This window comes from Triticum urartu, chromosome 7A, assembly GCF_056163025.1.
Source record: "Triticum urartu cultivar PI428250 chromosome 7A, HENAU_Tu73, whole genome shotgun sequence".
Taxonomy (NCBI): domain Eukaryota; kingdom Viridiplantae; phylum Streptophyta; class Magnoliopsida; order Poales; family Poaceae; genus Triticum; species Triticum urartu.
Window position 1 is genome coordinate 33695086 of NC_141879.1, and position 72089 is coordinate 33767174.

The 72089-nt window shown below is 42.1% G+C and overlaps 4 protein-coding genes across 4 annotated transcripts; 2 read left to right on the plus strand and 2 right to left on the minus strand.

Annotated features, from left to right (window-relative positions):
* The first annotated feature begins 22841 nt into the window (after nucleotides 1-22841).
* On the plus strand, nucleotides 22842-34600 carry LOC125518208 (salicylic acid-binding protein 2-like). Its single transcript, XM_087531659.1, has 7 exons — nucleotides 22842-22954; nucleotides 23075-23528; nucleotides 23727-23861; nucleotides 23945-24061; nucleotides 24782-24843; nucleotides 25084-25156; nucleotides 34541-34600. The coding sequence occupies exons 1-7, from the start codon at nucleotides 22842-22844 to the stop codon at nucleotides 34598-34600; spliced, it is 1014 nt and encodes a 337-aa protein (XP_087387785.1).
* Nucleotides 34601-35293: 693 nt separating this feature from the next.
* Nucleotides 35294-36732, plus strand: LOC147957357 (uncharacterized). The gene is made up of 3 exons (XM_087536825.1): nucleotides 35294-35365; nucleotides 35465-35617; nucleotides 36124-36732. The coding sequence occupies exons 1-3, from the start codon at nucleotides 35294-35296 to the stop codon at nucleotides 36673-36675; spliced, it is 777 nt and encodes a 258-aa protein (XP_087392951.1). The 3' UTR covers nucleotides 36676-36732.
* Nucleotides 36733-39021: 2289 nt separating this feature from the next.
* Nucleotides 39022-39816, minus strand: LOC147957358 (uncharacterized). Its single transcript, XM_087531661.1, has one exon. The coding sequence runs from the start codon at nucleotides 39814-39816 to the stop codon at nucleotides 39022-39024; it is 795 nt and encodes a 264-aa protein (XP_087387787.1).
* A 243-nt stretch (nucleotides 39817-40059) lies between these two features.
* LOC147957359 (uncharacterized) lies at nucleotides 40060-41057 on the minus strand. Its single transcript, XM_087533516.1, has 2 exons — nucleotides 40364-41057; nucleotides 40060-40289 (listed from the first exon to the last, which is right to left on the minus strand). Exons 1-2 carry the CDS (start codon nucleotides 41055-41057, stop codon nucleotides 40060-40062), a joined length of 924 nt encoding a protein of 307 aa, XP_087389642.1.
* Nucleotides 41058-72089: the final 31032 nt, after the last annotated feature.

The window sequence follows — 72089 nt, forward strand, 5'->3', positions numbered from 1 at the left end:
TGATCAGTAGTGGGGCCCAGTTGGGGTCGATCGGGGACCTTTGTCGCTTTTGGGGTTCTTCTTTCATTTTGGCTCCGTAGTCGGGCCGTGATTGTATCTGATTGATGTAATGCTTTATTCATGTAATTGTGTGAAGTGGCGATTGTAAGCCAACTATGTATCTCTTTCCCTTATGATATTACATGGGTTGTGTGAAGATTACCTCACTTGCGACATATGCCTTCAATGCGATTATGCCTCTAAGTCGTGCCTCGACACGTGGGAGATATAGTCGCATCGAGGGTGTTACAAGTTGGTATCAGAGCCTTCCCCGACCCTAGGAGCCCCATTGCTTGATTGTTATTAGTGGCCGAGTTGTGTCTAGAAAAATGTTTTGAGTCAATTAGGAATTATATATCGGAGAGTTTAGGAATTCTTTTTACTTCCCAGTCTCCTCATCGCTCTGGTAAGGCATCCTAACGTAGAGTTTTGTCTCTTCTCTTCTCAAATTTCACTAAAAAAAATTTTAGGATCACGCGGGTATCTTGGAATCGTTCCGATGGTTTTATGATGAGAACATTGTCTTGGTGCCTCCTGTCAGGGGTTTTGTGGAAGTGTCCCGGGGAGTTGAGCTCTGAGGTGTTGTCATCATAATTTTATCGTTGCAGTTCTAGAATACCTGAGTTTAGTACGCCGACATCGAAAATCTCTTTTATGCAGTTCGTTGGTGAGATAACCTCGACGCCACCCAGTACTGGGGCGGGAATTCGGGAGTATCACCATAACTTGTATAACGGATGCTTTTCGAAGGTTGAGGTAGACGATTTCCGAAGGTTTCTTGGTTATGTGTTGAAGGATGGATACAGCTGGATGTAGGATTTGCTAGAATTGGGTGAGATATTATGCTTCCCCTGTATCCCCAACACCTGATTGCATAACCGGAAAGTTTCGGGAGTTTCATAGGTGGGAATTCAAGTAGCTCTTAGGATATCCTTCCGACAGATGTATGATATGAAATTGGGGTTCGACGCCTAGTGGTTCGCCTATTCACGGTCGATTTTACAGTGGTCTCGTTGTGTCTTAAAGAGTCCTTGGCTATGCTGACTCGGGGACGCTTCGTATGTCATGTGCACTGCCTTGTACATGATGGTGCTGTACGATCGAGCCCGTGTAGTCCCACCACGAAAACTTCGGACGAAATCTCTATCATATGTTTGTTCTGGCTTATTCTGCAAGCCAATCCTTTTGTTTTTGTTTTGAGTTGTGGTATTCGAGTTGCTTCAATGTCAAGTGTTGATTCCATGCCCTTTCCTAAGCGGTGTTCTCATATTCCTATGTGAGTACCAATCCTCTTGATCATCGAGATTGTTTTTTTGTCAATCCTTTTCACCGGCGTGTTTTCTCTTCAAGTGGATCCGTCCATTTTCAACTACCACAAGATCAATTATCACTTCTTCTCAACGGTGTTCGTTTCATCCATTCCAAATAGTCGTTGTTTTTCCCACCCTCCCTCCCTTGTTTTTTTTTCTTCAAGGACTCAGATTTCTTAATCGAGTATCCATCTTCTTGATGCGAAGTCTCTCCATTCTTTTCTATCAATATTCTTATCCGGTGATTCTCATAAAGATTCTAACGGAGTTTCTAGTTCATCATTCTTCATTCTTTTTCTTCTCCGGTGTTGCCAATTCAAGCTTTCGGTGTTGATCATATCCTTTCCTCGTTTCAAATACCTTCTCATGCCGGTGCACCTCATATTCATTCACTTCTCGCTATTTAATTGTTCCAGAGTGCTGAAGATATTTCGAAGATTTGTGTTTTCACTTTGCATCCATTCAAGCTATTTCGAGGTCCTATCTTATTCAAGTCATTTAATTCAACCGGTGAAATCTCTCTTTTAATCATTCTAACGGTGTTTTCTCTTGAGTGGGCCCTAACCCACAGGTCTTTTCCCAGGATCTTACCTGACTCTTCTTATTTCCGGAGTTATAATCAAATTCTTTTCGAAGTTTGACGTAAGAATGATTATCATCTGTCAAATGTATTTCTCCAAGATCTTTCAAATTCTTTTCATCGTTGCCTCAACCTCTGCGCTTTTGATTCTTCCAGAGTGCCTAAATAATTATTGGTAGTGTTTCTCGTCGTCATTCTCATCATTTGAAGACCGAAGAAGAGTTTCTCTTTAATCTTGCTCCATTCTCTTCAAGATTCGAGGTTCTAGCTGGTTGCCATCCTCTCATAATTGTTCTGATTGTGAGAATTCTTTTCACCCTTCCGGAGCAATTTAAGAGTCTTCTCAGTTTGTTATCCGGAGTCCATCAAGTCAGGTTTATTCATTGTCAGCTTTCACTTATCATTCTCCGATCTTACCGGTGCTTCGTTCAAGTGATCTTTAATCGGCTCGTGATCTCTTCGTTCTCATGTATCTAAATTTCTCTCAAGCTTCTTCATTCATTTGCTTATTCTTCCCGTTGTTCCTTTATCTTTTCTTCGTTCATCTTAATTCTTATGGTGGTTCTTTCAAGATCTCTCTTCCTTGTTCGTCATATCAATTCATTTGTTGTTCCAATCCTACCGGTGGTTCGTTGAAAACCTTCTTAAATTTGCGCTATAGCTATCTTAATCTTTCTACGAGGATAAGTAGTATGCCAAATCCGTTGCTTGTCAGCAATTAAATTGTTGAAGGATACGCATAACATAATTCTTATTCTTGTTCCATCCAAATGATTAATTTCCTATTTCGGAGGCTCATCAAATCCTTGATCTCAATTGTTCATCTTATCTTTTCTTCTCGAAGTTCCAAGCTCTAATTATCACGGAGATCTATCTAAATCTGTACAAGGTTCCACCTTGTGTTTTCAACTACCCTTTCTTTCCGTTTGATCATCCTTTTGTTTACCGGAGTTTTTCATGGAGTTCTACATGTTGGCTCATCAAGGATTCAATTTCCTTCTCGAAGTGTTCATCAGCATTTTTTCAGAGGAGCTCAAGCATTATTCATCTTGCAATCTGGAGTGCATTTCTTTCAGCCGTATCATTGGAGCTGGTATTATGTCATTCTTGATAATTTGAGTTCATGTTTTCATGTTTCACAAGTTATCAAGTATGAGACATTTTAAATCCATCAATCTCGTCATTGGAGTTATCTTGGGTTATTTTTCATCTAAAAACTTTCCCTAAGGATTGTTGTTAATTATGGTGCTTATAATTGACCCAAGTTCTCCTATTATCCTCCCGGTGAATTAAGTTTCTCATCTCCTTGTTTGATATCAATCCAATCTATCGGTTTCTGTTAGTGGCAGAATTTCATCTCATAATTTTGAGATGTTTTCCATAAGCCCACTACAAACTTATTTTTTCGTTGTGGGTTTTCACAACAACTCCGTTCGACCCTTCTCCTAAGGATGCCTTCTCAAGCAATTTTATGGCAGAAGTTGGCATTTTCTTCTCCATTCCCCTGTCTCAACTATCTATCTTCTATTCGTTTGTTCCGGAGGCATGGTGATGTTGCTCTCTTCTACCCATCTTCTTGCTTTGTCAGGATCGTGTTCTTTCATGCCTATCCATTAAACCGGAGTGTCGTGCCCTTTTGCTCAAGTTCTTTTCATTTTATCTAGTTTTTGCCTTCCGTTTCAACCGGAGCGCTGCCCGAATTTGGTCTTCCTTGATCCCCTTCTTTAACCGGAGTGTTTTCAATATATATCTTGCCCTCCAACCTCAAGGTTTTTCGCAATGCTCTTTGTCCCTCTTTTCTAACGGAGTGTTTCCGACTTGGCTCACCTTCGTTGTATTCTTTTCTTGAATTTGTTTAACCTCGCAAGGTTCTTGGTTTCACTCGTTTGCCAAAGAAGCAATTTGGTTTACCTCTTCTTTTTCTCTTCCGTTGTTCCTCCGGTGCCATTCTAGATCTCGGGACGAGATCCTCTCGTAGTGGTGGAGTGTTGTAACGCCCCGAGACCGATGTGCCAGGTGTCGTGCAGTTATTCGCTGTTGTTGCGTTGTCATTGCTAGCGTGTCATGCTTCTCATATCATGTCATCATGTGCATTGCATCATCATGTTTTCAAAACTTGCATCCGTCTGGGTCTCCTTGTTCCTTTCGTTGTCCGTTCTGAGCCCAGACACACTTGCACGCGCCCGCGGCACGTCCGAAATATTATTTTATAAGTGGCCGGAAAATGTTCTTGGGATGGGATGAGATTTGACGTGTGGTCTTATTATAGTGTAGATAGACCGCCTGTCAAGTTTCATTGCATTCGGAGATCGTTTGATGCCCCAACGGATAACTATAGCGACATTATAGTCGGTCAAAACGTCAGACGTTTTCGGTCTCCGGAAACAGTTGCCGGGCTGCACTCCTCACCTCTCATCTCAGCCCAACCTCTCTTCACAGCCCACTAGCCCACCTATCTAACCCCCTCCGCTCCGGGTCGTCCGATCGCGATCGAACGGCTCGAAAAACCCCTCCTAACCCCCAAACCCTAGCAAAATTTGCTATATAAGGACACCCCTAGTCCATTTTGGGCAACCTAGACCCCCTCCCCTACCTCCTGCCGCAGCCAACCCCCCTCCTTCCTCGCTTTCAGCGCCCAACCAGCACCCCGCCGCCACTTGTCGCCGCCAAAGCCACCCGCCGCCGCCGCCACGTCAGCCGCGCTGCCCCTGCACCCACTCCCGCATCGCCGCGTGTCCTCCCCTGCGCCCCACTTCGCCGCGGCCCTCAGAGCCCATGGGAGGCCCGCTCCGGGCCGCTCGGGCCCGAATCGCCCTGCCGCTGTGCTCCCGAGCACGCTCGCCCGCAGCCGCTCGTATGCCTCCTCCCGCTGGAGCCCCGCGCCGCCTCGCGCTTCGCCTCCTTCTTCCGGCCACCGGAGTGCTGCCGCCGGCGACCTCCACCTGAGGCCAGAGCTCCGCCGTCCCTTTCTCTTCTCTCTTTCTTCTCCTCCCAGCGCTCACCTCTCGTTCTCTCTCTCGCAGGTGAGGCCATTGCTGCCAGATCCACCCCGCCGGATCTCGCATCCCCGAGCGCCGTCGACCACCCTCGACACCGGATCCGGCTTCCCCAGTCCCGGATCTGTCCATTCCTGCCGGTACCGCCTCGCCCCGCCGCCTCAGGCCACCACCGGTTCCTGCCGCCGCCACCATGGCTCGCCTCGGCCTCGGCGGGAGGTCGGGGACGAGATCCCTCTCGCGCGGACCGCCTCCCCTTCGCCCGATCCGGCCCAGCTCCACCCGGCCCAGCGCCGCGCCAAGGCCCAGCGCCGCCTCGGCCTGCCCTCTCTCCGCGCGCCAGCGTGCCCCCTGCCAGGCCGCTCCTGCTACCGGGCCAGGCCCATGGGTGAGCCACCCACATCCCAGCGCCCCTTCTCCCCTTTGCCTGTTGGGCTGCCCAGTTTCGGCCCGATGCATGTTTTTTTTCCTGTTGCGATTTTGTCTATTATCCTGAGTCAGCCAGTTTTGCAGTTTAGTCCCCCTAGATCATGCATTTACTAACTCACAAATGGTGCATCGGATTAAAATGATTTATATATGAAACTTGCTCAAAATTTTGTGTAGATTAATACTATCCAACTTTCACCTATGTTTAAAATGTTTAAAATGTTGTTTGCATTAATTTGCTCCTACGCCATGTTAAAATGATTTGATTCATAACTAAATAACCGTAACTCCGATTTTAATAAACTTTATATGTAAATGGGGTAGAATTTTGCCTAGTTTAACATGGTGGCATCATCTTGCATGTTTAACAACTCTAAAATTGTGTTTAGGACAGAACAGTACCAAATCTATAATATGCTCATGGGGACTTTTCGGAATTGTTGTTCGTTGCTTCCGGCCTCATTTAACCTTGACTAGATAGGTAGTTTTCATTTGCTTCACCCTCTTGCCCTGTTTAATAACATTTAATATTGTTGGGTACATAAACAAGAGAGAACTAAATAATTGATGTGGTGTTTTGTCAATATGCATCCCGATGCATATTGAGCTCCACTTAATTTGTAGGATTGCTTGTGCACTTTGCCATGACATGCATACTTAAACCGGACATGCATCATACTTGTTGTGCATCATGCCATGATTATGTGATGGTTGTTTACCGTGATTGTTTGCTTCTTTCCGGTGTTGCTTCTTCGGGTTGGTTCCGTTAACGTCGAGTTTGTGAGGACCCGTTCGTCCACGTCCGTTTGTCTTCTTCATGGACTCGTTCTTCTTCCTTGCAGGATTTCAGGCAAGATGATCATACCCTTGAAATCACTACTATCTTTGCTATGCTAGTTTGCTCGCTCTTGCTATGCCAATGCTTTGATGCCTACCTTTTGCTTGTCAGCCTCCCAATTGCCATGTCAAACCTCTAACCCACCATGTCCTAGCAAACCGTTGATTGGCTATGTTACCGCTTTGCTCAAGCCCCTCTTATAGCGTTGTTAGTTGCAGGTGAAGATTGAAGTTTGTTCCATGTTGGAACATGGAGATGTTGTTCCTTGTTGGAACATGTTTACTTGTTGGGATATCACTATATATCTTATTTAATTAATGCATCTATATACTTGGTAAAGGGTGGAAGGCTCGGCCTTATGCCTGGTGTTTTGTTCCACTCTTGCCGCCCTAGTTTCCGTCATATCGGTGTTATGTTCCCGGATTTTGCGTCCCTTACGCGGTTGGGCTATAATGGGAACCCCTTGACAGTTTGCCTTGAGTAAAGCTTTTCCAGCAATGCCCAACATTGGTTTTACCATTTGCCACCTAGCCTTTTTCCCTTGGGAGTCGCACATCCTGAGGGTCATCTTTATTTTAACCCCCCCCCTCCGGGCCAGTGCTTGTCTAAGTGTTGGTCCGAACTGAGTAGACTGCGGGGCCACCTCGGGGAAACTTGAGGGATGGTTTTACTCGTAGGATGTCTCATCCGGTGTTGCCCTGAGAACGAGATATGTGCAGCTCCCATCAGGATGTCGGCACATCGGGCGGTATTGATGGTTTAGTTTTACCCTGTCGAAATGTCTTGTTGTACCGGGATACCGAGCCTGATCGGAATGTCTCGGGTGGAGGTCTATTCCTTCGTTGACCGTGAGAGCTTGTGATGGGCTAAGTTGGGACCCCCCTGCAGGGATTGAACTTTCGAAAGTCGTGCCCGCGGTTATGGGCAGATGGGAATTTGTTAACGTCCGGTTGTAGAAAACCTGAACTTGACCTTAATTAAAATGAATCAACCGCGTGTGTAACCGTGATGGTCTCTTTCCGGCGGAGTCCGGGAAGTGAACACGGTTGTTGGAGTTATGCTTGACGTAGGTAGTCCAGGATCACTTCTTGATCATACTTTTATCGACCGTGCTTTGCCTTCTCTTCTCGCTCTCATTTGCGTATGTTAGCCACCATATATGCTAGTCGCTTGCTGTAGCTCCACCTCATACCTTTACCTTACCCATAAGCTTAAATAGTCTTGATCGCGAGGGTGCGAGATTGCTGAGTCCCCGTGGCTCACAAATACTTCCAAAACCAGTTTGCAGGTGCCGATGAGTCCGTGCAGATGACGCAACCAAGCTCAGGAGGAGCTCGATGAAGATCTTGTCATTTATGTTGTTTCGTTCTAGTTGATCAGTAGTGGGGCCCAGTTGGGGTCGATCGGGGACCTTTGTCGCTTTTGGGGTTCTTCTTTCATTTTGGCTCCGTAGTCGGGCCGTGATTGTATCTGATTGATGTAATGCTTTATTCATGTAATTGTGTGAAGTGGCGATTGTAAGCCAACTATGTATCTCTTTCCCTTATGATATTACATGGGTTGTGTGAAGATTACCTCACTTGTGACATATGCCTTCAATGCGATTATGCCTCTAAGTCGTGCCTCGACACGTGGGAGATATAGTCGCATCGAGGGTGTTACAACATGGCCCATCTGGTCAAGCAGGTGTCGTCCTCCGCCGACTCAACGACGAGGATGCGGGATAGGCATCGTCCACGTCGATGCGGGAAAATTGCTTTAACTAAAATAATAGCAACAAGTTCTTACTAACTAGTTCTATTAATTCAACTAGTTCTTACTAAAAATAAACTTACTATAAATAAAAATATTCTAGTACCTAATTAGTACCTAGTTCTTACTAACTAATTAGTACCTAAGAACTACTCCCCTAATTACCATCTAATTTGATGAACCTATAGGGGTGGAAAGTGGTAGCGGATATTCCAATTATCCAACTATAAAGTGAAATGAGTGGTCAAATTTTACTCGTTTTATGATTTATCTTAGAAATTTGATTCGTTTCCACCCTTACATGAACCCTAACTCATTTGAGCCGCATCCACATCCGATTCGTTTCGACCCTAACTATTTTGATGGAGGTAGAAACCCTAGGCAGAGGTAGGGGAGAGGGAGGAGCAGGCGTGCTCACCTCGGGTGCCTGCGACGAGGGAGGGGCAGGCGGCGTCGAGGTCGTGGTCGGGGCTCCGGGGCGGCGTTGAGGTCAGGGGGCGGGGGCGGCGTCCGGGGCGGCGTTGAGGCCGGGGTCGGGGGCGGCGTCCCGGGCGGCGTTGAGGTCGGGGGCGGGGCCGGCGTTGAATCTGGGGTCGGGGCGGCGTGGGGGGAGCGCGCGGCGGCCGAGGGGCGACGGCGGCGGCGAGAGTGGAGTTGATTTGGGGGATGAAGTGGTCGTGGGGAAGGACGAACCACGTGGTTAAGTCAGAAGTACCAGTAGCGCATTCCAGAAAGGGCGCTACTGCTACATTAGCTAGAGCGCGTTCTGGAATACACGCTGCAGCTAAGGAGATTAGTAGTAGCGCTGGGCCATTATACGCGCTACTGCTAGGTTGGGCTAGCCATGTGCGCCCAGTTCAAACGTAGCAGCAGCGCTTTTCGCTAGTACACGCTACTGCTAAAGTCATAGCAGTAGCGCGGTTTATTTACGCGCGCTGCTACTAAGTAGCAGCAGCGCTTGATTTTGTACAGCGCTACTGGTAAAATTCTGTGTATAGGCTTTTCCCTAGTAGTGGTAGATACACTCCCCTTCCCCTCGTTGCTAGATTACTCCATAGATTGATCTTGGTGATGCGTAGAAAATTTTAAATTTCTGCTACGATCCCCAACAGTGGCATCATGAGCTAGGTCTATGCGTAGATTCTATGCACGAGTAGAACACAAAGTAGTTGTGGGCGATGATTTGTTCAATTTGCTTACCATTACTAGTCTTATCTTGATTCGGCGGCATTATGGGATGAACCGGCCCGGACCGACCTTACACGTACACTTACGTGAGACAGGTTCCACCGACTGACATGCACTTGATGCATAAGGTGGCTGGCGGGTGTCTGTCTCTCCCACTTTAGTCGGATCGGATTCGATGAAAAGGGTCCTTATGAAGGGTAAATAGCAATTGGCATATCACCATTGTGGTTTTGTGTAGGTAAGAAACATTCTTGCTAGAAACCCATAGCAGCCACGTAAAACATGCAACAACAATTAAAGGACGTCTAACTTGTTTTTGCAGGGTATGCTATGTGATGTGATATGGCCAAAAGGATGTGATGAATTATATATGTGATGTATGAGATTGATCATGTTCTTGTAATAGGAATCACGACTTGCATGTCGATGATTATGACAACCGGCAGGAGCCATAGGAGTTGTCTTAATTTATTTATGACCTGCGTGTCAATGAAAACGCCATGTAATTACTTTACTTTATTGCTAACCGTTAGCCATAGTAGTAGAAGTAATAGTTGGCGAGGCAACTTCATGAAGACACGATGATGGAGATCATGGTGTCATGCCGGTGACGATGGTGTTCATGCCACGCCTCGAAGATGGAGATCAAAGGCGCAAGATGATATTGGCCATATCATGTCACTTTATGATTTGCATGTGATGTTTGTCATGTTTACATCTTATTTGCTTAGAACGACGGTAGCATAAATAAGATGATCCCTCGCAATAATTTCAAGAAAGTGTTCCCCCTAACTGTGCACCGTTGCTAAGGTCTGTTGTTCCGAAGCACCACGTGATGATCGGGTGTGATAGGTTCTAACGTTCGCATACAACGGGTGTAAGCCAGATTTACACATGCAATACACTTAGGTTAACTTGACGAGCCTAGCATGTACAAACATGGCCTCGGAACACGGAAGACCGAAAAGTCGAACATGAGTCGTATAGTGGATACGATCAACATGAAGATGTTCACCGATGATGACTAGTCCGTCTCACGTGATGATCGGACACGGCCTAGTTGACTCGGATCATGTATCACTTAGATGACTAGAGGGATGTCTATCTAAGTGGGAGTTCATTGAATAATTTGATTAGATGAACTTAATTATCATGAACATAGTCAAAAGGTCTTTGCAAATTATGTCGTAGCTCACGCTTTGGTTCTACTATTTTAGATATGTTCCTAGAGAAAATTTAGTTGAGAGTTGACAGTAGCAATTATGCGGACTGGGTCCGTGAACTGAGGATTGTCCTCATTGCTGCATAGAAGGGTTATGTTCTTAATGCACCACTCAGTGTGTTGAACCTCGAGCATCGTCTGTAGATGTTGGGAGACATCTGACATACACGTTTTGATGACTACGTGATAGTTCAGTACGTAATACTAACGGTTTAGAATTGTGGCACCAAAGACGTTTTTGAAACGTCGCAGAACATATGAGATGTTGCAAAGACTGAAATTGGAATTTCAGACTAGTGCCCACGTCAAGAGGTATGAGACCTCTGACAAGTTTCTTAAGCCTGTAAACTAAGGGAGAAAAAAACTCAATCGTTGAGCATGTGCTCAGATTGTCTGAGTACTGCAATCGCTTGAATCGAGTGGGAGTTAATCTTCCAGATGAGATAGTGATGGTTCTCCATAGTCACTACCACCAAGCTATTGGAGCTTCGTGATGAACTATAACATATCAGGGATAGACATGATGATCCTTGAGCAACTCGCGATGTTTGACACCGCGAAAGTAGAAATCAAGTAGGAGCATCAATTGTTGATGGTTAAACCACTAGTTTCAAGAAGGGCAAGGGAAAGAAGGGATACTTCATGAGACGGCAAATCAGTTGCTGCTCTAGTGAAGAAACCCAAGGTTGAACCAAACCCGAGACTAAGTGCTTCTATAATGAGGGGAACGGTCACTGAAGCAGAACTACCCTAGATACTTGGTAGATGAGAAGGCTGGCAAGGTCGACAGAAGTATTTTGTATATACGTCATATTATTGTGTACTTTCCTAGTACTCCTAGTAGCACCAGGGTAATAAATACCGGTTCGGTTGCTAAGCGTTAGTAACTCGAAATAAAAGGGTGCAGAGACTAGCTAAAGGTGAGATGACGATATGTGTTGGAAGTGTTTCCAAGGTTGATGTGATCAAACATCGCACGCTCCCTCTACCATCGGGATTGATGTTAAACCAAAATAATTGTTATTTGGTGTTTGCGTTGAGCATAGACATGATTGGATTATGTTTATCGCCACACGGTTATTCATTTAAGTAGAATAATGGTTACTCTGTTTATTTGAATAATACATTCAATGGTCTTGCACCTAAAATGAATGGTTTATTGAATCTCGATCGTAGTGATACACATGTTCATGCCAAAAGATATAAGATAGTAACGATAGTACCACGTACTTGTGGCACTGCCATTTGAGTCATGTTGGTATAAAACGCATGAAGAAGCTCCATGTTGATGGATCTTTGGACTCACTCATTTTTGAAAAGATTGAGACATGCGAACCATGTCTATTGGTAGATATGCATGAAGAAACTCCATGTAGATGGATCGTTTGGACTCACTTGATTTTGAATCACTCAAGACATGCAAATCATACCACATGGGCAAGATGACTGAAAGGCCTTGTTTTCAGTAAGATGGAACAAGAAAGCAACTTGTTGGAAGTAATACATTTTGATGTGTGCAGTCCAATGAGTGCTGAGGCACGCAGTGGATATCATTATGTTCTTACTTCACAGATGATTTGAGTAGATGCTGAGTATATCTAATTGATGAAACACAAGTCTTAATTATTGAAAGGTTTAAGTAATTTCAGAGTGAAGTTGAAGATCGTCGTGACAAGATGATAAAATGTCTATGATATGATCATAGAGATGAATATCTGAGTTACGAGTTTCACACACAATTAAGACATTGTGGAAATTGTTTCACAACTAATACCGCCTAGACCACCATAGTGTGATGGTGTGTCCAAACATCACAACTGCACCCTATTGGATATGGTGCATACCATGATGTCTCTTATCGAATTACCACTATCGTTTATGGGTTAGGCATTAGAGACAACCGCACTCACTTTAAATAGGGCACCACACAATTCCGTTGAGACGACACCGTATGAACTATGGTTTAGAGAAACCTAAGCTGACATTTCTTAAAAGTTTGGGGCTGCGATGCTTATGTGAAAAAGTTTCAGGCTGATAAGCTCGAACCCAAAGCGGATAAATGCATCTTCATAGAATACCCAAAAATAGTTGAGTATACCTCCTATTTCAGATCCGGAAGCAAAAGTGATTGTTTCTAGAAACGGGTCCTTTCTCGAGGAAAAGTTTCTCTTGAAAGAATTGAGTGGGAGGATGGTGGAGACTTGATGAGGTTATTGAACCGTCACTTCAACTAGTGTGTAGCAGGGCACAGGAAGTTGTTCCTGTGGCACCTACACCAATTGAAGTGGAAGCTTATGATAGTGATCATGAAACTTCAGATCAAGTCACTACCAAACCTCATAGGTCGACAAGGATGCATACTACTTCAGAGTGGTACATAATCCTGTCTTGGAAGTCATGTTGCTAGACAACAATGAACCTACGAGCTATGGAGAAGTGATGGTGGGCCCAGATTCCGAGGAATGGCTCGAGGCCATAAAATCTGAGAGAGGATCCATGTATAAAAGAAATTATAGACTTTGAAAGAACCAATTGATGGTCGTAAGGCTGTTGGGTGCAGATGGATTTTAAAAGGAAGACATACAATGATGGTAAGTGTCACCATTAAGAAAGCTCAACTTGTCGTTAAGATGTTTCCCGACAAGTTCAAGGAGTTGACTACGATGAGACTTTCTCATTCGTAGCGATGTTAAGAGTCTGTTGGAATTATGTTAGCAGTTACTGCATTATTTATGAAATCTTGTAGATAGGATGTAAAAAACATTGTTTCCTCAACATTTTTCTTGAGGAAAGGTTGTATGTGATACAACCAGAAGGTTTTGTCAATCCTGAAAGATGCTGACAAGTATGCAAAGCTCCAGCAATCCTTCTAAGGACTGGAGTAGGCATCTCAGAGTTGGAATGTACGCTTTGATGAGATAATCAAAGATTTTGGGTTTATACAAAGTTTATGAGAAACTTGTATTTCCAAAGAAGTGAGTGGGAGCACTATAGAATTTTTGATGAGTATATGTTGTTAACATATTGTTGATCAGAAATGATGTAGAATTTCTGGAAAGCATGCAGGGTTATTTGAAAGTGTTTTTCAATGGAAAATCTGGATTAAGCTACTTGAACATTGAGCATCAAGATTTATAAGGATAGATAAAAACGCTTAATAGTACTTTCGAATGAATACATACCGTGACAAGATTTTGAAGGAGTTCAAAATAGATCAGCAAAGAAGGAGTTCTTAGTTGTGTTACAAGGTGTGAATATTGAGTAAGACTCAAGACCTAACCACGGCAGAAGAGAGAGAAAGGATGAAGGTCATCCCCTATGCTTTAGACGTAGGCTCTACAGTATGCTATGCTGTGTACCGCACCTGAAGTGTGCCTTTCCATGAGTCAGTCAAGGGGTACAAGAGTGATCCAGGGATGGATCACACGATAGCGGTCGAACTTATCCTTAGTAACTAGTGGACTAAGGAATTTTCTCGATTATGGAGGTGGTAAAAGAGTTCGTCGTAAAGGGTTACGTCGATGCAAACTTTGACACTAATCCGGATGACTCTGAGTAGTAAACTGGATTCGTATAGTAGAACAGTTATTTGGAATAGCTCCAAGTAGCGCGTGGTAGCTGCATCTACAAGATGACATAGAGATTTGTAAAGCACACATGGATCTGAAAGGTTCAGACTCATTGACTAATAAACCTCTCTCACAAGCAAGATATGAACAAACCCCATGGGTGTTGGATTCATTGCAATCACATAGTGATGTGAACTAGATTATTGACTCTAGTGCAAGTGGGAGACTGTTGGAAATGCTAAGCTAACGGAATGGTTCAAGTCAATCACATCATTCTCCTAATTATGTGATCCCGTTAATCAAATGACAACTCATGTCTATGGTTAGGAAACATAACCATCTTTGATCAACGAGCTAGTCAAGTAGAGGCATACTAGTGACACTCTGTCTGTCTATGTATTCACACATGTACTAAGTTTCCTGTTAATACAATTCTAGCATGAATAATAAACATTTATCATGATATAAGGAAATATAAATAACAACTTTATTATTGCCTCTAGGGCATATTTCCTTCAATCTCCCACTTGCACTAGAGTCAATAATCTAGTTCACATCGCCATGTGATTTAACATCAATAGTTCACATCTTTATGTGGTTAACACCCATAGTTCACATCGATATGTGACCAACACCCAAAGGGTTTACTAGAGTCAGTAATCTAGTTCACATCGCAATGTGATTAACACCCAAAGAGTACTAAGGTGTGATCATGTTTTGCTTGTGAGATAATTTTAGTCAATGGGTCTGTCACATTCAGATCCGTAAGTATTTTGCAAATTTCTATGTCTACAATGCTCTGCACGGAGCTACTCTAGCTAATAGCTTCCACTTTCAATATGTATCCAGATTGAGACTTAGAGTCATCTGGATCAGTGTCCAAACTTGCATCAAAGTAACCCTTTTACGATGAACCTTTTGTCACCTCCATAATCAAGAAACATATCCTTATTCCACTAAGGATAATTCTGACCGTTGTCCAGTGATCTACTCCTAGATCACTATTGTACTCCCTTGCCAAACTCAGTGTAGGGTATACAATAGATCTGGTACACAGCATGGCATACTTTATAGAACCTATGGCTGAGGCATAGGGAATGACTTTCATTCTCTTTCTATCTTCTGCCGTGGTTGGGCTTTGAGTCTTACTCAATTTCACACCTTGTAACACAGGCAAGAACTCTTTCTTTGACTATTCCATTTTGAACTATTTCAAAATCTTGTCAAGGTATGTACTCATTCAAAAAACTTATCAAGCGTCTTGATCTATCTCTATAGATCTTAATGCTCAATATGTAAGCAGCTTCACCGAGGTCTTTGTTTGAAAAACTCTTTTCAAATACTCCTTTATGCTTTCTAGAAAATTCTACATTATTTCTAATCAACAATATGTCATTCACATATATTTATCAGAAAATGTTGTAGTGCTCCCACTCACTTTCTTGTAAATACAAGATTCACCGCAAGTCTGTATAAAACTATATGCTTTGATCAACTCATCAAAGCGTATATTCCAACTCCGAGATGCTTGCACCAGTCCATAAATGGATTGCTAGAGCTTGCACGTTTTGTTAGCACCTTTAGGATCGACAAAACCTTCTGGTTGCATCATATACAACTCTTCTTTAAGAAATCCATTAAGGAATGTATTTTTAACATCCATTTGCCATATTTCATAAAATGTGGCAATTTGCTAACATGATTCGGACAGACTTAAGCATCGCTACGAGTGAGAAAATCTCATCGTAGTCAACACCTTGAACTTTGTCAAAAACCTTTTTTCGACAAGTCTAGCTTTGTAGATAGTAACACTACTATCAGCGTATGTCTTCCTCTTGAAGATCCATTTTTTTCTATGGCTTGCCGATCATCGGGCAAGTCAACCAAAGTCCACACTTTGTTCTCATACATGGATCCCATCTCAGATTTCATGGCCTCAAGCCATTTCGCGGAATCTGGGCTCATCATCGCTTCCTCATAGTTCGCAGGTTCGTCATGGTCTAGTAACATGACTTCCAGAATAGGATTACCGTACCACTCTGGTGCGGATCTCACTCTGGTTTACCTACGAGGTTCGGTAGTAACTTGATCTGAAGTTACATGATCATCATCATTAGCTTCCTCACTAATTGGTGTAGTAGTCACATGAACAGATTTCTGTGATAAACTACTTTCCAATAAGGGAGCAGGTACAGTTACCTCATCAAGTTCTACTTTCCCCCCACTCACTTATTTCGAGAGAAACTCCTTCTCTAGAAATGATCCATTCTTAGCAACGAATATCTTGCCTTTGGATCTGTGATAGAAGGTGTATCCAACTGTCTCCTTTGGGTATTCTATGAAGACACATTTATCCGATTTGGGTTTGAGCTTATCAGGATGAAACTTTTTCTTATAAGCATCGCAACCCCAAATTTTAAGAAACGGCAACTTTGGTTTCTTGCCAAACCACAGTTCATACGGTGTCGTCTCAATGGATTTAGATGATGCCCTTTTTAACATGAATGCAGTTGTCTCTAATGCATAACCCCAAAACTATAGTGGTAAATCGGTAAGAAACATCATAGATTGCACTATATCCAATAAAGTACGGTTATGACGTTCAGACACACCATTATGCTGTGGTGTTCCAGGTGGCACAAATTTGTGAAACTTATTCCACATTGTTTTAATTGAAGACCAAACTCGTAACTCAAATATTTGTCTCTGCGATCAGATCATAGAAACTTTATTTTCTTGTCACGATGATTTTCCACTTCACTCTGAAATTCTTTGAACTTTTCAAATGTTTCAGACTTATGTTTCATCAAGTAGATATACCCATATCTGCTCAAATCATCTGTGAAGGTCAGAAAATAACGATACCCGCCGCGAGCCCCAACACTCATCGGACCGCATACATCAGTATGTATTATTTCCAACAAGTCAGTTGCTCGCTCCATTGTTTCGGAGAACGGAGTCTTAGTCATCTTGCCCATGAGTCATGGTTCACAAGCATCAAGTGATTCATAATCAAGTGATTCCAAAAGCCCATCAGCATGGAGTTTCTTCATGCGCTTTACACCAATATGACATAAACGGCAGTGCCACAAATAAGTTGCACTATCATTATTAACTTTGCATCTTTTGGTTTCAATATTATGAATATGTGTATCACTATGATCGAGATCCAACGAACCATTTTCATTGGGTGTGTAATCATATAAGGTTTTATTCATGTAAACAGAACAACAATTATTCTCTAACTTAAATGAATAACCGTATTGCAATAAACATGATCAAATCATATTCATGCTCAACGCAAACACTAAATAACACTTATTTAGGTTCAACACTAATCCCGAAAGTATAGGGAGTGTGCGATGATGATCTTATCAATCTTGGAACTACTTCCAACACACATCGTCACCTTGCCCTTAACTAGTTTCTGTTCATTCTGCAACTCCCGTTTCGAGTTACTAATCTTAGCAACTGAACTAGTATCAAATACTGAGGGGTTGCTATAAACATTAGTAAGGTACACATCAATAACATGTATATCAAATATACCTTTGTTCACTTTGCCATCCTTCTTATCCGCCAAATACTTGGGGCAGTTCCGCTTCCAGTGACCAGTCCCTTTGCAATAGAAGCACTTAGTCTCAGGCTTAGGTCCAGACTTGGGCTTCTTCACTTGAGCAGCAACATGCTTGTCGTTCTTCTTGAAGTTCCCCTTTTCCCTTTGCCCTTTTCCTTGAAACTAGTGGTTTTGACAACCATCAACACTTGATGCTCTTTCTTGATTTCTACCTTCATCGATTTCATCATCATGAAAAGCCCGGGAATCGTTTTCGTCATCCCTTGTATACTATAGTTCATCACGAAGTTCTACTAACTTGCACTACAAGAAATATGTCAACTTATGACCTTCTGTCAGTGACCCTTGAAGAATTGGTCATAAATTTATGACCATTTTAGACCAAATGGTCAAAAGCTGTTCAGGGGGCTCCAAACCCTAAACCATTGCGACCATTTTGGTCAGAAAGGTCGTAATTTCCTTACACGAAATGGTCACAAAGCAAACAGTGCTAGTCCGCTGCCTTATTTCTATTTGTTAATGACCAATATAGATGGTCATAGCCTTGTAGATTGTGGTTGGTTGTGATGACTAGGCGCCATCTCATCAGTTTTGCCTATGTGTCATGTCCATGTGGCAGTTTTTGCCCTAGGTTGTGAAGCAACCTATATTTCTATCATTCCCAAAATTCCCAAAAAAATCTCATAAATTCTTTGGGGCATATCTTCATCAAATATGTAAAAATCCTTCCTTGCCTAGTTCAAAACTAATTCAACAATATTCATTTTCCTATTCTGTTCACAACAACACTTTATGAAGGAAGTGCTATTTATATATTCTTGATTGCCCTCGGAATTTTTGGGCACTCTTTCCTATCCAAATCATTACCGCATGACAAAATTCAGCTCCATTTTCCTAGCAAATCTTCTTCGGCAAATTTCCAAAGTTTTTGTCCACCTAGAAGCATTGTGAAGGAAGTACCTTTTTTATATCTCTAAATGACATGAAATTTATACAGTTCCTTCATATGTCCAAATTATCACCCTCCTCCAAATTTCAGCTCAGTAAAATAATCTATGTGAGCCCAGGTTCAATTTATATTTTATGGCCAAATTGGCATGTTGCAAAGCAAGTATTATATAGACCCCTCCTATTACCCTCAAACTTTTCGGGCACTCTTCCATACCCAAATCATTGCCACATGATAATATTCAGGTCAATTTTCCTAGTAAGTCTTTCTTGGGAAATTTCCAAAGTTTCTACCTCGAGAGAAGCTTTGTGAAGTAAGTACTAGCTAGGCTTACCCAAATGATCTGAAAATTGACCAGCGCATGACCATACCTAAGTAACTTACCTACACCAATTTTGAGCTCATTTCATTCATCCAATCTCTCTCACTAGTTTTCCCAAGTTTCTGTCCATAGAAGAGCATTGTGAAGGAAGTACTACTTTGGCATGTCCAAATGGTATCAATTTTCTACAATGCTTTCCTATGACCAAATAACCATCCTCCATAAAATTTCAGCTCAATCAATTCATTATTTTGAGCCCAGCTTCAACATTCATATTTTTGTCCAGCGTGGTATTTTGCAAAGCAAGTACCACCTAGGATCCTCCTTTTGAGATAAAAATTTGTGAAGACATTATCCTTAGTAGATGATCATCCTCAGCCAAAACTCACGCCCATTGGCCATGTGCATTTCCCGTACCGCTAATCAAACACTTGGCTGCTAATTCATGTTTGAGCATCGATCGGTCTTCTCGTGAGAATCTTATGTTGTAATTTTCTTCCTAGCACCAACCTGGGGAGTGACCAACCCACTATACATGCCTAAGACGCCCAGAACACATGGCAACATTACGGTCACGCGGTGACCACGCGACGGGCATGCGAGTTTACGCGCTCTAGAGTTGGGGCCCTCGGCCACCGCCCAAACCTCGACGTATCGCCACCAAACCATGTATTTATGATTAAATAGGTCCTTATGTAACTAGAAATGATTTTTGGACAAAATAAATAGCAAACTATGAGGCAGCTGCAGTTCAAATTTGACCCGCTTCCAACTGAATCGGCGGAAATTTGTCTTTTTCACGAGAGGTGGATCAAAAAATTTTACACCCAACCATTTTGTCAATTGTGCATTAAATATGGCCTAGTATTTTATAAAAATGATTCAGTCCAATTTTGCAAAAATTATTTGGTAGTTCCTTCACAAAAAAACCTCCTTTCGGGCACTCAAAAAATGGAAAATGGTTTTTTCGTCCAACGAAAATGAAAACTTCCTTAGGCAACATTGTTTGCCATTCCAATATGCACCCTTGTGAGATTATTTGAACAAACTATGCCATGAATGTGGCCATAAGATTGATCATTTGGCTTGAAAGCCATTGATCTCCACACATGATAGCTCGTTTCTGAGAACACTTTTTTAAAATAATTGCCGTATTACAAGTTTGTTATTTTTCCTAGGAACTTGGCCACATATGATGACACAATGCGAAGGTTTCCCAATTTTTTGATTTTTTTTTGAATTTTTTATGCCCGTTTCAAAATGCAGTCAAAACGGCAAGAATGACCGTTCCTAGCTAGTGGTTGAATATTGGAATTTTTTTGGTGTTTCTCTGATTAAAAAGATACTTATGTAACTAGAAATGATTTTTGGAAAAAATAAATATTAAACTATGAGGCAGCTGCAGTTCAAATTTGACCCGCTTCCAACTGAATCGGCGGAAATTTGTCTTTTTCACGAGAGGTGGATCAAAAAAATTTACACCCAACCATTTTGTCAATTGTGCAATAAATATGGCCTAGTATTTTATAAAAATGATTTGGTCCAATTTTGCAACAATTATTTGGTAGTTCCTTCACAAAAAACCCTTCTTTCGGGCACTCGGAAAATGGAAAATGGTTTTTTCGTCCAACGAAAATGAAAGCTTCCTTAGGCAACATTGTTTGCCATTCCAATATGCACTCTTGTGCACAATATGAGATCATTTGAACAAACTATGCCATGAATGTGGCCATAAGATTGATCATTTGGCTTGAAAGCCATTGATCTCCACACATGATAGCTCGTTTCTGAGAACACTTTTTTAAAATAATTGCCGTATTACAAGTTTGTTATTTTTCCTAGGAACTTGGCCACATATGATGACATAATGCGAAGGTTTCCCAATTTTTTGATTTTTTTTTTGAATTTTTTATGCCCGTTTCAAAATGCGGTCAAAACGGCAAGAATGACCGTTCCTAGCTAGTGGTTGAATATTGGGATTTTTTTGGTGTTTCTCTGATTAAAAAGATACTTATGTAACTAGAAATGATTTTTGGAAAAAATAAATATTAAACTATGAGGCAGCTGCAGTTCAAATTTGACCCGCTTCCAACTGAATCGGCGGAAATTTGTCTTTTTCACGAGAGGTGGATCAAAAAATTTTACACCCAACCATTTTGTCAATTGTGCAATAAATATGGCCTAGTATTTTATAAAAATGATTTGGTCCAATTTTGCAACAATTATTTGGTAGTTCCTTCACAAAAAACCCTTCTTTCGGGCACTCGGAAAATGGAAAATGGTTTCTTCGTCCAACGAAAATGAAAGCTTCCTTAGGCAACATTGTTTGCCATTCCAATATGCACTCTTGTGCACAATATGAGATCATTTGAACAAACTATGCCATGAATGTGGCCATAAGATTGATCATTTGGCTTGAAAGCCATTGATCTCCACACATGATAGCTCGTTTCTGAGAATACTTTTTTAAAATAATTGCCGTATTACAAGTTTGTTATTTTTCCTAGGAACTTGGCCACATATGATGACACAATGCGAAGGTTTCCCAATTTTTTGATTTTTTTTGAATTTTTTATGCCCGTTTCAAAATGCGGTCAAAACGGCAGGAATGACCGTTCCTAGCTAGTGGTTGAATATTGGAATTTTTTTGGTGTTTCTCTGATTAAAAAGATACTTATGTAACTAGAAATGATTTTTGGAAAAAATAAATATTAAACTATGAGGCAGCTGCAGTTCAAATTTGACCCGCTTCCAGCTGAATCGGCGGAAATTTGTCTTTTTCACGAGAGGTGGATCAAAAATTTTTACACCCAACCATTTTGTCAATTGTGCAATAAATATGGCCTAGTATTTTATAAAAATGATTTGGTCCAATTTTGCAACAATTATTTGGTAGTTCCTTCACAAAAAACCCTTCTTTCGGGCACTCGGAAAATGGAAAATGGTTTTTTCGTCCAACGAAAATGAAAGCTTCCTTAGGAAACATTGTTTGCCATTCCAATATGCACTCTTGTGCACAATATGAGATCATTTGAACAAACTATGCCATGAATATGGCCATGAGATTGATCATTTGGCTTGAAAGCCATTGATCTCCACACATGATAGCTCGTTTCTGAGAACACTTTTTTAAAATAATTGCCGTATTACAAGTTTGTTATTTTTCCTAGGAACTTGGCCACATATGATGACACAATGCGAAGGTTTCCCAATTTTTTGATTTTTTTTGAATTTTTTATGCCCGTTTCAAAATGCGGTCAAAACGGCAGGAATGACCATTCCTAGCTAGTGGTTGAATATTGGAATTTTTTTGGTGTTTCTCTGATTAAAAAGATACTTATGTAACTAGAAATGATTTTTGGAAAAAATAAATATTAAACTATGAGGCAGCTGCAGTTCAAATTTGACCCGTTTCCAGCTGAACCGGCGGAAATTTGTTTTTTTCACGAGAGGTGGATCAAATCTTTTGACACCAAATCATTTGGTAAATTGTATATTAAATATGCAGTAGTATTTTATAAAATTGATGGAGTCCAATTTTGCAACAAATATTTGATAGGTTCTTCACAAAAAAAACCATTTTTGCCACTCGGAAAATGATTAAAAATAGCTAGAAAGATCAAAAATGCATACAAATTGGTCCTTATCCATAAAATGTGGTCTAAATCTAGTGAAAATTTGTGTGGTGCCCTTTTGAAAATTATTTTTGATAGCTACTTTACAAAATCCCTCTATTTTTAGTACTTCAAAATTATTTTAAACCATTGATTTTCCGAACCAATCAGAACACTTCCCACGGATTGATGACATGGCGTCGATCCATCCATCCATCCATCTCTCCATCCCACATCCATCCATCCATCTTTCTATAGAAAAAAGAAAAAAGAAAACAAAAAGAGATCCCCCACCCGCAGCCCAAACCCTAGCTCAGATCGATCCCCCCGTCGCACCCGTCCTCCCATCTCCGCGCTGCCGCCGCCCCCTCCCGATCCAGTCCTCTCCCACACGGCAACCCTTCCTCCTCACCCGCCGCCGCCTGCCTCTCCCTCTCTGCCCGATCCAGATCGACGATGATGCCCCCCCCGTCGCCGCCCCCTCCTTCCCCACAACTGCCGCCGCCCCAACCTAAACCATCTCCCTCCATCGATTCCACACACACCGCCGCCGCCGCCGTTCAGCCCCGGTGACCTGCCCTCCATGGTCGCGGATCCACTCCAGCAGCAGACAGATCCGCCCTCCCTCCATCACCCCGCCGCTGGCGACCACCACCCTCACCCTCTCCTTCTTTCCCTCCATCACCCAGCAGCGGGCATGCCACCGAGGGGAGGATCCACTCCAGCATCTCCCATGGCGCCGCTCCTCTCCGGCGACTCCCGCGCCGCGGCCATGGCAGGAGGGGAGGAGCCCGAAACCCTCAGGTCCGTAGCGGCGCATGCCTCGGCGGCTGGTCCTCGTTCAAGGTGGCGACGCGGCTCAGGTTGGCCGGGCACCGCGTCAGCACGCCTGACCTGGCGGCGTCGGGCGTCGACCCCAGGCCGCTACGCGAGGTGCCGACGTTCCGCGACTACACCAAGCCGCTGTTGGACCTCCTGGAGTCCCTCCCGCCCGGCGAGAAGGTGGTGCTCGTCGGCCACAGCCTCGGCGGCGTGAACGTCGCCCTCGCCTGCGAGCTGTTCCCGGAGAAGATCGCCGCTGCGGTGTTCGTCGCCGCCTTCATGCTGGACCATAGGTCGCCGCCGTCGTACGTGCTTGAAAAGGTACACCATGAGCATGGAATGGTAGTATTTCTTGACTACTGGGAGCGTGCTGGCGTCCTTTTCTTGTCTTGAAGTCTAGATTCGGACGCGGAAATAGAAAACCCCTGACCGCCACCAGCTTATTGCTGAACTTTGTAGGAGTACTTTTCTTACTACTGAATGTTTGCTGGCGATCTAATATGTTTTCCTCTAAAACAGTTCATGGAGGGGAGAACGCTGGACTGGATGGACAAGGAGTTCAAGCCTCAAGATCCCGAGGGCAAGCGACCTACTTCCATGCTGTTCAGGCCGCTGGTCACTCGAGCAAAGTTCTTCCAGCTGTGCTCGCCGGAGGTACACTCCGCCCACCCGTCGCTTTGTTCATTACCTGCACGTGAACTTTTCTAAGTTTGCATGCTGTTGGAATCATATGACAGGACCTCACGCTGGGAAGATCCCTGATGAGGGTCAGCTCCATGTTCGTGGACAACCTGAGGCTGCAGCCGCCGTACACGGAGGCCCGCTACGGGTCTGTGCCGGCATCTCCGCTTCAGGTCCATCTTCATGAACTTCCTTTTTCTGAATCTAATCACAAATTCTCAGATGATCAATCTCCTGCATCACTGCAGCTACTGAAGATGATATGATTCTTTTCTTGCACTGCAACTACAGATAGATAATCTTCTTGATTTTTTCTTGTTGCACGCAGCCGTGAGAAGTTTGCGGAGCTGAACTCCAAGCTGTGGTACCTCTGAATCTTCTCCATTGGTAAAAGTAAAACTAGGATCCTCATTTTCTATGCATGCAAGACACCTTACTATTTATTTGTTTATTTATGCAGTAGTGATAGGCATACCAAAAACATAGCAAAATACCCTAGCACTGCAATGTGGCGTGTTCAGAACAGTAATAACCTTATAGATTAATAACAACACTGGTACAACTTTGTGCATGAGAGAAATGTGCTACCCAAATCATAAGCACATACCACATGTACAACTGCTACCCAAATGAACTATGGCAAGGGACATAAACACCTGTAGTCCCCTGTTTCTGAGATTGTTCTATGTCAGATTCTCAAATTAGATCCTTAGGAATGGATGGCTTGTCAATTAAGTTAGGATGGCTTGTCAATTTAAGTTAGGATGCCACCTTATGATTGAAAATACAGAGAATCACTGCATATTTTATCCAGAATCGTTGCTATAGTTTTGCTTATGCCGGCTCCTACCGTAGTTGATAGATGATTATGATAGTTGCCCAGTAATTTAAAGGTTGGCCTGATCGTGGTTACATCTTCATTCCCTGAATTGTTTGCCTGGACTCACAGTTTGATGTATGCGATGTGTGTTTCTGTAGTCATGCCCATGATGTGACTCTTCATGTTCTAAACTGATCTTTGTACATTTGAAATCAATGAGTGTAGGTGTGATCTTTGTACATTGTGAGGTTCAAAACTAATATCTCCTCTAGGAAACAAATATTTCACAAGGCATGCTCTGCTTTGAGTTGGTTCGAATTTGAATGGTTCGCCGTGTGTAGGTGTGATCTGAATTCTGAATGGGTCTTTTGGCAGGTACATGAAGGCCGGGAGCGCCAAGGCGCACCTCACGCATATTTTGACTGATTCATTGTTGGTGAACTTGCTGGTATGCATGTAGATCATGGTGTACCAGCTTTGCAAGGGCACCATGACCTTGATCCCAGCAAGTGGAAGTGTTCTCTTCTCTTTATCAACCAAAGGCACTTTCTTCTCTCATGGATGGATGGGACTCCATCAATTTAGTATCAGTTTAGGTGTTAGTATGCTGTTGATGCTTGTGTTGATGCCATGCTTTTTGTCTTGTCATGTGTTGATATTAACTGGCAGCATTATCTCCCATGATTGCTTGCTTGCTTGCTTACTCTATAACCTGTACTGCTAAAACATGTTATCCTACTCCATGATGCTATATCATTTGCAAATACTCCTGGACATCAGCTCCCATCATGTTGCATTAGCTATAATTTGTACTGCTAAAAGAGGAGTGTAAACTGGAGTAATTTTTTCAGCCATTATCTTTGTTTTCTTTTGGGCGGATGCTCTCCACTGGAGTAGAGCTGGGTACTGCATCTCTTTTTGCATTCCTTTTTCAGTCAGTGCTTGAACATTTTTTTAAAGATGAATTGGAAAACTTCTGGACAGAAGTACATGGAGTATAGTTGTAACTTCTTGCAGTATAGCTGTAGCAGTCCATTAGGAGTAGTTTTGCATCAGTAGCATTAGGAGTAACTTCTTGCAGAAAATCTTTGACACATATTGTCATGCATAAGTAGCATGTTTGCTTGTTTTGGAGCAGCGATTAAACTACTCCATGTCAAATAAACCTTGCTAGGTGAATCTTTTCCATTAATTAAATTTGTACTGCTTGGAGTAGCCTGCTTGGAGTACTTCTTTTCATGGAGCTGCTTGCAGTAATTTCTGATTTGCAGTCAGATTAGCTTGGAGCAGTAGCATTGCTTGCTCTGCTATTCTCTTCTCTTCTTTTAATTAAAATTAACTAATCCTTTAATAAAATTAGCTAAAACTTTCCTAGTTAATTAAAAATAACTGAAACTATTCCTTTAATGCTTGCATAAACTGTTTTAAAGATGAATTGGAGTACTCCTTTAATGAAGGTTTTGTGTAGTCTATTGCTTGCATCAGTACTTTTAAAAATAAATGAATTATTTCATTTAAGTGTACTCTAGACAGCAGTAGTATAGCACTTGCTGCTGCTGTTAAGCTTGCATCAGTACTGGTTGCAGTAGTATAGGACTTGGTTACTGCTGTTAAGTTTTTCTTTCTCTTCTCTCTTCTCTTCTCTTTGTCTGCTGGAGTAAACTTTTCCAGTATACTCCTAGGAGTAAACTTTCTGTGCTGGAGTAGGAATTGCTCTCAGGAGTAGCAGTAGTGATTTGTTTAACAGCAGCAACGACAGCAGTGCATATCAATTTATCATGATGACAACAGTAGTGCACACCAATTTGGAACTGATTTGTTGCTTCTCCCCTGCATATCAATTTATCATGATGACAACAGTAGTGCACACCAGTAAGTTAGTCTGATGCTAGACTAGACGCCTCTTTATGCAAGTTTATTGTCATGTATATTTATATGTATAAAGTCGAATCAAGTAGTAACATGTGAAAAACACTTGCACTGGTGTATGTAAGGAGTCAAGTACATGTTTGTTATAGCAGGGCAGAGTAGATGTTTGTGTTACCATCCAGTCCACTGACAACATGTTTCTGTTATTGTGGTTCTTGCTTAACTCACTGCCATCTACATTATGTTCTTTTTTTATCATCTGTCGAGAAACTATTGTGATGATTTGATGCCCATCTGGTGACTATTTATGTCTTTAGTGTCAATCGATGTTGCATAATCTGATTTGGACACCTAGGTTCTTGCATGGTTCTTAGATTAATTGTTCTGTTTTGTTGTTAGCAAATATTGCTTATATTAAGAGTATAAACATGTGACTATTCCTCTCATTTACAGGAGTTCTGGGCTGAAGACATTCGAAGAAGCCCGAAGCCCCAATCAACAACTTGCTTTATATATTACTGAATTTGTAATGCTAATATTCTTGAGAAATTTGATGTACTGCTGAACATGCTGGGAATTTGATGTATATTTGCTCGCTAAACTTGATGTATACTTGCTTGCTGAACTCAGAATATTACTTTTTATTCACTTGAAATTCATTTCTTGACTAAAAGTGGCCAGAAAAAGAAATAGATAGCCCAAAAGAAAAATGGCCAAAATGCCTAGTGGACCAAATCTATTCGGGCTTTGAAAAAAGGCCTAAAATATATTGGTTGGAACAAAGGCTGAAATTTGATAAGAAATGGACCGTTGAAAGGCCGGGGCCTAGAAAATATGGTCCAGGCCCAAAAAAGAAATGTACAACAAAAGACATCAGTCTAGAGAATCGAAGTGTTGGGCCAGGCCCATGTAGCTAGCGAAAATTAACAAAAAAAATAAATATTAAAAAGGCCGAATTGTTGGGCTAGGCCCATGTAAAACACCTAATCGGACCGGGCTGAATCTTGTGCCACATCAGCTTGCCATGCTGGATGCCTACGTGGCCTGGAGAGGTTGCTAGTAACCAAAACGCCATAGTGGACATATTTTGGTCATAAACGTTTGCGACCATTCTAGAAGAAAGGTCGCTATAGTCAGTTTACGACGCCCAGCCTTTGACCTTCTGTTTTTAGTCACAAAAAGGTCATAAATGGAAATTTGTGACCATTCAGTGACCAATAGTGGTGGTCATAAGTTGACATATTTCTTGTAGTGTTGGTGATGGTGACTAGAGAATTCTGTAATCACTATCTTATCTGGAAGATTAACTCCCACTTGATTCAAGCGATTGTAGTACTCAGACAATCTGAGCACATGCTCACTGCTTGAGCTATTCTCCTCCATCTTTTAGCTATAGAACTTGTTGGAGACTTCATATCTCTCAACTCGGGTATTTGCTTGAAATATTAACTTCAACTCCTGGAACATCTCATATGGTCCATGACGTTCAAAACATCTTTGAAGTCCTGATTCTAAGCCGTTAAGCATGGTGCACTAAACTATCAAGTAGTCATCATATTGAGCTTGCCAAACGTTCATAACGTCTGCATTTGCTCTTGTAATAGGTCTGTCACCTAGCGGTGCATCAACGACATAATTCTTCTGTGCAGCAATGAGGATAAACCTCAGATCACGAACCCAGTTCGCATAATTTCTACTAACATCTTTCAACTTAGTTTTCTCTAGGAACATATCAGAAATAAAAACATGGGAGCTAAACGCGAGCTATTGATCTACAACATAGATATGCTAATACTACCAGGACTAAATTCATGATAAATTAAAGTTCAATTAATCATATTACTTAAGAACTCCCACTTAGATAGACATCCCTCTAATCATCTAAGTGATCACCTGATCCATATCAACTAAACCATGTCCGATCATCACGTGGGATGGAGTAGTTTTCAATAGTGAACATCACTATGTTGATCATATCTACTATATGATTCACGCTCGACCTTTCGGTCTCGGTGTTCCGAGGCCATATCTGCATATGCTAGGCTCGTCAAGTTTAACCTGAGTATTCCGCGTGTGCAACTGTTTTGCACCCATTGTATTTGAACGTAGAGCCTATCACACCTGATCATCACGTGGTGTCTCAGCACGAAGAACTTTCGCAACAGTGTATACTCAGGGAGAACACTTATACCTTGAAATTTAGTGAGAGATCATCTTATAATGCTACCGTCAAACAAAGCAAGATAAGATGCATAAAAAATAAACATCGCATGCAATCAATATAAGTGATATGATATGGCCATCATCATCTTGTGCTTGTGATCTCCATCTCCGAAGCACCGTCATGATCACCATCGTCACCGGCGCGACACTTTGATCTCCATCGTAGCATCATTGTCGTCTCGCCAACTTATGCTTCTACGACTATCACTACTGCTTAGTGATAAAGTAAAGCATTACAGGGCAATTGCATTGCATACAATAAAGCGACAACCATATGGCTCCTGCCAGTTGCCGATAACTCGGTTACAAAACATGATCATCTCATACAATAAAATATAGCATCATGTCTTGACCATATCACATCACAACATGCCCTGCAAAAACAAGTTAGACGTCCTCTACTTTGTTGTTGCAAGTTTTACATGGCAGCTATGGGCTGAGCAAGAACCGTTCTTACCTACGCATCAAAACCACAACGATAGTTCGTCAAGTTAGTGTTGTTTTAACCTTCTCAAGGACCGGGCGTAGCCACACTCGGTTCAACTAAAGTTGGAGAAACTGACACTCGCCAGCCACCTATGTGCAAAGCATGTCGGTAGAACCAGTCTCGCGTAAGCGTACGCGTAATGTTGGTCCGGGCCGCTTCATCCAACAATACCGCCAAACCAAAGTATGACATGCTGATAAGCAGTATGACTTGTATCGCCCACAACTCATTTGTGTTCAACTCATGCATATAACATCTACGCATAAACCTGGCTCGGATGCCACTGTTGGGAACGTGGTAATTTCAAAAAAATTCCTACGCACACGCAGGATCATGGTGATGCATAGCAACGAGAGGGGAGAGTGTTGTCTACGTACCCTCGTAGACCGTAAGAGGAAGCGTTTATCAACGCGGTTGATGTAGTCGTACACCTTCACGATCCGTCCCGATCAACTACCGAGCGTACGGCACCTCCGCGTTCAGCACACGTTCAGCTCCATGACGTCCTCGCCTTCTTGATCCAGCAAGAGGCGTGAAGTAGTAGATGAGTTTCGGTAGCACGACGGCGTGGTGACGGTGTTGGTGAATAACAATCTCCGCAGGGCTTCGCCTACAGGGCCGGCCCTGGGGGGGCAGGGGGGCGACAGCCCCGGGCCCCCAAGCTCCAGGGGCCCCCGTCAGGTAGAACATATTGTATTAGACATGATCTATTAGGACTTGTATTAGCCGCAAGGGCCTAGCAGCCACGCAGGGAGTCCATGAGATCGCGAGAAATTTCTGCAGCCGTGAGTTTCCTTCTGATGGCGAGTCCTCACGATCCCTGTCCCAGGCCCCCGGACGCGAGGCGAGGTGCTGCCGTCTGACGAACCGCCGCCGGGGTGCAGCAGGCCGACCAACTCCGCTCCGCTCTCTGGTCTCCAAGCGCTGGACGCACACGCACGTCGCGGAGCTCCTCCTGCCGGACCCAGATAAAAATCCATATTGTGTTATCACCGAGATCTGACCGATCCAAGGTTTGTGATATCTACAGTTTATCACTCTCCTTGTACTAACTAGATTTATAATGAGTTCACGGTTGCTGGTCTATTGCACTGCGTGGCTCGATTTAATTTGCTCCGCCACTTGATCATGATGCATCTCGTAAGATTCACAAACACAGGTCTAGAAGAACCCCATAATTCTTGCCCTGGCATTTCCCCCTGTTCCATGCATGTAGCGCCGGTCAATTGTCCTATATTAGCATTTTAAGTGTACTGCGAGGACTTTAGAAACGAGAATCTACGATAATTAAGTAATTTATCTTTGTATATGCATTCATGCATATATAGCTTTGCATTGTTCAAGCTTTCATATGAAGTTTAAAAAGTATATGTGTCGGGTAGCAAAAAAAATTTGACATAAAAATTATTTTTTAGATGAATGTATAGGTTTATTGGTTACATTTCATACATATATATCAATTATTACTGCTATGCTATTTTATATGAAAGGGCCTTGAGTTTTATGTTCGCCCCGGGCCCCCAAAATCTCAGGACCGGCCCTGTTCGCCTAAGCACTATGAAAACTATGACGGAGGATAAACTAGAGGGGACGGGGTAGCCGGCACACGGCTTGGTGTTTCTTGATGTGTCTTTGGTGCTAGCATTGCCCCTCTATTTATATGTTGAGCCCTGGGGTCGAAACTTGGAGCAAAAGCCTCCTCAAAGTCGGTTTTGCCCGAAAGGCAAGAGTCCCACTCGGACTCCAGGACCAAACGCCACAATCCTTGGCGTCTGGCCCAGACACCATGGGCCAGACGCCAGGGTCTCCGGCGTTTGGCCCCATGGCCTCTGCAAAACTCCTTTTGCACCGACTTATAGCCTCGTGGGCCTGACCCCTTGGCCTAACCAAATCATCCAATATATGAATCTTTACCTCTGGAACATTCCGGAGCTCCTCCTTATGTCCGTGATCTCATCCGGGACTCCGAACAACAATCGGTTACCAACATACATAACTCATAAATACTATATCGTCAACGAACGTTAAGCGTGCGGACCCTACGGGTTCGAGAACTATGTAGACATGACCGAGACACTTCTCTGGTCAATAACCAATAGCGGAACCTGGATGCCCATATTGGCTCCTACATATTCTACGAAGATCTTTATCGGTCGAACCGCATAACAACATACGTTGTTCCCTTTGTCATCGGTATGTTACTTGCCCGATATTCGATCGTCAGTATCTTAATACCTAGTTTAATCGCGTTACCGGCAAGTCTCTTTACTCGTTCTGTAATACATCATCCCGCAACTAACTCATTAGTTACAATGTTTGCAAGGCTTATAGTGATGTGCATTACCGAGTGGGCCCAGAGATACCTCTCCGACAATCGGAGTGACAAATCCTAATCTCGAAATATGCCAACCCAACAAGTACCTTCGGAGACACCTGTAGAGCACTTTTATAATCACCTAGTTACGTTGTGACGTTTGGTAGCACACAAAGTGTTCCTCCGGTAAACGGGAGTTACATAATCTCATAGTCATAGAAATATGTATAAGTCATGAAGAAAGCAATAGCAACATACTAAACGATCAAATGCTAAGCTAACGGAATGGGTCAAGTCAATCACATCACTCTCCTAATGATGTGATCCTGTTAATCAAATGACAACTCATGTCTATGGTTAGGAAACATAACCATCTTTGATCAACGAGCTAGTCAAGTAGAGGCATACTAGTGACACTCTGTTTGTCTATGTATTCACACATGTACTAAGTTTCCGATTAATACAATTCTAGCATGAATAATAAACATTTATCATGATATAAGGAAATATAAATAACAACTTTATTATTGCCTCTAGGGCATATTTCCTTCAGACGGTGGCTGCTGTAGAAGCCTCAACGACCATGGAGTTGTTGGCCAATGCAGACTCCCGCGCCTCTGCTTGCCTCCACCATCGCCTTCCGCGCATTTCCTGGGCAGCTCCATGGTTGTGGCCATGCTGGTGCGGCACCCTTGCAGCCAGCGAGAGTGACATCTACTGGAGTTAGACATCAGCGTGCACTTGAGATGGCAGCGACGTGTGCGGGTGGCCAGCTTGACAGGCACTCCATATGGTGTACAATCAATTCTGTAGTGTACGTATTACTTGCACAACCGTACTCAGCGACCCAATGATGCATTGCTGCACTTACTGTGCAGGAGTATTGCATTGTTTCTTACTTTGTTTGCATCAGGTTAGTCAATAAATCTGCGCAAATCAATTCCTGCAACAAAGTCCAGGTGGCAGTCGGCACGGACATGTCGTCCCTGAGCTTTACTCCCAGGTGAGATTCAGAGGCAGGTTTGCTCTATTATGGTTGCAGATTTGATTGTGAGAATTACAAGATTAGACTGGTTTGTGAAGCAAGAAGTTAATTCGACATGATAATATGTATCTGCTAGAAGGTCTATTAATCTCCGTTCGACCGTATCCCCGGCAAGCAAGGTAGATCATGTATAGCTTGCTGCTCTGAATCTATCTAAGTACCGTGATCATGTAGAATACACAGAACTAGGGTTTCTATTTTGTTTATGCTGAAGAGAAGGTGGCTTGACACTTTATTTCTAGCTAGAGCACTCTTTTCTACATAACACATTTGATCTGACTAAAAAACATGTCTACAATACCATACTGTTATCAGCCATCATCTAAATGCTCTATCATACCAGTGGAAAATAGATTAGCCTGTCTGATATGCACTGCCTTATGGGTTGCCTATCGCCACTTCAATTACACCATTGTGTTGTGCCAGTATGTTTTCCCTGTCGCAGTCATATGGATATATTTTTTATACTGTCTAATTTGTGTCACAGAGCCACCCGGGTTATCGCACCATACTTTTTTCCATGATTAAGTCACCGCTAAATCATAGAGTAGTCATGTGCATGGTTAAGTCACCGCAAACAGTTTATTGTGCTCATTCTTCTATCCTTTTATTGCCTGCAAGTAAAAAGATGAATAACGAGATGAAACGGCCCACAAAGGATGGGGTTTATCCGCTGATCATATACACGGTTCTGGAAATCGTATCGGCAAAGTTGTACTCAACTGTCTGCCTTCAAGTTCTTCTCCTATTGTGAGTGATGTGGCCTGCGTTTCTACGGTGTCAGTCAAGAAGCTGAGAACCTCACCCACATTTCTTTGATGGCAACTGATGCGATCCAGACCATAGGTATCTATCCATATGATGTGGTATCTGACTGCTCTGAGTGTGACGAGTTCCCTGGTTATTGATCATCTAATTATATGGAGGACAACTACAGTGCAAGCCGCTTCGATGCTGAAGACTTTCTCTATGACCAGAATGCTTGATCCTTCAGCCACAAGAAGAAATTGAGGCCCTTTTGGTTTATCAGAAGCTTTTCTTAAGTATTGTACTTAGCTTGGATGCCTCTATGAGGGTGTTCCGAATTAGTGCAGTGGGCAGTAAAGTCGGTTCTGTGTTTCTCTTGCGGTATTTCTCCTATGATAGTGCACTAAAAGTTCCTTCACATCATGTACCAGTTAAGTGTTGGATCCAGTGTTATGTAGCTATTCTGCTTCTTCTGCTTGACACTAAGGTCAGTTATGTGTTTTTTATGCCATGAGATTTTCTGTAAGGTGAACCTTCTTCACTGATATAGTCAAGCATAGTCCTAATCAAAGACAGTTTGGAATCGTATATCACAAAGGGAAAAAAAGATGCGGTTAAACATGCTAAGGTTGGCCCACAACACACACGTTGGGACCCGGCACTGCGTACCAGTAGGTTAGGACATTGTTGTTCAATGCAGAGGAAATCGAGGGATGAGATTGCAGAAAAAAAAGAGAAGAGGAAATCCATCATGTAGCTCCTTATTGGTCCTTCCTAGCCTGTGTCATTTGGTTTCCTAAATTGCTCTGCTCCTCAGTTGAACTTTGTGTGGTTTGTTAAGCTAGCGAAGGTTGAGGTTTTGATTTCTAACGTAATATAGATCTTAGTATGGTTTAAGTGAAGGACACAGCGATGGCCTTAGAAAGGATCTACTCGATGTGTCATGCTTGACCTTACTCATCATCACCTAGGCCTTAGAAAAAAGGCTTGGCATTGCATTATTTGCACCTATGAAGTGAAGTGGTGCATTAACTGAAGAATGCATGATGTGTTGTATAGATTTCATGTGGTAGTAAGCTATTTAGCAGATGCATATGAGCTGACTATTTGTGGTACTTCAGTGTGCTTTGCTTTGACTGATTTTCAGTGTGGTGTTGGCTTTTATTCTGTACCTTACATTGACAGTGTGATTAACCAGGCAGCATGAGTTATTACATATTGTTGTGTAATGTATGACATGCCAGATTCATTTATTCAGCATATGTCTGTCTTGCTCCTCCTTCCACAGTAAACCTTCTGGTTATGTTTTGAGCAATCATCACCTCATGTTCTGACTTGCAATATTGTCTATGTTTGATCAAAGTGCATTAATCTCTCGAAACCATAAGGCATCTTAGAATTGACAGTGTTGTGCATGACTCCACGTTGCTGCAAAACTATTTCTGAAATTTAAACTAGCTCCATCTGTTTTTTGTGAGTATTTAACCAAAAACTACCACATTTGCCGGAAACGTGACGAAAAACTACCACTCTACGTTTTTGTGCGAAAAACTACCAAATTTTTCCTAAACCGTGGCAAAAAACTACCAACTCGCGAAAACGCTCGCTTCGCCCGTGCTAACCCCGTTTCTGACCGGTTAGGCCCGCGAACAGTTGCCACGCGGGCTAACGGGCGGCCGGCGCGCGTTGACGGCCGTTAACGGCGCGTCCGCTGTCGGAACGGCGGCTGTCGGTCGGCTGATAAGTGAGAGCGAGCGAGCTCAGCCACTCGCTCATTCTCTTCCTCCTCGCTCGCTCTCACTCATCCTCATCATCATCCTCTCCCCTCTCCCTGGTGCTGTGAGCTAGGTTAGCCTATCGCTGTCGCCGCCGCGGCCATTGCTGCCAGTAGAAGTTGAGGATGCCATCCTGGAATGACGAGGAGAGCTCGGACGAGGACATCAACATGGTTTCAATGGATCCTCAGCTCTTTGTAAGTGCATAATGGTGGAACAGAGTTAGGGTTAGGGTTAGTTCATCCAAGTTGGAGATTCCAAGTTGCTTTTGGTTTGATTCGAAGTTTCTTTTGCAGGAAACCCCTGACACTGTGGTGGAACCATTTTTCTGTGGTTCTTACACTGAATCTGAGCCGACGTGCATGATGCATCATCAGAGGCCGAACAAGATGGTGGCTTTTGAAGGTGCTTTGACTGGGAGGCGATTCCTGGGTTGTCCTATGCAGCAGGTATTAAATCTTGAACGCTAACTTGTTTTGCTGGTGGAGATGTGTGATGTGTTTTGCTGCTGGAGATGTGTGGTGCAGCATGTAGTGCAGAGATGTGTGATGTGCAGAGATGTGTGTTGTAGTTTAGAACTGAAACTTGAAAGTGCCATACGTATGGAAGCTATATGTGAAAGTAGATCTTTAGTTAACTGAATTCAATACATGACTGAGATGATCAACATTGCAGAGATCTTTAGTGTATTGTGAACTAAATGTATTAGTTAGGTGTTTACTGAATATAGCTGTTAACTGAAAAAGAACAGAGTTAAGTGAATTTATATTTACTGCTTAATATAGTTGTTAACTGAATTTATCTCTGATGCCAAGTCAGGTGTTGTGTGCTTACTATGAAAGAATTATGTTTGCATAATTCAGAGAGCATATTGATGTAGGTGTGAACTTTGGTTATCTGTACTTAGTTTGTTACTAAGTGATTTGTGCTTAATTATAAATAATTGCTTCTGTAGGATGTAGGTGTGAACTGTGGGGTTGTGGAGTGGGTGGATGGTCCTTGGCCAGAGATTCTACAAAGGTGCCTAACAAGGATTTGGGACATGTACCATGAGCAGAACTTGGGGAGGGTGAAGGACAAACAAGCCCATGAGAAAGAGGTGGCCAAGCTACAGAAGGAAATTGATTTCCTGTCAAACAACTACAGCCAGTTGGTGGAAGATGTATCCAAGCTTTTTGACTATCAAGATGGCAAGATGTCTCATGACATGGACTATACCAGTCAGGCAATCAATGATCTAAATGCAAAGAAGAAACAATTTGAGGATCAAGCAAAGATTGAGATAAGTATGGAAAAGATGAAGCTTGCCAAGGAGCAAAGGTGCATTCTTCAAAGCCAAGAAGATATCATTCAGAAAATTAGGAAGGCCATGAAGGAAGTGGAGGGGGACAGGGACCTACTTAAGAAAGAGAAGAAGAAGCTGGAGTATCTGATTGCTGATCTGGTCAATGCTGGGCATGCCAGCAAAGATAAGCTGGAGAGGATCAAGGCAATTATGAATGAGTGAAGTGCTTGGTGTGTGGGTTAAGTAATTAGTAGGCCTATATATATAGCTGGCCTTGGAATGTCATGCATGTTAGGTGTGTATTTTGGGAAAGTTTTATGTGCTTTCAGAATGGTATGAGGGAGGGAGGTACTCTTATGGTTTAAGAACTAGTTGGTTTTATCTATGATGTAATGACTTTTATGTTAAGACCTACTATGCTAAGTGAGTACTCATGCTAAGTTAATTAAGTAAGAATGTTTTATCTATGATGAGTCTGTTTTACTCTGCATATATCATGTTTGGATAACTGACAGTAGTGACATAGTTGGAAGTAGAAAGCAGCAAGTAACATATGTAGCAAGTAGCAACTAACATATATAGATAATCTGACATAGATAGATAGTACTACCATTCATAGTCTGACATAGATAGCAACTAGTAGTAGATAGTGCCTAACATAGATAGCAAGTAGATAGTGCTGACGAAACTGAACCTAGGAACTTACTGAACTTATGAAAGTTCAGGACTGACGAAACTGAATTTTTTTGCACTGAACTAACTGAAGGCAGCACTTCACTCCTCCTTCTTCAGCATCTTCAGGCACTGGGAGCGGCGCACTGCAGTCACGGCCACCCTCTTCTTCTTTCCCGGCGCCGGCTCCACCACATCTTCCTCGCTGCCATCTTGTTCTTGCTTCACCACGACGCCGTCTGGGAGATCGACCTCCGGCAGCGCATCCACGTGGATTGGGAGGTTCCTGTCCCCCTCCACGGCGTTGAGGACGGGAGCCAGCAGCTGCACTTCAGGCTCGTCGTCGGAGAGGACGACGACCTCATCCACCTCGTCGTCAGATTCGTCAGATGACTCCTCCTCATCATATTCACTGGACTCGTCGTCAGAGAACTCGTCGTCTGAAGACTCGCCGTCGGAGTTGTCAGAGGGCCCAAGGACCCATGGATTGCGCCTCTCCTAGTAGGCGTTGTTGATTGGGGCTGGGAGCGCGAAGACGGCGTCGGTGACGTGGTCCGCGGCGGCCGGTGGCGTGGTGGATGAGCGGTACATCCACCATCGGGCGCGTTGCCTGGGGTCGGGGGAGCGCTGCACCTCGCGCATCGCCCACAGCAGAAGGGACGGCGGCAGGATGGTGCGGCCGGCAGGGAAGGCGCGCTGCTTTTCAGCAGCTGTCATCACCTTCACGAGGCCGCGGGCGTGGTTCCTCATCATCGCTAGACTGGGGAACCAGCGCGCGATCTCCCTGTACTGCGCGCACATCTCCTGGTTGTTGCTGGCGAGAGCTTCGATGGCCAGCTGCCAGTCCATGGCGACGGCGGTGGCGGTGGTTGTCGGCGGCGATTTCGACAGGAGAGAGGGGGAAGCGGAGTGGGCGGTGCGAGCGGCGAGTGGGCGAGTGAGCAGAGAGCGTGGTGGGTGGACACGTAATAAAGTCGTAGAATCCAAAACGGCTGGGTTTACTCAACGCACGCTCACCACGATGGCGGCTGCAGCGCACGCTGAACAGACGACGTGGTGGGCAACATATAATAAGTTTGGCCGATGCTATGCAAACAAATCACTAGCACTAGCCCATTGGTATTGAACGCATGGTTACAACCAACTGGTCCTGGGTTCGAGCCCAGGCCAGACATTTTTTGTGCATATTTTTTTTCTAAAATGAATTTGGCAGTCACTTCTGAACTGTAGAAAGGGCAAAGTAAAACAAAAAAACAAATTAAAACATGCACCTAAACTGCACAAATGTCAAAGTAAAACAAATAAAATAAACTTAACCCATACATTCAACATTGCACATTGCACACAAGTTCACATGTCTGAATTTAAGCAGTCTAGTAAAAGAGCACAAACTTAGTACCATACAATCAAACTAAGTAGCAGAACACATTGCCACAAATTTAAGCAGTCTAGTAGCAGAGTTTCAATGGTTTCAACTAGCACTAAAATATAATGCAAACTTGCTAGGGGGTTTCCTCTTCCTCTTGCCTGCTAATATCCCTGGTTCTGCAGTGGATGCTCTTGGTGCATTGAATGTTCTTGTTGATGTTGATCCTCTTGGAGCTCTTGTTGATGCTGATCCTGTTGGAGGTGCTGGTGAAGACCTGGCTGCTCCTGCAGAAACAGTTGATGCTGAAGCTCTCTTATCTGCTGCTGTTTTTTCTGTTCCTCACTGCTTTAGGAGGTGGAGCAGATGAGGCTGGCCTCTGTGAAGTTTGGTGTTGATGTGGTGGTTCTGGAGGTGGGTGACTAGCACTAGAGAAACCCCTAAAAATTTCTCTATTCTCCTGCATGACAGAATTAAGATAGTTAGTACATAATTAAACAACTATTAACTAAACAAAGAATGCAACATTTTTAAATGACCTGGTGTAAGTTCTTTCTCATCTGAAGACTTGGGTTTAGAGCTTTCCCACAGTAAGTAAATCTATGGCCCTGTAGACCACAATTGCTGCATGTAATTGTTCCCATCCTGCTTGTGTCTTTTGGTGCAGGCACCTCAAACTGGCCCTTTCTCCTAGCTGTTTGTTTCTTCCCTGCTTTTTCTTTGAACACTGGTGGCTCAATATCCTGAGTATGGGTGTCAGGCCAGAATCCAGGACCAGGGACAGGGTACACTATGTCTTTGTATGCTTCAATATATAATGGTTTTTTGAAAAATTCATGCACATAGTCCTCTGGGTGCATGTGAATCTTGCTCATTGCTGCTATTGCATGACTGCATGTCACACCTGTCATGTCCCACCTCCTGCAGTCACATGAGTTAGTAGCTAGGTTGACACAGTACTGATTTTCCTTACTAGACACTTGCCAAATGTCAGGACCAGCCTTATGTGCCTCACAAAATTTGGCATACTTCTTATTCTCCTCTAGTTTCTCTGAATAGTTGGGTGTGATCATCCACCTGCTGTTCTCTGTTTTTTCCCTGGTCTTCTGCCTTTTGATCATTTGCTTAGTCCTTATTCCTTCAAACATAGTTCTAATTGGTTTGGCCCTAACATCAAGGATCATTTTGTTGAAAACCTCACTCAGGTTGTTCACAACAAGATCAGTTTTGCAATTGTAATCCATTGAAGACCTACACCAAGTCTCCTTTGGAATTTTTGAAAGCCACTTCCAGGCATCCTCACACTCTGCTTTAAGCTCTGCCATTGCTAATTCATGGCCATGTTTGGTGAATGAGTAGCTAGCCTGATCTACTAGCTTTTTTAGTTCTGCTCCTCTGAAACCAGTTGACTGAAAATTTGCATAGATGTGCCTGAGGCAGTATCTCTGAGGGGAATCAGGGAACACCTCATTTATAGCCTTAAGAAGACCCTGATTGTAAATTAATAACCATGGTCATGAACAAAAACAAATAAAGCCAGTAATAACTATATTTATCTGAACTACTGGCTAAGATAGGTTGCATACCTTTTGCCTGTCAGAAATAATGGTGTAGGTTCCAAATTTGCTTCCACTTCCAATGCAACATCTTAGCTGGGTTAAGAACCATGTCCAACTTTCTGAATCTTCCTTATCAACCACACCAAAGGCTATGGGGTAGATGTTGTTGTTGCCATCTCTTCCTGTGGCTGCAAGAATTTGTTGTCCAGTGGTTAGCTTGATGAAGCAAGCATCAAGCCCTGCATCCATACCCAAATTAGCTACCAAAAAATTACAACAAGATATTTTCAACAAAATGCAGTTATATATTTACCTATAAAGGGCCTGCAACCATTAAGAAATCCTTGCTTTGATGCATGCAAGCAGTAGAACATGTACTTAAATCTAGGAGTTGGGGCAGGGTTTTCTGGGTCCTCAAATGTTGTAACTACACACCTGCTACCAAGGTTTGTGTCAAGAACTGCTTGTAGATAGTCCCTCAGTCTATAGTACTGCTCCTTCTGGTCACCTTGTACAACCTTAATAGCCTTCCTCCTTGCCCTATAGGCCACACTCTTTGATACATCAACTGAAAACTTGACTTTGCTGTTTTTAATAAGTGAATCCACAAGTGCTCTAGGATCTGCTCTAAGAGATGGCTCAACTGCTTTGGAAAGCCACTTAGTAGTAACTTTTGTGTTCTCTGCTGATGCTGGACAAGTGTGCTCCATGTTACACTTCTTAATGCAAAATGTTCTTTCATGAGCTATCCTGGAGGCACACATGTAAAATTCACATCCATGCTCTCTCTGTGAACACCAAACAATAATTCTTGTTGGAGTGTTCCTGTGGTAGTGAAAAGACCTCAAAGTCCTTATATGAAAATCTCTTAATGCTTCTCTAAACTGGTAAACAGAATCAAAACACAAGCTCTTGCACAAGAGTAAATGTGAATTGGGAATTGAAGGGTCAGAATATACTCTTTCCTTCATCTTTTTCTTACTACTCTTTGTCTTTGCCTTCTTCATGATGTGTGGTAGTTCAACTTCATCTTCTTCTTCCTCATCACTTATGCCTGGATCACCAGCAAAACAAAACTCATCTGCTTCAGGAAACCAATCTTCAAAACGTTTTTTCTCTACCTCATTGTGACATCTGCTAGTTGGCCCAGGGTTCTTCACATGTTTCACAATAGCAGTACTTTGCAATGTTGTTTCCTTTTCAGAGGCACACTCTATTTCCATTTGTTGAACAACTTCAGCACTACCATCTGAATGAACTGAATCATCAGAAAAAAATTCAGACACTTCAGTGTCTTCTTCAAAGTGGTTCAAATCTGCCTCTCTTTGAATCCTGCTCCTCTCAAGCTGAGCCTTTGTATCATCTATCTTATTCTGAAGCTCAGATTGCTCCACAACCTTTTGCACACAGCAACTCTCTTGAGTGTTCATGTAATTCTGAATAGCCTGTGTGCTTATTGCAGGTTCAACATCTCTCACAACCCTTATGTTCACAACATTGACATGATTAAAAAAAACTCCAACATTTCATGAACACTAGATTCATTACTTAAATACTTTACTCTTTCAGATCCAATTTCCTCCTCCTTCACATAGTACATGTAATCACTCTGCCCATACCCTTCACTAGCAATGAGTGATTGTAGAGTAACAAAAGATATATCTGACTCATATATAACCCTTTTCACAGGGTTTCTTCCTTCTAAATGAAACCATATCTCCCACTTCTTGTCAGCAAAACTGCAGAAATAGGTGCTCATGAATTCAATTGAAAATGACAGAGCTACAAGTGCAATACAGTTTACTACACATGTCCAACAAGCTCTAACAAACACATCTTACTAATTTGCCAGATTGAAGCAGCTAACTAATTCATGAGCAGCTAACCTATTTGGCAGATTGAAGCAGCTAACCTAGCAGATGATATTTCCATACCTGCAACCCATTGGCGATGACTGGGCGAGCTGTGCCTCCTGCTGCTGCGAGCCGGCCTGCGTCGAGAAGCTGGTGCTCCCCAACCAATTGTCGACTGAGTTCGCAGCGTCCAAACTTGTGCCACCGCCGCCTACGTCGTCGCCGCCGCCGCCACCACCCATATCGCCGACGCTCCCCTCCGGAACCACCGCCGCCATCGTCGCTGCCGCCGCCGCCACCTAGTTCAGAGAGAGGGAGAGGACGGAGAGAGTGCAGCGAGAGGGGAAAGGGTCAGATCTTGACCCGCACCCGACCGACAGCGGCCGTTCCGACAGGGGACGCGCCGTTAACGGCCGTCAGCGCGCGCCGGGCGTCAGTTAGCCCGCGTGGCAACTGTTGGAGGGCCCAACCGGTCAGAATAGGGGTTAGCGCGGGCGAAGCGAGCGATTTCGCGAGTTGGTAGTTTTTTGCCACGGCTTCGGAAAAATTTGGTAGTTTTTCGCACAAAAACGTAGAGTGGTAGTTTTCTGTCACGTTTCCGGCAAATGTGGTAGTTTTTGGTTAAATACTCGTTTTTTGTCTCATGTAATTGAAATGCTCTCTTTTCAAGCGTTGCTGTTGAGGGATTTAGCATTGTTTGTGTTTTTCAGCGCGTTGGTAGAGGTGTCGTTGTTGGGGTCCAGCGCCACTGATGGAGAAGATTCGTAGCAAGATTGGTTGGGTGGACGCCGGTATCCTCGCCGCCGTCCGGCAGCAGGTTCGGTCTCGCGATCTAATTTTCCATTTGGTTTGCAATATCTACACTCTTTGCATTAATACCGGTTAATATGACCAAACTGACGTGTGAAAAGGTGCCTGATCCTTTTATATTATAAACTTTTAGATTTATTCAGCGGTAACATACAAGTGGTGGCTGACCCTTTTCTATGTTGTCAGCTTTAGAAAATTGTAGAAACTACCTTAGGCACATGTACCTTCCATAGGAGGAATTTTGCCCTTGCAATTGTTTTTTATCATTGCCTTTTGTCCTGTTCCCTAAAAGTCTGAACTGGTGCTGGGTCCTTCTCTACACTATCATATCTACATGATTATATAATCTCTCTTATGGCTATGTTTTTTGTAGGAAAACCATGCCCATACGACGGTACCGAACGAAGTTGCGCACAGGATGAAACCAAAAAATGAAAGCATTCACAATCTGTCCTAAAGATGACTGCACTATCTGTTTAGTGGAGCAAATAGGTTCAGGTTGGACAGTCAGGAATGGATAATCATGTAGGTAATTCTCTCTCTTTTTGTTGATGCTTTATCCTACTTGGGAGGATATATGGCTCTGTAACAAGACTAATTCAGCCAGACAGTTATAAATTTACCCCAAACACATATAAGGATTCTATACATTAATAACTAAGGCGTCGGTCCACTCGCTCAATTCTGAAATTGTTCATATTGACGGCTTTGGTATAGTATACAAGTGATTCTTTATTTGATTAAAACACTGTTCTTTGTTGCAGTTGTAATCGGCATAATGGTCTTCGCTTTTGATATTATTGGCGCTGAGTAAACACTGTTACTGCGGATATAGATAGATACCTCAAGAATACTGAAATGTTAATTGTCTGGTAGCAGCAGTGGCGCATGGCAGTTATGTCATGTTCATAGTATGGGAAAGGACGAGCTTTGTAATGAACTTGATGTGAATATGTTGTCTTGGGCAACCACTGTGCTTTGCTTTGGGAACAATTTTTGTTTTACTTTGCCATGCGCTTGCAGATCAGTTGAAGTCTTACATGCTGGGCCACGGCGCGGGGATGGGCACCGCACGCACCAAGGCGTGCATTGTGTGTGTGTGTGTGTGGGGGGGGGGGGGGGGGGGGGCAGTTGATACGATTTCAGAAAAAAATAGTGGGAAAAATCAGAGACCAATAGCACAAAATAAAAAATAAAAGAGAAAGGAGAAGTGGAAGGAGAACATATGTAAGGTTGGATGAGCAAAGGGTATGCAATTAATGATGAGCGTGTTCAGACACCGGAATGATCTGCAATGGCAATCCGAACAGTTGCAACAAATTACATGGTAGCCGCCAGTCCTCGGCCAAATGAGAGAAAAGGTAGTTGGGCTCCTCCAACAAAAGATTTTGTTAAAGTCAACGTTGATGCTTCTTTCGACGAGGGCAATCTCTGGGACTACAGGTGTCATAATCAGGGATAATAAGGTAGATTTGTTGCTGCTAGAAACACCAAATTTTCAGCAGCATATGTCGATTTTGCATAACCGATAGCTCTGAAGTACGAACTGCTATTTGCCGACTCAATTGGATTCAATAGATTGATTATTTGCTTGGACGACAGTTAAGTCATTGAAGCCATGAATAATGACTTGCACGCAGCGGGTGTTGCTGCAGTAGTGCTTAGTGATTATTATTTCTTGTCTTCAGAATATCCCAAAGTGGTGTTTGAGCATGAGTACCGAGAGGTGAAATATTTTCAAAAATTATTTCAAATTTGTGCACTTGTTCTAATTTTGTGTTTTTCCCAAATTCATAAAACATTTCGAGGTCATAAGCCTTTTTCAAATTCACTAAAAAATCAAGTTCATGATTTTTTTAAACATGAGCTTTTTGAAAATTCACACAGATTTGGAAAATTAATGAACTTTTTTAAATTCAAAAACATTTTTAAACTCAAGAATTTTTCAAATTCATTAACTTCGTTCGAGTTCACAAAACAAAATTCAAAATCATGAACTTTTTTCAAACCTGTCAACATGTCTCAAGTTCATGAAATTTTTCCAAATGAATGATTTTTAAAAATTTTGACATTTGTTTTCAATAAAAATGTCCAAAATAAAAAAATAGATTGATACACACGTATAGATCGCGAGTGCCTTCAGTTGAAGAGATCGCACGAGCGCCAGAGCAATCGGGAGTGTGTGGGGAGCTCCTATTTCGCAACCAGGACCTCCTATGTGGCGCCTTAAGCGCCACTTGCAGGAACAGGCGCGTCCATGTAGAAAGGCGAGCGCTCGATCGCTTGACCTGTTTCGCGCCCGGTCGTTCGATTGCATTTTGACCGGATTGTGGTTGACTATAACCATCGACTTTTGAAATAAATATGAAAAAAACTCACAAAACTTCAAAAGACCTCAACTTAAAAAATGTTCACGAATTTCGAAAAAAAATCAAACTTCAAAATGTTCTTGTGTTTGAAAAAAAATAGTTTGTCAATTTGTACAAATTAATCGAGTTAGCAAAAAGTTCGTCAAATTTGAAAAAACTTAATTAATTATTAAAAAAATCATCCAATTTGAATAGGAGCTGTTTATTTTGAAAAAACTTCAACGAATTTGGAAAAAGTTTCCCAATTTTAAAGAAGAATAAAAAATCTGAACAGTTCATCAATTTTCGAAAAAAAAGTCGATTTGTAAAAAGTTCAGGCATTCAAGAAGAATAAAAAGTACAGAAACAAAATATAGACAACGCAGAAAAGACAACAAGGCGGTGCGTTACTAGAGAGGGAGGGTGTACGCCAAGTATAGGCCTAGAACGGTCAGTCCTATAATACGTGCAGGTCCCCGAATAGCGACCTCTTGCATACCCCTCTCGTGAGCATGTTCTCTCTATGGACCTACCATGTTGGTTTTTATCCATCGATTTTGGAAAGGTTCTTCTTTTTCTTTTTCTTTTTTCATGTTCATTTCTTCTTTCCTTTCTATTTTCAATTTTATTTCTTTTTTATTTCACAATTTGTTTTTTCATTTTGTGATAATATTTGGAAACCGCAACCTTTTTTTTGGAAATCAGAATTAGAATTATTAAACATTTTTTAAAATCATGAATAATTTTCTAATTCGCTACAATTTTACGAAATTGTGACCATTTCTATAGTGTCCCAACTTATTTTACAAATTCGATATATGTATCTGAAATTAAGAACATGTTTTGAAACTCATGAACATTTTTTAAATTGACAAATATTGTTTGAATTTGGGAACAATTTTGAAATTTATGAGTCCATTTTAAAAATGACAACTATTTGCTCATTTTTTTAATATTCAGACATTATTGGAAAATCACATTTGTTGGAAATCTGGAAACGTTTTCAAATCTCGAATGCTGGAAAAAGAAAGTTAAGAAAAAGGTGGCGTGCCGCCCTGCACATGGGCAGGCCCAAAATGATGCGCCTCAGGCGCCCGTTACTATGCATTTTTCGCCTGAACCCCCGCGCTGGCCTGGCACATGTAACTTTTTTCCTGTGTTTTTAATCCGACAAAATACTGTGCGGTTGTTGTGAAATGATCCTGCAACGTTCCTCATCAGGGTTGGCTCCTATATGGTGCGTAGAGCGCCGGCCAGCAACCTAAAGCTTACTCATTTCTCAGTTTTCTTATTTCGTTTATTTCACTTTTACTATTTTTACGTTTTTTATTTTATTTTTTGTATTTATTCTTCCATTTTTATGTTTACCTTTTTATTTTTATTTATTTCTTCTTTTTCTTTTCCAACAAAATTGTGAATTTGTTTTTCAAATTCGAGAACGAATGTTTTTCATCGATTTCAAAAATTGATCAACAATGTAAAAAATATGATCATCAAATTCAAGATCTGTTAATCAAAATTTTGAAAATGTCCATCAATTTAGAAAATTGTTCATAGATTTACAAATTGTTCATAAATTATAAATATATTCATCTATTTTCGAAAATTATTCTTCAATAAAATTTTGTACATAAAGTTGAAAAAATAGTCATCAAATTCAAAATTTGTTCATCAAAAGACAAACAAATGTTCGTCATTATTAAAATGCTCATAAAATTTGTTCATCGGAATAAAAAATATTTAAATAAATTCTGAGAATAATTGAATAAACTTTTTTGATTCGTTGAACATTTTTTTGAATCCTTGAACATTTATCATTTCCAGAACATTTTTCAAAATCATGAACAATTTTGGAATTCCCGAACATTTCACAATTTGCTGGTTTTTTGAAATCCGGAATTATTATTTTTTGAGACAAATCCTGATGTATTTTTAAAAATAAAAAAAAGTGAAAAGGAAAAAATTGAAGGTCCCTTCATGGAGGTAGGCGGGTGTAACCACCCCTCTGCGGGGCAGGATCTGGTAAGTTACAACCGTTCATTTTTTATTTTTCCATATTTTGTTTTTGTGTTTCATTTTTTTTCTTTTTTCATTTTTGTTCATTCGGGTTTGATGAATTTTTTTCAAATACATGAAGTTTTCTTCCAATTGATGAACATATTTTTGAATTTAGATGAACTTTTCTTCAATTTTGACGAACCTTTTTCAGAATTGAGGAATATTTTTATAAAATTTGTGAAAGTTTTGCAGAATTGATGACATTTTTCAGAATCATTGAACTTTTTTTCAAAAATTGATAAACTCATTCAAAATGAATGAACTTTTTTGAAAATCGATAAATTTATTTCAAAATTGTGAACATTTGAAAATTGAAGACCATTTTTCTTATTTGTGAAACTTTTTTATTACATTAATTTTTTTTAATTCGTGATTTTTATTTTGAAATCTTTGAACTCAAATTTTGAGCACATTTTTTCCAAATAATAAAAAAATTCTAAAATCTATGAGCAATAAATAGCGCGACTATAGTTAATTTTAAACAGTTCGAGCTGGAATCTTTCACTAGCGCTAGTTGTTCTAGTGGTTAGGCAACCTACACTGGGCGAGGTTGATTCCTCGCAGAGCAAGATCTTAGGGTGTTTTGCCGCTATATATTCATTTTCGTTACACCCGATGTCATGGGCCGGCCCATCAGGTGCGGCTAGCGAGCCTGAACCGGCGCATAAAGCTCGTATAGGAGCTCCCGTGTGTTGGCTCCTTTGCCAGCGTGCACTGCGCAAAATAGGAGGTCCCACCTATAACATTGCCACACACACCATTTAAGAAATGCCTTGGCGATTGTCAAACCTATTTGCCGCCCTCAGCGGCTATGGATCAGTTGGGACCGGCCCACGGTTCGGTTTTGCTGTTTCTTTCTTTTTCCTGTTTATGTTTCTTCTTTTTTTCTTTTCTGGTTCTTTTTTCTGTTTTTACTTTTCCTTTTCCTTTGTTTTATTTTCACCTTTTTTGTATTAAACAGATGTTCATTTACTATTAAGAAAATGTTCGCGATATTACAAAATTTTCATCATATATTAATAATTTTAGAACGAAATACTACAAATATTCGTTATGAATTTGATATTCTTTGCATATATTACACAAAATCTTCAACAGACATTAAAAAAATGGTTAGTGTGTATTTTAAAATAGTCTACCGTATATAACCGTATTTTCAAAATGAGTACCAGCTGCTACAGTACCAGTTTGCTACAAAGTGGGTTCTATCCTTCGAAATATAAAAAATGATTGGGGGAATAGTGGGCCGACCCAACCGCCCTGGCTTCAACGAAGCTCTTTTTGACACAAACGGGTGGCGTATAGGGGACTTTCCATGGCGAGCAGGGCCCTGGAAGGCACGGGAGCTATATCTCACTTTAAACGATATCTAGGCTGGCTCCCTGAAGGGAATAAGCTCGTCGTCCTGCAACTGGTTGACCCATTACGTATATACCTAAAACAAGATAAAAGCAGAAAAAAAAAGAGGGAGTTCATAGAGTTCAAACTCGATTCTCCTGGCAAAAAGTTTGTGCAGCCAACCATCAGCGCACGATCGGCTTCATGCTAAAACAGAAGGCACGATCTACTTAAGGCAAATGATTTTTTTTCATTGGTTTTCTTTCTTTTCTCTCTCTATTTTCACTGTTTTTTTGTTTCTTTATTTTGCCTTTGTTTTTCTTTCGTTTAATTTGTCCCCTTCTCGTTTTCTCCTTTCTTTATATTCGGCATCTTTGGTTTTATTTGGTTATTTCTCTTCTTTCATAGGCTTTCTTTGTTTTTTCTTGATTTTTACAATTTACATTCTTTTACATTGATTTCTTTGGTTTTGTTTTCTTTTTCTTTGTTCTTGTTTTCTTTTTTTTCGTTTGGTTTCTCATTTTTTTTGCATTGTTTTTCTTTTTTCTTCAACACATGTTAATATGTTCAGTACACGATCAACATCATTCATGTAAGAAATAGTTTTTATATACATGTTAAACATTTTTAATACACATTTAACATTTCATTGTCTATGTTTTTCCATACACATTGTATGTATTGGGTATATATCTAATACATTTTTGTAATATACATTTAACATTTTTTGAAGAAAAATTAACAATTTTCTAATACACGGTCAACATTTTCTTCATACACATTTTTATTTTCAAATACTAAATATATTTTTATTACATGGTCAACATTTTTTCTATACACATTTAGCATTTTTCAAATGATTTATTAACACTTCTAAAATAAAAGAGTAGCTTTTTTTTATACATGGTCAACATTTTTTCTATACACTGTTAACATTTTTGAAATACAAGATTGATATTTTCTAAATACATGGTCACCATTTTTTATACACATTTAACATTTTAAAATGCGTAATATAGCATTTTTCAAATACAAGATTAATTTTTTAATATATGTCAACATTTTTTTGGTACACATTTAACATTTTCAAATGCATGATTTGATATTTTCCAATACAAGATTAACATCTTTTTAATATGTGGACAACATTTTTTATACACATTTAACATTTTTCGAATGCTTCATTAAGATTTTTCAAATACAAGATTAATATTATTTTTTAATACATTGTCAACATCTTTTCTTTACACATTTAACATTTTAAATGCTTGTTTGACATTTTTCAATTACAAGGCTAACATTCTTTTAATACATGATCAACATTTTTATACACATTTAACATTTTTAAATACTTCATCAACATTTTTGAAATACAAGATTAACAATTTTTTTCAAATGCTTGATTAACATTTTTTAAATACATGATCAACTTTTTCATACACATTTGTATTTCTTCTGTGTAAATTTCGTGGATACATGAGAAACATTTTCTCTGTACGCATTTAACATTTTTTTCAAATGCTTGGTTAATTGTTTTTTAAAAAAATTGTATGTAAAGCTTGATTGACAGGATGTTCATGTTTCCTTGATATGTTACTACAACACATCCCAAGCGCTTGTTGGGATGGCTAGCAGCATATCCTAACGAAGCCACCAGGGTTCGAACCATGGAACCCACTCGCAAGTTCGCTTCGGCAAGAGATCGACCAGACTCGTGTGAAGCGAGACATTTCAACGCCCGCTGGAAGACACGGAAAGAACTCGTGGGTGGACGCCACTACTCTTTTTAATTTAGGATGTCAAAAATGTTCCAAGCATCTAAATAATTGCGAATAAAAGCATATTAAAGAAATTACGAAATGATCATGAATTCAGTAAGCTCTAAAAAAATATTTGTTCATGATTTTGAAAAACGTTTGAGATATCATAAAATGTTCACACATTCAAAAATATTCGTGATTTTCAACAAAACTTTTGAATATGAAAATAATAATGGTTTTGAACAATATTAGTGTATTAAAAAATCAATAGTTAAAAAAATCGTGAATTCGAATAATGTTCATGAATTTTCTTTAAAACGTTCCTGAAAACTAAAAAATGTTTAAATGTTTCAAAAATTGTTCCGAAATTTTGAAAAAACTTTATCGGCTAAGATATTCGATGATTTAGAAGAAAGTCATCAATTCAAAAAATGTTCAAGCATTTCGAAAACTATGTTGATCAAAACAAAAGAATGTCTGTGATTTAAAAAAACATCTAGTCAAAAACTTTTCACGAGTTTGAAAAAATGACCTTGAATTTGGAAAAACGATCGCACATTCAGAAAATTTTCACGATCTAAAAAATGTTCGCCAATTTGTAGAACATATTAATGAATTTCAAAAACGATCATGATTTCTAAAATATGTTCATGAATTCGAAACATAATGACATATTTGAAATATGTTTGCAAAGACTAATAAATAAATGAAATGTAAAAAAAGAGATAAATTAAAAGAAAAATAATTCAAAACCCGAAGAATAAAAAAAAGAAAAATGGTTCAGTGAAGGTTTTAGAAGCTTCCCAAAGCTGTTGTGGAATACACCATAAATGGGCCAGCCCAAATACTGGATCGAGCGCTGGAGGGGAACGCTTGGTCGCTCTTGCGCGATCTAAGTTTGGCCCTTTCTTAAAGTTTGCTTCCCTATTTAGTTTCAAAAAACATTCTTCCCTATTTGACCCCAAATGTAAAGTCTGTTCCCTATATGACATTTATGTCTAGTTTGGCCATAAACGGTGTTAAGTGTAAGGTGAAAAGACCATTCTACCTCTGATGCTATACAAGGCTAAAAAAGAACTTTCGTTTGTTCCACCGAACCAGTTTATTAGAGGCGAAAGGAAGAGAACGGAGAGCAGCTCGAGACCTTATCGGTGGAACTTGCCAGCGAACGAGGTTGCTCGATGATACGTCATTCTCCAGTAATAAGCCGGCAAACGACAAAACAAGATGATTCGTGTGAAAAAATATACAATGTTGCTGGACGAATGTATGTATTGTGCCGCAAATTTATTGCTTGCATGCATGCATACATATTCACTACTCCTAAAGGGTGCTTGGATACATTTTAGTCTCATGACTAAAAGTAGTTGGACTAAAACTTGCTAGCGTCATCCATGTTTGGATCCAAATACTAAAGAGACTAAAATCAAGTTAATAAGCATTTATTATCCTCCAAACCCTCCAATCCAGAATTCGCATGTGTTAAAGGAGAGGAGTTAAATGAGGAGAGAGAGGACTAATCCACATTTTATGAAGCTCGTCTTGTGGCAAAGACCTGTAGACAGAGGAGGCGCAGGGATCAGGTGGAGGCGGAGCAGCAGAGGTTCAAGGAAACAAATCAGCCATCTTTCATGTCCAGCTAAGGCAAATTCATACCTGTAACTCCGGCGACCGGATCACATTGTTGGCGCTGATTGGATCACATTGTCGGTGTCGGTTTCGCCGGAGCGAACACCTCAGCCTCCTATGTGCATGGTGCTTCTGCCGCTTCCAATGGATCCCCAAGTGAGATGCGCCGACTAGTTGCATGTATTGTTGACTTGATCTGCGGGAAGTGCCGAGCCCCAACTCTCAAGCTGGAAGTGCGCCCTTTCCGTGCGTGTAGTTGCACGCTCTCCTCAATCCCATCTCCTACTCACGGTCGCTTTGACTCTTAGCTTGCTAATCTTCTCCAGGCTTTAGAAGAGTATACGTGCCAGCTAGGACTGGTGAAATAAAGTTATTAACCAATCTACAATGTTTTGCTTTGGTTTTTAGATGGTGCTTTTTGATTGATTCCTATATATGACGTTGCATGCAGTGATCTGAGAAATAAAGTGTGATTTCTTTGTGCTAACCAGTAAGACACAAAGCCGAGGTACACCTATGTTCAGAGATAAGGCTGAGATAAAAGAGGCTCAAAGTTTGTTCATGGTATGATTGCATGAGACATTCAGGGAGGTGGCATATGCTTGGTGTATGTGCTTCACCTGATGGCCGTAGCGTGCCTCCAGTAGGCCAAATTCCAGCTTCTTTGGTTATGGGCACAAAGAATCTGGAGGTTAGTAATTTAGTACTTACCTCTTCGATTCTTCTTTGATGCTATGGGCACAGAGAATCTGGAGGTTAGTAATTTAGTACTTATCTCTTTGATTCTTCTTTGATTACGAACATTGTTGATTTTCATGATTTAGTATACTTCTGACTGCTAATAAAATAATTCAACCATATTGGCCATCTGCTATAGAGCGAAACGAACCATCTGAAAGTGGGATGCATTGCATTTTCCCGAGAGAATTTACAGTAGCACAATGTACAACATAAGGCGTGTATAGATGCCTCAAGCTGTCAAGCATGACTGTAACAAGATTATATGAACTATAGGATGGATCTAAATGTATAAATGATATATTGTGGAATTTATTTGAGAGCAAAACGGGCAAATGTTTGCGTAAATTACTGGTATAAATAACTTTGGAGAGATCCATTTTCATTTTGTTGGATAATTAATAGAAGTGGAAGTTAAAGTTAATCTCTAAAAATCCTCAATGCACCCAATTCCTTATACGACAAATCTTGGATTCTCAAAGAAAAAGGAAAATCATGGTGTTTTAAATTATTTTATAACATATCAGTCGAATTTTTATGATGATGCTCCTTAATTATTTACAGTAATTGATGTACAACAATATTAGTGCTGCCCTCTAGAGGAGCATCTAGCTCTAACACTAGGCGCAAGATTGAGATCATCAACTCCTGAAGGAGAGATGGAGGGAGAGAGATATGTATTATCCATGTTGCAACGCACAGGCTCTTTTGCTTGGAAGTTATTAAACTCTCAAAGAATATGTTCCAAAGTTGAAGGCACCCGGTCGAACTCCTCAGCACGCCCATCCCTCTCCACCCACATCGCTCCCATCACCTGCTAAATGGACCAAATTAAATGAAGTCTGGAATTGGTTGCTGCTGCTGCAATTGTTATTCTAGGTTGGTTTGCTTGCTGCTACTATTAGTTCAGATTATTGATATTCGTAATTTTTCAGTTCAGGAACATAAATTTACTTGGAATCATACATGCCCCATGTCATGAGCTCACATTGCAATCCTCAGATGATCTATCTTTTTTCTCATAAGCGATGTCCCATGACACAATTTCTCAACTCAGCCAACTGTGGTTTATAGGAACTGATGCTTTCTTCCGTTGCAACTCACGGGCATTTGTGCTAGTTATCCAAAAAGATAGTAAACCAGTATGTTCGCTGGTTTGCAAGTCTTCTACAATTCCTTTTTCGTTCGTATAAAGATGATTCAATGTTCTCCATTTTTTTGTGTTTTGTATACAGGACTTCACCGGGTAATTTTCCTACTCATTTTTTTTGCCCCATATGCTTTCTTCTCTCTTTTCCCCTTTTTTCCATTTTCACCAGGATATAACTTGTTTGTTGTTTAAATTCAGTTCTAAATATAAGTCAAATTCTCCAACGAACTACTATCGTTCGGTTCATCATCTGTAAAAAGTTTTGTATACAGGACTTCATCGGGTAATTTTCCTACTCATTTTTTTTGCCCCATATGCTTTCTTCTCTCTTTTCCCCTTTTTTCCATTTTCACCAGGATATAACTTGTTTGTTGTTTAAATTCAGTTCTAAATATAAGTCAAATTCTCCAACGAACTACTATCGTTCGGTTCACATCTGTAAAAAGCACTGGCTTGAGGTTTACTGTAAAATAGAATATCTTGAGTCTTGTGTCATACTTGTTGGATTGGTAGTTGTCGGGATTGAATATAGATCTTCTTTTTTTATGAAAAAACTGAATATATATATATATATATATATATATATATATATATATATAGTGCTACTATTCATCACCCAGGGTGCAGAATAAGTTATTCTTCACCCGAGGTAATCTTACGATCATTTCATAATTAAATTACGTTTGTAATTCAAATAGTTACATTCCTATTGATTTACTACGTAAAATTTGACATAAGAAAATAAAAATATAGGTAATAAGACAAGAAAATTTGCAGTTTATGTGTATTTTAGACTATGTTTTTACGTTTGTAATTTGACATAACATAAAATATTTTTTACGTCGATTATATATTTTCTTACGCTCTCTTTTTGCGTCGGAAATAAGACAAAACTTACGGAACGTAAAATTACGGTGCATTGATGGTAAAATAGAGGGGGTGAAGAATAACTATTCCTCACCTACGGTGACGAATAGCGCGATCCTATATATATATATATATATATATATATATATATATATATATATATATATATATATATATATATATATGGCTTTGTATGACTCATCCATTTTGGCGTAGAAGTTACACAAATGTCCTACTGTAGAAAAATTGTGCAGTGGCACTTCGTTTAAAAATGAGTGGATACATTTCTCATTCTAGTTGTGTTTTATAGGGAGAGGATTTTTGGTATGCAAGTTCGGGGTTACACTGATCCTATGTCAAGATTCATGACATTGGTCACGTATACACAAAGTTTCATTTTCGTTCATGTATGTAATGCATTTGTATATGAAACCGATATACCTGTTGGTGTGGGGTTCCGATACCCGTTACATGGGGTCCGTTAAAAATAGAAAACGGAAAGTAACGAACAAGTATAGAACGAAGGAAACTGCTCTGTAGACGACACTTCATACACGACATTCGGCCGACACTGTATCCAACGGTGGACCTGTCCTGCTGCTGGGCCCTGCATGGTGTGATCTTCTGCATCGTCTTCAAATCGTCTGGAATCATTGTGTGTATAGCAGGGCTCTAGAACGAATGAGGAAAAACTATTCATTAAGACATTGTTGCGATGTTCTTAGTTCTTGTTTGTTCTTATATTCCTGTTGCTCGAAAAAGAAGATCCATGTTTTTTTGCGGGGGAAAGAAGATCCATGTTTAAGCATGGTTTAAATCGGAGAAAAGAAAGAGATATTTTTCTGTTTATGCATAGTGAAGGGATTTGAAGACATGAACACCCGCAGTACCATGTTGCTACAAAAAGGTACGTATTTGTTTTTGAAACTTTCGATTACATATGCATTTTCAGATGCAGAGGCCGGGGGTGAGCCTCCTTTTTCAAAAAAAGATATATGTAAAGACAAGAGATCATCTTCTGTCTTTACAGATTGAAGGGCTTCAAAGATATGAACATCCGCAGCAGTATGCAGCTGCAAAAGGTACTGATTCGTTTGAAAAGGTTTGTTTGGTTATATACTATTTGGCTACGATTCTGTCTTGTATATTTGGGGAATATCATCGTACCTTCTTCCTTTTTTCTTGTTGTAGTCATCGGTTATCCTGGAACAATTTTTCCGTCCGACATATTGAGTCTGTCTAATATGAAGTAGGATGAACTAGATCTTAGGACGCAGGTGGAATCAGCGGTAGTAGATATATGTGTCGAAAACATGTTTAAAGAAGTTACAGTCATTGAAACTTTATTTTTTGGTGGTTCATTGAAACTTAAACTTGGCGTAATAGTTTATTTATTTATTTAACTTAACAATACCCTAACAAAACTCAAAGAACAATATAAAAACAGAACCCTCCTGCCGGCAAGGGTCGGGATCCACCACGCCCCCATGGCGCTAAGAGCACTGAAAACGAGGCGGACCAGCTGCAGTGCCAGTAGGAGGCGGAGGAACCCTAAGCTTTTTAGGGGAGAGGAGCCAGAGGCGGCGGCGACTCTCTGAAGATGAAATAAGATCCTTCCCGCCTAGCCCCCATCCCGGTGGTGCATCTAGCATCGTCGGTAGGCGTGTGGAGGTGTGTCCCTGTTGGATCTATTTTTGGTGGATCTGCTCGGATCTGGTCATCATTCGTCTTGGTTTGTGTGTCTTCAGATTGAATTCTTCCGATCAACACTACTCTTCATCGGCGGGGGCTGTTGTTTTGTCGCGTTGGTCCTACGGGGCATTAGCACGACAATTTTCTGACTATTTACTACAATAAGTTTTTTCGGCTGCGGCGAGGGAGGGCGATCAGAATGGCACGCCTTCGGCTCACTTTGGTGCTTATAATCGTCGTTAGGTGGTCTATGGATCTGGTTGTAATCTTTATTATTTCTGGTGTTCATTATATTGTCATGATTGAAAATAAATAGATCAAAAGTTTTTCTGTAAGAATAACTAATAATCCCTAAACTCATAGAGTTGTATGGGGTAGCAAGCCCCACGAGCGCTTTGGTGTTTGATTTGGTCTGTCGATTGATTTTGACTCGGTCGTACCATCGTGAGCTGGCCTTGCTTGGCTGGTTTCTTTCCGGGCTTGGGTCGGGGTATTGGGTTGTGTTGTCGTTCAGTGGGGAGGGGCCTCTCTTTTGTGGTCGGTTGTTTTCTGTGGTCAAGGCTTCATGGCGGCCGGGGGCGGGTCGTGGGACACTTGTCGGTAGACCGTCGGAGCCTGGTTGAGTAGAGTGTTGAGACTGACCATAGTGGTGGTATCTTGTAACAAACAAGTTGATGTGGCAGAGAGTTAAAGAAGAAAGAGGGGGTTAGAGTAATAGGTAGATACTATATCATAACAAATGTTATGCTTGTAGATACTATGCACTGTGAAGATAATATCATACACTAGTATTATATGCATGATACTGTAGTATATGATACTCCCCACTATGAGTAGCCTGAAAGAATTGTGATGCGCTAGTGTTTCGACTCATTTGAATAATAATCTTTTAGTACTTGAATCCCAATATCCCATTGATTATACTTATGTCTTTAACTTTGTGTTGTTGTACTCTTCTTTTGTGTCAACAGTAATATTACTTGAATCAGCTGCTGGAGCATTCTTTTAATAAATATTGTGTCCGTTTTGAGGGTTGGTGTTGGAGATGCTCTTCGGTTGTTGACGGCTAGGATGTGTGGGCTTGATGTAGCCGAGCGGGCTCCAGATGGTCTCCTCCAACATACGCGTTCCTCGGTGCATCGTGCCCTACAGGTACGTTGGCATTGTGACTGGTGCCATCATCGCAGCGAAAATCTGAACATCAAGATGCGACACGGGGTGGCAGGCAAGGGAAGGGGGCAGAAGACACCCATGGGATCGGTTAAGTACCTTGGAGCCCGTCCCCATGTGGGCGGCAAGTCACGCCAGCGTCGCGGAGGATTGAGCGAGCGGGTGAAAGCAGGATGACGCCGAGCCGTGGGTGTCCGTCAGCATCCGTACCAAGGTCAATGGCCTCGAGCATCTCCGTTACCACGTCGAAAATGGCACGGGGTCATGGAGGCAGAAGTCGCTCATGTAGCCTACCCAATTGTGGTCATCATCGACGAAGGTTTCGACGAGACCATCGGTCAGGTGGTGTCGCCATGTCGCAACACCGTAAAGGATCATCGAGATGGCCTTGTAGCATCCCCCGTTCGGCTTGCGGCGGCTGCGACCGACCTTGCAACGACACGTGATGTTTCATAGCAGCGGTCCGACTTTGTAGCTGTAAAACAGAGCAATGACTGGCTTGCAGTATTAGCGGGTTTGACACCTATTGCATCAGCTTGTTTGTCACTTGCAGCAGTGAACGATGAGCCTTGCAGCATCACACATCTAGCTTGCAGCGGCGGCGTACCGATCTTGCATCATCACGCCTCCAGCAATTCTATCAAAATCATTTAAAACTCCTGCAAAAATCCAGACATCCATATTCATTGAAATAAGAAAACATGAAAAGAAAAGGTCTGCAATACATGTAACATAAAAGATCGACGCAAGAGCATATAAAGAAAATACATGCAATAAAATGGAGAAACCTAAATAAGTATTTTCATGCCAACATTATTTTTTATGTATATCAGAAAAAAAATTGGTAGAAAAATGTTGCGACACTTCAAGCGCATTGATATTGGAATATGTATGTTGCAACAAAAGTTTTGTAGAAGTGTTGAGTCAAGAAAAAGGATTGGCTGTGTCCCCAACCTAGTAGGGTTGCGTCTTGCTAGCGTATACAATGGGTGTGGTGCATGCCATGCATGTCGTGTCCCGATTTGCAGCAATGATGACAGCCTTGTAGTGTTTGGTCTCGAATTAGGCCCCTCCCAATGCTCCACCTTAGACAGGTGCTAGGGCCGCCAGCTAAGCAAAAAAAATCTATTGTGACAAGTTAATTAAGAAGAGAGAGAGAGTGGTGTGGTAACCTTATGAAGAAACGATGCTAAGCACATGTAGGTGGGAACACAATTCTGAGTCTATACCAATCTTGCATCATCAGCCTCCCACAATCCTATCAAAATCATTTAAATTTCTGGCAAAACTTTTGGACATCCATATTTGTGAAAAAAACATGAAAAAAAGGTCTGCCATACATGTAACATAATATATCAACCAAAGAGCATATGAAAAAAATCACATGCAGTAAAAACGGAGAACCTAAATAAGTACTTTCATTAGAACATTATTTTTTATGTATGTCAGAAGTATATTGTTAGAAAAATGTTGCGACACTTCAAGCGCATAGATATAAGAATATGTATGTTGCAACAAAAGTTTTGCAGAATTGTTGCGCCAAAAAAGATTGCGGTGTCCCCAACCTTGTAGGGTTGTGTCTTGGCTAGCGCATGCAATGAGTGCGGCGCGTGCCATGCAGCACCGAGTCCCGGCTTGTAATGATGACGGCCTTGTAGTGCTCGGTCCCAAATTAGTCCCCTCCCAATGCTCCATCTTGTACAGGTGCTAAGACTGCCAATTAGGTAAAAAATATAATATGGCAAGTTAATTAAGAAGAGAGGGAGTAGTGTGGTGACCTCAGAAAGAAACGATGCTAAGCGTGTGCATCTAGGTGGAAACACAATTCTGAGTCTATACCTAATTAAATGAGGGAGCTTAGGTGTTGTTTGGTTCCTTTGCCACACATTGCCACACCTCAATTTAGGTGGGTGTTTTGTTCTAAACATACCTAAGACAAGGATTATTTTATGAGTAATATGTCCCACATGTCGTTCACACAGAAAAATGTGGTAAGATTCCCAAAGTGTGGCTTAGAATTTGGGCATCTCAAGTTAGGCAAGTGTGGAAAAAATAATGTGGCAACATGTGGTAACGATAGTCACAAACCAAACAGGCCCTTAGCAACAAAAACTAAGCGTCAATGCATTGAAGAGTTTAGTTGCTAATGGCTTTAATGCACATATAACCATCTAAGCACCCATACATCGAAAGAGGTCTTAAGATGGCTAACCTTTGAATCATTTGTGGCACCGACATTGCAACATTGTGTCCCGACTTGCAATAACGCCGACATGATTTCGTTGCGCTACGGTTCATGCATGCTTGCAGTAACAACACCAATTATGGCACGGATGGTTGGGTTCCTTGTGATGAAACCAACCCAGTGGGGTTCAAGTCCTAGACTTGGCACTAGTGGTCGCATATTTCTGAATTTATTTTAGATCTTTCGGCGATGTTTGTTTAGTGGAAGGAGATGTTTCTATCGTCGTCTCAGTATCTCAAAGATGCTTATAAAGGTAAGATGTGTGTGCGTTCGTTCATACGGTTGTAGTAAGCATCTGCTTTGGTACTGTGTTGAAAACACTAACCAACAATATGGTGCCACATCGCGCCTCGACACTTTGCGGTGTTCGCGTCCTTGTATGCAGCAACATCAATCAGCCTTTGCAGCGGCTGTGTCAGGTTTGTAGATAGAGTGGATCACTGTGTACCTTCTTTTGTGAGTTAAAAAAAGAGATAATTACAGCTGGGATACATAAAGTTGCGTGGCGGTAACGGATTCATACACAAACAAAAAAACCCATAAAAGTCATACATTAACTCTGATGCGGACTCATTTAGGCCCAAATCGCATGCAAAGTGGACACATGGGCTGCCACGCACGCCTGGGTCGGTCGACAGTGCCATGGCATTTTTTGTAGATAACCCCCAGTTTAATTGAAACTAACCTGCTGTCCACTCCTCTGTATCCCCAATTCCTTTCTTCAGATCCCTAGCTGCTGCGGACGGCCAAGGCGACGCGGCCTTCTCGTGCGACCATGGAGGGAACGACGGCCAGATCCCGTCGTGCGACCATGGTAGGCGGTCGGATCGGCGGGCTGAACCATGGCGGCAGCCTCAACCACGCCGGCGGCTTCAACCATGCCGGCAGCCTGAACCACGCCGGCGGCAGCAGCAACATGGATGGCGAGTGGAGAATGAGCTCCGAGCTTTCATTTGGCTCAAAAAAATCCATGAAGGTGTGTCCTTTAATCGTGTTGTTGCCGTCGGTTCTTGTGTCTGATTGCCAAGATGAAGGATTTGATTCCGTGATTTGTAGGGAGGGGAGAACAGTGCAAATGAAAACAAGGCTGAATGTGGCTGCAAACTGACGCCCGTTGTGAGAGTGTGCAATGAAGGATTTGATGCAGGACGACGTTTTCGTAGCTGTCCATATGAGGTATCCGATTTGGTTTCATTGAATTTTGCTTGTTTCACTGAATTTTGCCATGTCCAAATTTTGTACTAAATGTGTTTCTGCAATTGAAATGGACAGGGGCTGAACTCCTATGGGTATTTGAGTTGGATGGATGATGGATGGTAGGAGAGATCAAGGCTTGTTATTCACAAGCTTGCAAATGATAACAAGAAGCTGCAAGTTAGTATGTTTGAGAAGGAACAGGAGATTCAGAGGATGAAGAAAGAGAGGGAAAAAATAGATGAGCAAAGGAAAACTAGGGAAAAGTTAGATCGGTTTCTTGCACTTGTGATTCTTGCCAGTGTTGTGGTTTATGCCGTGGTTGCATTGCTTAGCAGGGGCTTTGTGTGATTGTAAGATGAAGAAACTAGAATGTGTAATGCTGAAAATTTGGCAAGTTTGGGATGTGTACTGTTTTGTGCCTTTGTTATTGTAAGTTTGGCAAGTTTGAAGAAACTAGAATGTGTAATGTTTTGTGCCTTAATCAAGTTTGGCAAGTTTGACAAGTTTTTAGTATAAAGAAGCTCTGAAATGCAAAGTACTTAGGAAATAGTTGAAACTGAAATTCTACTGAAATGCAAAGTACAACACTTGAGCACTAACTTGATTAAGGCTGACCACTACCACTGACCACTAACTTGATTAACACTGACTACTAACACTTCTGAAACTTAAGCACTAACACTGACCACTTGGCAGAAATTCGGTTTCTAGTTCAGAACTTTTCTGAAACTCTAGTCCTCGTCTGACGACAAGTCTATGTACTCAGGTGCCGGACGGCTGCAGCTCGGCTCCATAACATGGTTGTACTGCGCTGGTGCCTTCCCAGGTGCTGCAGCTTGCCTCCTGACCATGGCATCGCGCGTGGCGCCGTGGTACTCCACGGCCTGCCTCACTCTAGCGGGGTCTGCATCGACAGGAGCGGGCAGTCCCAGGACAGACTGCTCGTCGGTGAATCTGCGACTGGAGTCCTCCCTCGCCGCAGTGCCGTACGAGTTCAGTAGGGCAGTCTGCTGATGAACTGCAGGCACCACGGCTCGGAGTGGAGCTTGTGGCCATGGATCCCATGGCTGGGGCTGGAGCAGAGGTTGTGGCCATGTATCCCAGCCCATGGCTGGGGCTGGAGCGGAGCGTGCGGCCAGGTCTCCCATGACTCGGGCTCTAGCTGTGGATATGGATTGGGTGGCGAAACATTGGTTGAAGGGGAACGAGGACGGGTGATGTGATCCCAGGTTCCAGTGATGGTAGCCCAGGTGGTGATTCGCTTGTGCACCATGACCGTCGCGGTGAGCACGGCTTGGATTTGGCCGCGGTGAGCACGGCTTTTATAGCGGCCGAGCATGGCCATGGTGGGAAGAGGCATTGGCGGGAAGAGGCGAATGCGGGAAGTGGCCATGGAGGGAAGAAGCATTGGCGGGAAGTTACCATGGCGGGAAGGGCATTGACTGGAAGTGGCCCACCGGCGTACGGACATCGGTGTCTTGTTTGGCCAGAGGTGGCAGACGATGCCGCATCGGTCCAAGGAGGATACGAGAAATATTCAAAAGGTTTATTTGGCCCCTTAAGATCGATATCCTCTCATAGCCCAATGGTAAAAGCACATTGGTATAATACCCAGGTCATGGGTTCGAGTCCCAGGATCACACATTTTTTAGGGGCTAGTTTTTTTGGAAATATTTGCACAATAAGTATATAAAAGATCATATCAATTTACCATGAACAATACCAAAAACTTTACCATGAACTCAAATAAATCTGAATTTTTGCAAGCACATAAACTTGATTTTCCCCAAACACATAAACTGGATCATAGCAATTTGAGGTTCTCCAAACATGCATAATAAAAGATAGATATCCAACATGGACAAAAATGAAAATGTGAGGTTGTCAACATGACAAAAGGTATGGAAATACACTCAAATTCAAACTTGACAGTATGAAAATGTGAGGCTGTCAACACACACATAACTTGAAATGCAAACATAGACTACAGTGACATAAGGTTCTGTTGCAGTCTACTTCGCCAAATTAAAAGATCCATCATGGCCAAGATTAAGGTCATGCATTACAAAATTTGCTCTTGCAGTCTTGTAGTTCATACATGAACTGGGACATTTTTTTCCAGTTCAGTGTTGAACTAATGGAGCATACAGAAACAAAAACAAGTGCTCTAGAGTCCTTGGAGCATTTTGGGTCACTGGAATCTCTTCATTCAGGTCTGGGATTGCATTCCTTGCTCCATCATTCCCAAACATCAGTTGCCACAAAGCATAATCCTCAACTCTTCTTCCTCCTTCCCCAACTCCTGTTGCAGGTGCTTCATGGAAATACACTCAAATTCAAACTTGACAGTATGAAAATGTGAGGCTGTCAACACACACATAACTTGAAATGCAAACATAGACTACAGTGACATAAGGTTCTGTTGCAGTCTACTTCGCCAAATTAAAAGATCCATCATGGCCAAGATTAAGGTCATGCATTACAAAATTTGCTCTTGCAGTCTTGTAGTTCATACATGAATTGGGACATTTTTTTTCCAGTTCAGTGTTGAACTAATGGAGCATACAGAAACAAAAACAAGTGCTCTAGAGTCCTTGGAGCATTTTGGGTCACTGGAATCTCTTCATTCAGGTCTGGGATTGCATTCCTTGCTCCATCATTCCCAAACATCAGTTGCCACAAAGCATAATCCTCAACTCTTCTTCCTCCTTCCCCAACTCCTGTTGCAGGTGCTTCTCGTGCAGCTCCTGCTGCAGGTGCTTCTGGTCCAGCTCCTCTTCCACCCCTCCCAGCTCTTCCTCCTCTTCCAACCCTCACAGCTCTTCCACCTCTTGCTTTCTTCACTACTCTGCTCGCACTAGCATTGGTACCTGCAAAATTCAGTTATTGTAAGTTTCAGAAAATGCAAATTTAAGGGGCATGCAAGATTCATTAAGGGTACTCATTCAGTTCTTGCAAGATTCAGTTAATGTACCTGCATTTGTTTGAGATGTTGTTGTTGCCTTTCTTTTACCTCTGCCTGCCCTTCTACCAGCAGCTGTAGCAGTTGTTTGCCTGGTCCTTTGAGGGATTAAATTCCTAGCTGTAGCTACAAAGCTTGACTCCTCTGGCAGTGGTCCAGGTGGTCTGATATTTGTCACATATGCTCTCTCCTACAAAACAGTTGTGGCAATCAACATTTACAAAAGCTCTCTCCTACATATTCTGTAAACCATGTTTGTCCAATCCTCTCAATATACTCTCACTTACCTCTTGTCCCATCATGTAAACCATGCTTGTCCTGTCATTAATTGGGCCCAACCTAGGGTTCAGTCTGCAATGCACAATGTCCTGCAACAACATTCAGAAAAGAAACAATATTCAGTACAACAACAGTCATAAAAGTAGCAATATTAAGTACAACAACATTCAAAACACATCAACAACCTGCAGAATAGATTCACATGCAAATTCATCCTCTTCTTCCTCATCTTGTTGTTCCACTGGTTCCCTCTGCATGTATTTCTCATGCCCCCTGCTATTGTGGTCATCTTTGCCACAAACTGAGCAATGCATAGCTACCCCTTTTTTATTCAGATACACGATTCCATCCTTCTTCCTTTTCTCTTCAGGAGTTTTTCTTCTATTCTTAGGTGGCATGCCCATCTGTTTTGTGAAAACTGGTGGGTGAATGTACATTCCATTCAGCTTCTCCCAGTGGCTCCTGTCTCTTAAGGGCATGATAAAGTGACCATATGCTTGCAAATATGTCTCTACTGTATAGCATTTGTGGACTAGTTCTTCAGGGTCAATTCTTTCAGCCCTGCACACTGCAATTGCATGACTGCAAGGCACTGCACTCAAATCCCACCTTTTGCAATTACAATTCCTTTCTATGATGTCAACAATGTATGAGTTGGGTCCAGACTGCACATGGAATATACCATTGCCAGCATTTGTTGCAAAACAATTGGCAGAAAATTCTGCATTCTTCTCAAGCTTCTTCCTAATTTTTGGGCAAATTCTTCCTGTCCATTTCTCAACTCCTTCTCTGTGTTTGCTTGCATGCCTCAATGAAATCTTTGCAAGGATGCACTCCAACATTGACACAACACATAGCTCTCTAGCTTCAAGTATGAACTGTCGTGAAAAGTGGAACATACTATTAGAGCACTAGAAGATGCAGTTGGAGACAACAACTAGAAGATGCAAATGCAAACTATAACTTAAATATGCACATGCAAAGTACAACTTAAAGATGCAGTTAGAACATTACCTATTATACACCTCAGACATATTGTTCAAAAGAATATCACATTTTGGGAAATCACTGAAGAAGTTTTTCACCCATTGATTAGGTGGCTTTCCCTCTAATCAGTTGTAAGCATCAATGGAAGCCTCTCTCATTTTTCTCTCTGTTCTCATTCCATCTTGGTAAGTTTGTAGATCTAGCCATGGCCCACAGCAGATTTTTCAATGTCTCACCTTTGAATTTTTTGTGGAAGTTTTGGTACATGTGCCTAACACAAAACCTATGCTCTGCATCTGGAAAAACTTTTTCAACAGCATTTATCAAACCCTGCAATGGATTTTCACATAAGTTCATATGAACTAGCCCATGCAATTCATACATAAAGCATGCATATTAATGCAATCGATGAGGAACAATACCTTTTGCTTGTCACCCATTATGGTGTATGGGCTTGTGTTGATAATATTCAGATTATTTTTCAGTGTTGTCAAAAACCATTCCCATGTGTAAGTGGATTCAACCTCTACCATTCCCATAGCTATTGGATAGATGCAATCATTTGGGTCAATTCCCACAACTGTCAACAATATACCTTTGTACCTACTTTTCAAGTGGCAGCCATCCACAAATATAATTGGCCTACATCCCTTTAGGAAACCTCTCTTGCAAGCATCATATGGCCAATATAGTGAGGAAAGATGATCCTTTGGCAGTGCATCATTTTTCTCCTTCACCTTGGTAGTGGAAACTATGAATTTGCTTCCAGGGTTAGCTCTTCTGAGTTATTGCCCATAGTCCCACAATAAGTTGTACTGCTCTGCTTCATCCCCATGAATTAGGTCTAGAGTTGCCTTCCCGGCCATTCCCAATTTCATCTTGTTTGGTAGCAGTTTGAACTCTCTCTGGACCTTCTTACCAAATGTACCCAAATCCATGGTCTGGTTGTCTCTGAATTCCTCAATGAATTTTTGTGTGAGAATTTTAACCGTCAAACACTTGGAATCAAATGATTTCTGACATTTGTGAGTGTCATTGTACTGCCTTATGACAATGCTACCAGTCCTATTGTCTTTTGAAGCTTTTAGTTGCCAAGGACAACCTTCTGAGAAAACTGCATTAAGCCTTTCAGATTCATTTCTTCACTTATAGATCTTCACTTTGTTCCTAACAGTATATGCATCCAAAGCCATCCTCAGCTCTTTCATGTCACCAAACACCAAACCAACACTAAAAACTGGATTATTCAGATCCACTGCTGGATTGTAGGCTTTGAAAGTGTACTATAACTTTGACAATTCATCCTTGCTTAGATTTAGATCATCATCATCTAAAGGGTCTTATTCTTCAATGTACCCTTCCTTCTCATTGTTATCATGGACATCTATATCCACATTCTCCATAAACAAATCATCATCTAGATCTTCAACATCATATTCACTCTCATCAAAATCACTGTCAGTTTCTTCTCCTTGAAACTCTCCCTCTCCCTGCTCTGTTTGCTCTTCTTATCCCTCTCCCTGCTCTGCTTCATGTCCACGATCATCTGCCTCTCCTTGCTCTGCTTAATGTCCATGATCTTCTGCCTCTCCTTGCTCTGCTTCATGTCCATGATCTTCTACCTCTCCCTGCTCTGCTTCCTCTCTTGCTTCTCCATGCTCTTCTTCTCCATGCTCTCCTTCAGTAGACCTTGGCATTTTCCTTGGAGTAATTACCCTTGGCGGAGGGGGCCCATCTAGGATCACATCATCATACAAAGTTCTTATCTTGTTCTCCTCATCCACTATTAACAGCAGTGTCTTACATTCTTTGCTTGCATTGACCATAGCAGCAATGACCTCTTCAGTATTGTAAGGTCATATTTATCCCTAAGTGTTTTGGTGATTGATGACAACGCATTTGCGGACTAATCGTGTGCCATGAGCTTTCCAGACTCTTCTCTGCTAGGCACAAGACGATTGGGTGCCCCTCGAAGACTGACGAAGACGACGTCTTTTCTACGTTTCTTTTTGGTGGATTTGAGTCGTAGGAAAGCCGTACTATTAAGAGGGGGTCCGCGTTGGAAAGGTTTGGGTGGAATCATCACGTACACGTCTCCTTTTATCCCCTCCTTCTTCCTTGGAGCTTCCTCCGTTTTCCTGCCACAGTTGACTGGCTGCTTGTGTGGTTGCGGTAGTACCGCTCCAGGATCAAAGGTAGTACCGTGGGCATCCACGGTAGTACCGCGCAGTGGCGCGGTAGTACCGCTGGTGCTCACGGTAGTACCGCTCCCCTGGAGCCGTACTACCGCTGCCCACCAGGCTAGTGCCGCCCGTTTGCGGTAGTAGGAGCGGATGTAATTTTTTACATCCGCACCAGCCGCGGTAGTACCGCTTTCGCCGTGCGGTAGTACCGCGCTAGGCGGTCAGGCAGTAGTACCGCCCCTCGGCAGTACTACTGTGTCGAGTTTTTGCTACTTCCATTCTTTTGCGGAAGTATGCACGGAAGTTCCCCTTCCCCCTGTCGGGACTTTTTGCCTTACGGTAGTACCGCACTGGGGGCGCGGTAGTACCGCGCGTGCGGAAGTACCGCCCCAGCTTGCGTCTTTTTCCCTGGCTGGGGTCGCGGCACTACCGTGGGGTGGTACGGTAGTACTGCACTGCCGTGCGGTAGTACCGCTTGGTTGCAAGCAGTACTACCGCGCGGCCTTGCGGTAGTACCGCTGGCCAGGCGCGGTAGTACCGTGGGCTGGTTGGTGGGTAACGGTTGGATCTTTTCCTCACACTATATAAAGGGTCTCCTTCTTCCCCGTTGACTCACCTCTTTCACCATAAAAGCTCCATTATTGCTCCAAGCTCCATTTTCGCCCGATCTCACTCCCTAGCCAACCAAACTTGTTGATTTGCTTGGGAGTGGTTGAGAAGGCCCCGATCTACACTTCCACCGAGAGATATTTGATTCCCCCTACTAATCCCTTGCGGATCTTGTTACTCTTGGGTGTTTGAGCATCCTAGACGGTTGAGGTCACCGCGAAGCCATAGTCCATTGTGGTGAAGCTTCGTGGTGTCGTTGGGAGCCTCCAATTGAGTTGTGGAGATTTCCCCAACCTCGTTTGTAAAGGTTCGGTCGCCGCCTCCAAGGGCACCAATAGTGGAATCACGGCATATCGCATTGTGTGAGGGCGTGAGGAGATTACGGTGGCCCTAGTGGCTTCTTGGGGAGCATTGTGCCTCCACACCACTCCAACGGAGACGTACTTCCTCTCAAAGGGAAGGAACTTCGGCAACACATCCTCGTCTCCACTGTCCCCACTTTTGGTTATCTCGTGCCTTTACTTGTGTAGCTTATTTGTTTCATATATCTTGCTTGCTTGTGTTCCTATTCGTGTTGCATCATATAGGTTGCTCATCTAGTTGCATATCTAGACAACCTATTTTGATGCAAAGTTTAAATTGCTAAAGAAAAGCTAAAAAATTTTAGTTGCCTATTCACCCCCCCTCTAGTCAACCATATCGATCCTTTCAATTGGTATCAGAGCCTCGTCTCTTTATTAAGGACTTTACCGTCCGAAGAGTATGGTTGATACCGTAGACGGAGCGGAGGAACACTCCGGTGTGAATCCTATCTCATCTACGGGCGATGGGGGAACTTCGGTCTCTCGTGAGGAGTTCAATGTAGCCTTGGAGACATTGAAAACCTCCATGACGACCGAAGTTGAAAGCATGTTTACTAAATTTCTTGAGGGGCTTAAACTATCAACCGCACCGTTGAAAGTGGGGGATCCCGCCAACAAGGTGTCGGATGCTATCCCCGACAAGGGGGAAGCTAGTAGTGAAAAGGCTCCTTCTTCTAGTGGCAAGAATGGCACCGGCATCTTTGCCCATGTGGAACCACCACTTGTTTATGGTGGACCGGTTCCTTCCACTCATTTGAATCATGCCGGTCCTCCCCCTAAGATTGTGAAAAATGAGGATTTTGATTCTTGGGTTTACCGCTTTAAACGTCATTTAAATCATGTGAACACTAACCTTTGGAGAATCATTGAAGAAGGTTTCTATCCACACGATGCAAGCAACTTCACTCCTCGAGAAGCCGCGGACAATCAATTCAATGAGAATGCTCTCTTCATCATTCGAGAATGCTCTCTTCATCATTCAAGATGCAAGCAACTTCACTCCTCGAGAAGCCGCGGACAATCAATTCAATGAGAATGCTCTCTTCATCATTCAAGATGCAATTCGACCCGAAGACCTACCTCATCTTCGTCCCTTCGCCTTGGCCAAAGATGCATGGCATTGTGTCGTGTCCCTCTACCGGGGAAGCGCAAGCATTCAACGCTCCAACTATGAAGTGGTACAAGATGAGGCCGATGAGTTTGCAATGAAGGAAGATGAAGAACCTCGTGAGCTTTATCGGAGAGTCACCAAACTCGTGGTCTCACTACGAGATCACGGGAGCAAGGACACGGATGACAATTGGATCAAGCGCAAATTCCTCAAGGCAATGATGCCCTACCACAAGGCCATGTCCTCCGTCATTCGCCAAAGACCAGACTTCCACACTTTGACCTCAAGCGAAGTGTTGGATGAGTTTGTGGCCATGAACATTTTGGACAAGACCGCCGACAATGCGGTGCTCCGTTCTCAACGGGCAAAGAAGCCTAACCTTGCATTGAAGGCCAAGCTCACCGTGGAAGAAGAAGAAGAGGAAGAAGAGGAGAGCAACCCCGAAGATACGAAGTATGCATATCATGAACATATGGCACTTGCTTCAAGGCAATTTTGGAGCAAGAAAAACTCGAGGCCCAACTTTAGCAAAAACAACTCGAGTGGCACAAGGGGCAAGCAACGTGTAAGGACTTGCTACAATTGCGGCAACGTGAGTCATTTCGTTGCGGAATGCCCGTATGAGAAGAGGGAAGACAATGGTGGCAAACTCATCCGAAAGGACAAGGCCAAGTCGTTCCCCAACAAGAACAACTTCACCAAGAAGACTCATCCCAAGGCCTTGGTTGTGCAAGAAGAGTACAATGAGGATGATGACGATGATGAAGATGATGAGTCAGTTGCCATGGCCTCCGTTGCCATTGCAACAACGTCACGAGTGTCTCTCTTCGACTCACCCAACAAGAGCATCACCGCCAAGTGCCTCATGCCTAAAGCCACCAACGAGGTAACCTCCAACATCAAAACTACCATCATTGATCATGCTTCCCCAATGGATAGCATTAATGAATTTGAGGGAGCTAATGTGGAGGCTAATGAGTTTGAGGCCTTTATGGGCAAACTCAAGGGAAAATCCAAGAAGCACTTTGTTGCTCTCTTGGAACAACTTGGTGAGGCCAATGACATGATCGAGGCTCACGAAGACACCATCTCGAAGATGGAAGGGCATAGTCGTGACTATGCCGATGAGATTACGGATCTTTCCAATGCTCTTGAGGAAGAGCGTGGTCTTCGTTTGGCTCTTGAGGAGTCACACAACGTTGATCATGCTAAGTTAGAGAAAGATTATGATCATGCCCTCGTTGTTTCTCGTGTGCTAAATTCCGAGAAGGCCAAACTCGGGGTTGATCTTGCTAGACTCAAAGAGGAGTTTGATATACTTGACAAGGCCCACAAGGCCTTGAAGGGTATTCACGCTAGTCTCAAGGAGTCTCATGATCAACTCCAAGTGAAGCTAACTAAGGAGAAAGCAACTTTTCCTCATATGGTTTTAATTGATAATGCAAATGCTACTAACCCGTGTTGTGAGCATATACATCTTGTTGAGGAAAATGCTAAGTTGAAGGAGCAACTTGAGAGAGGTCTTGCGACTTGCATACAAGGCAAGAAGAACCTCAATGATCTCTTGATCAACCAAAAGGGAGGTGTGGCGAAGGAAGGGGTTGGGTACGTCCATGACTCCAAGAACAAGAAGAAGAATGACAAGACCAAACGACCTCCTCCCCTCACGCAAACCTTTATGAGGGCGGGAGAGAGTGTCCCCGAGGAGAAGAAGAAGAACAAATTCAAGAAGGGCAATGTCACCTCTCCCAACAAAGCCGGCGATTTTAATCCTTCTTATGTGTTATGTCGTGCTAGTGATGGGCATGTTTATGCCAAATTTGTTGGTTCTCTTCATGAGTACATTGAATGGTATATTTGGGTTCCTAAGACCCTTGTTACTAACATCAAAGGACCCATTACAAAATGGATACCTAAAACCAAGCATTGATCTCTTGTAGGTGTTTTCTTCCGGTGGTGGATCATGGTTGCTCGATAGCGGAGCTACAAATCATATAACCGGAAGCAAGGACTTGGTGGTGGACGTGCACAAGGTTCCATCTATGCCCACCAATGTCGAGTGGGGTGATGCCTCATCTTCTAAGGTATTGGGACTTCGCAAGGTTGTCATCTCTCATGATCTCACGATCGAGAAGGTCATGCTTGTTGAGTCCCTTGCATACAATTTACTTTCTGTTCGTCAACTTGCAATCATGGGCTTTGCCACTTTCTTTGATATCGATACCGTGGCCCTCTTGTGGAGCAAGACTCTTAAAGTAGCCTTTGTTGGGCATGTCGAGAACGGTCTATATGTGATTAACTTTTCGGAGCGACCCACTAAGACCGCGACATGCCTAATGGCTAAAGTTGATGTGGGATGGCTTTGGCATCGCCGTTTAGCCCATGTCAATATGAGATCTTTGCAAAGTCTCCTAAAGGGGGACCATGTCCGTGGACTAACGAATGTTAGTTTTGCTAAAGATCGTGCTTGCAGTGCCTGTATCGAAGGAAAGCTACATGAGAAGGCTCACCCTCCCACGACTATCATTTATTCAAAGAGGCCTTTGGAGCTCCTTCACATGGATCTCTTTGGGCCTCCATCCTTCGATAGTCTTGGAGGTAGGAAGTATTGCTTGGTGATTGTGGATGACTACTCAAGGTACACGTGGGTGTATTTCTTCAAGAGGAAGAGCGAGACCCAACAAACCGTCA

Coding starts and splice junctions, on each gene's coding strand:
- LOC125518208 (XM_087531659.1), top strand. CDS start 22,842: ATGATGCCCCCCCCGTCGCCGCCCCCTCCTTCCCCACAACTGCCGCCG. Junction 23,529..23,726: donor CGTCGTACGTGCTTGAAAAG/GTACACCATGAG, acceptor CCTCTAAAACAG/TTCATGGAGGGGAGAACGCT. Junction 25,157..34,540: donor CATTGTTGGTGAACTTGCTG/GTATGCATGTAG, acceptor ACTGATTTTCAG/TGTGGTGTTGGCTTTTATTC.
- LOC147957358 (XM_087531661.1), bottom strand. CDS start 39,816: ATGGCAGAGCTTAAAGCAGAGTGTGAGGATGCCTGGAAGTGGCTTTCA.
- LOC147957359 (XM_087533516.1), bottom strand. CDS start 41,057: ATGAAGAAGGCAAAGACAAAGAGTAGTAAGAAAAAGATGAAGGAAAGA. Junction 40,290..40,363: donor TGGTTGCAGGCCCTTTATAG/GTAAATATATAA, acceptor GTATGGATGCAG/GGCTTGATGCTTGCTTCATC.
- LOC147957357 (XM_087536825.1), top strand. CDS start 35,294: ATGCCATCCTGGAATGACGAGGAGAGCTCGGACGAGGACATCAACATG. Junction 35,366..35,464: donor CAATGGATCCTCAGCTCTTT/GTAAGTGCATAA, acceptor TTTCTTTTGCAG/GAAACCCCTGACACTGTGGT. Junction 35,618..36,123: donor TGGGTTGTCCTATGCAGCAG/GTATTAAATCTT, acceptor TTGCTTCTGTAG/GATGTAGGTGTGAACTGTGG.